Raw genomic sequence first — 72089 nt, 5'->3', positions numbered from 1 at the left:
GTATGTACTAGTTCAAGTACTGCTTTTGCTCGTGCATCAGGTTCTGTTTCTACTCTGAGCAGATTTCTCTTGTCTGCAGACTTCACAGTTCAGTTTATCAATCGTACCCTTGATTTTCATGCTCTCTACTGCATAATGTAAAACTTCATAATTACAGTGAACAAGGATTTCATGCTGTTTGAATGATGTGAAACACTGCAACCATCACCACTGTGATCATTGAACACATTCGGGTAATTAAGCCTATTGTACTCTTTAATGGGGAACTTGGTGGCACTTTTGTGGATATGTTGATTTTCATGAGCTTTGTCTTCTTGTTGTGATCCTTGTGCTCTCTGCTCCCTGTGTTGCTGTACAGTACTGTCTCCCTGACCGTTGTCTGTGTTTTTACTCCGACATGACCGTGGAGGAACAAGACTCAGGAGATCATCAAGCTATTACGGCAGATCACGCTGTTGTTGTAGAGGCAGTCCAAACTCCACAGACGGAAGACGAGGCTAGAGGCTGCCAGTGACTCCTGGAATGCTGCCTGTGACGCCGTGGTCTTATTTTCAGCACTACCGGTGCAGGGTCGTCATCTTCACTCCTGTACCTGAGAGGGCCTGGAAGCGTCAAGCTTGGCTGGCAAAAGCTGAGGGCTCCTCCATCACCACAGCCATTTTTCGCCTATGCTAACTGGTTCAAGGACCTCGGCTCTTCACCTGCTCCGGCACAGAGGGCGACTCCTCAGGGCGGTGTTCTCACTGTTGGAGATTCTTCTGTAAAACACTTAAAAGAATTGACCCTAAACAGTAATGCCCATGTCTTGTATGTCGCCAGGTGACTTTGGCACCATCATTCTCCACTATTCTCCTCCTGATGCAGCGTGGCGTCCGGTCCTCTAACCCAGAGATGAGCATCACCTGAGCCGCCAGGGGTCCTTCCGGGAACATCAAGAAGGTACCAGGCCAGGACTGACAGGCCCTTCCCAGTCACACTGTCTGGTTAGTGAACTGCATAGTTTGCAGGTAAGTGATTTACAGGATTAACTTGATTCCACCCATTTATTCTGTCACTTTTCTGCTTGTATTAAAAAGCAATACATCAGTGTAACTCCTAGTATTTCAGACAAATCCTGCAGTATTGAGGCTGTTATGGTTTGTAATTGTAACGTCGGGAAATCTGCTTTAAAAATCTTATTAGAATTTATATCAATTTTACTATCTTTCCGAGTACAAGCAGTTTCACATTGAGTTTGGGCTGTTAAATATAAATATACAGAAAACAAGTATTTAGTCAGCCACTGATTGCAAGTTCTCCTCCTTTGAAAGATTAATTTTCATCATAGGTACACTTCAACTAATGAGAGACAAAATGAGAAATCCAGGAAATCACATTGTAGAGAATTTTTTTTGTGGGTTAGATACCTGGGCTCGGCAAACTGCCATTGAGCAAGGCCTTCACCGTCTTTTATTGGGTCCCATAGCAATGGCTGACCACTGCTCCAGGCGTGCGTGTGTGTTCTCTGCACAGCTGGGTTACAGGAGCAAGACAAATTCCATATGTGTAACAAAAAATATCAAATGGTGAATCTGGTTTTCTTGTCTTGTACGTCGACGCTGCAATATTGTGGGAGAATCTTTTCAGGCGTTTTAATATTCTATGTATACGTTGTTTTCAGAAATAGACAGATGGTGGCTTTTGTTACTTTAAAACAAGGGAGTCTGTCAACTTCACACTAGCCTCATCACAGGTTGTTTATGGCAGGATTAAAGTGTTTCTCTACATTCCTAAGACTGACTGATCGAGTTGATTCTTTAAGCGTGGAGAAGCAAATCCCACTACCAAAGTTTGAGGTTCCACAGAGATCCCAATATTCCTCTGGGTCCAGAGTTTTCAGAGACAGGATCATAAATTGAGTGAGGCGGCCGCCGACATCCCAATGAGTGATTCTGAGTCAATTCAGGCGCTCTACTGACTCCGAGACTCTGTACCCGAGGTGACTGTAAGCTAATTAATTAGGCCGCTTGCCTTACTGATTACGAGACACCATATTCTTAGACCTTCAGGTTACTTTAACCCGGATCCCTTTGATATTTTAATTTTCACATTTGTTTTAGAGCATTGACTTTTTGCTGTGATCCCGACTCAAAGGACAAAGATGTTCAAAGCATTGCCTTAAGATGATTTCAGTCTCACAGTTTGTCTGAACTGTGAACTTTTCGGGGTCCAGATTTGTTTTAAATTGGAATATTCTAAGGGATTGTTTTGGTATATTTTGGTTCTCAGGATTGTTTAAACCCGAGACTTTTTCAGTGATCTCTTTCTAAGTTTCTATGACAAGATTTTAGGATATTTACTGTTCAAAGAACAATTACATCAATATTTAGTAGATCCCCCTTTTGCAGAAATAACAGCCTCTAAATGCTTGCTTCCAATGAGAGTCTGAATTCTGGTTGAAGGTATTTTGGACCATTCTTCTTTACAAAACATCTCCAGTTCAGTCAGGTTTGATCATTTCTGAGCATGGACAGTCCGCTTTAAATCACACCACAGATTTTCAGTAATATTCAGGTCTGGGTACTACGATGGCCATTCCAGAACGTTGTACTTGTTCCTCTGCATGAATGCCTTAGTAGAGTTTGAGCAGTGTTTAGGGTCATCGTCTTGTTGCAGTATCCAGCCCTGGCGCAACTTCAACTTTCTCACTGATTCTTGAACATTGTTCTCAAGAATCTGCTGATATTGACTGGAATCCATGTGACCCTCAACTTTAACAAGATTCCCAGTACCTGCACTGGCCACACAGCCCCATAGCATGATGGAACCTCCATCAGATTTTACTGTGGGTAGCAAGTGTTGGTCTTGGAATGCTGTTCTCTTTCCACCATGCATACAGCCCCCTTATGTCCAAATAACTCAATTTTAGTTTCATCGGCCCACAGCACCTTATTCCAAAATGAAGCTGGCTTGTCCAAATGTGCTTTAGCAGACCTACAGCGGCTCTGTTTGTTGCTTGTGCGCAGAAAAGGCTTCTTCTGCATTACTCTCCCATACAGCCTCTCCTTGTGCAAAGTGTGCTGAATAGTTGAACGATGCACAGTGACTCCATCTGCTACAAGATGATGTAGGTCTTTGGAGCTGGTCTGTGGGTTGACTGACTGTTCTCACCATCCTTCAATTTTGCCTATCTGAGATTTTTCTTGGCCTGCCACTTCGGGCCGTAACTAGAACTGTGCCTGTGGTCTTCCATTTCCTCACTATGTTCCTCACAGTGGAAACAGAGCTTTTTGTATCCTTCCCCTAAACCATGATGTTGAACAATCTTTTTTCAGGTCATTTGTGACCTCCTTCTCATAATTGGATTCCCCTGTATGTGTAGGTCAAGGGTCAATGAGCTTACAAAACAAATTGTGTTCCAATAATTAGTGCCATGTGCCTAATTTTGTTTAAATAATTGTTGCACACTTTCTGTAAATAATATAAACTTCATGTAAATCGCTTCATAAGCTCCAGCTTAAGGGTACTAACTAGAGCTAGGGGATTTAATCATTAGTCCATTTCTTTCATCCTTACTCTGGTTACCTGTTAAAATTAATACGGATTATAAAATACTACTTCTAACATAATAATCTCTCAATAGTTTGACCCCACATTATCTGGAGGAACTTCTTACACCTTACAACTCTCCCCATACACTCCGCTCGCAAGACGCTGGCCTATTATCAGTCCCACGTATTAGAAAAAACAATGCAGGAGGAAGAGCCTTCTTTTATAAAGCCCCCAACTTTGGAACAACCTCCCTGTTAATATCCGGGAATCAGACACACTCTCAGTCTTTAAATCTGAATTAAAAACCTTTCTCTTTACACCAGCTTTCAGATAACTCACCAGTTCTGTGTTCTGTCCTGTTTTAATTACGTAACACCACAGTTCTGTCCTGCTCTGATTACAGGCTTTTTATTACTACTATTGTCGTCGTATCTCTAACTATTTCTGCTACAGGTCTCTCACTAAACGTAAACCTTGTTCTAATCATCATCTTTTTGTCTCTCTCCCCTCATGTCCTGAGCTGCCTGCCTGGAGTTGCCCTTTTTTGGTTTAATTCCTGCGTCTTGGTATCAGGCCTGTCCCGCTACTCAGCACAACACAACCATCCTAACCCCTCTTTCTCTCGCTCCCTCTCTCTCATTTTTACATGTACTGAGATGACCTGCCGTTCAGTCTGGAGGTGTTCATTCATCCATGTTCTGGAATCAGGCCTGTCGCTCTACTCAGCATGGACTTCAACATTAACACTGAAGAAACACTGCTGCACGCTTCTGGACATAGTCTTCAGCCCCCTGCCCACCTACCGATGAGTGAGCGAACAGTTTACCCAGCTTTTTGAGCTCCACTGCTGGCTGTGGGACAGATTTGTTGCATAGTTGGCAGGTAAGTCATTTACATGATTTCCTGGATTTAATAATTTAATCACATTCTGTCATTTCTCTTCTTGTTTTAAAAAGTAATTTCAGTGTCCCTTGTAGTATCTCAGACAAACCCTGCAGTATGGAGACTGTCTCCATCCTCCGCATGGTTTGTAATTGGAGTTTCAGAAAATCAGCTTTAAAAATCTTAGTAGAATTGAATCAAATTCTTTTGCTACAACACCACCATTCAGTACTGCTACTCCTAATGATATTCTGGAATTGGATTACCCAGATTATCAGTATTATCCTCCTGATTTCATTGTGTAAAGCTATTTTCATCTAGATAACGTTTCTGGTCCATCTACAGTTTTTAATCTTAGGCCCACCTTCCCCTCACTGCATGTTCAGCTTCTGGGAGAGGGGTCAGAGTAAATGTGTCATTTTCAATGAGAGAAGTCCTCTCCTCTTTCATAGCCTCAACCCAGAGTGTTGATTTTGTTGGATCTCTTTAAAGCTCTGTGGTTCATTACAGACCCTGTAGCCAGTGGTCAGTGTCTGATCTCCAGTATCTGAATCAGCTGAGTACTGAGGTGCTATCTCTTTGGATAGCGTGTACTATTTCTCAGTAGCTTTTTATGGTTTCATCCTTAGTTTTTAGGAAGTACACAGACTACACCTGAGTAATCCTCAGTAAACGCCAGAGTGTGTCTACAACCCTCTTCTGGACACTGGATCTATAGGACCAGCTAGGTCAGTATGTACTAGTACTGCTTTTGCTCGTGCATCAGGTTCTGTTTCTACTCTGAGCAGATTTCTCTTGTCTGCAGACTTCACAGTTCAGTTTATCAATCTTCTCCTTGATTTTCATGCTCTCTACTGCATAATGTGAAACTTCATAATTACAGTGAACAAGGATTTCATGCTGTTTGAATGTTGTGAAACACTGCAACCATCACCACTGTGATCATTGACCACATTCAGGTAATTAAGCCTATTGTCCTCTTTAATGGTGAACTTGGTGCCACTTTTGTTGATATGTTGATTTTTATGAGCTTTGTCTTCTTGTTGTGATCCTTGTGCTCTCTGCTCCCTGTGTTGCTGTACAGTACTGTCTCACTGACCATTGTCTGTGTTTTTATTCCGAGATGACCGTGGAGGAACAAGCTCTCAGGAGATCATCAAGCTATTACGGCAGATCACGCTGTTGTTGTAGAGGCAGTCCAAACTCCACAGACGGAAGACGAGGCTAGAGGCTGCCAGTGACTCCTGGAATGCTGCCTGTGACGCCGTGGTCTTATTTTCAGCACTACCGGTGCAGGGTCGTCATCTTCACTCCTGTACCTGAGAGGGCCTGGAAGCGTCAAGCTTGGCTGGCAAAAGCTGAGGGCTCCTCCATCACCACAGCCATTTTTCGCCTATGCTAACTGGTTCAAGGACCTCGGCTCTTCACCTGCTCCGGCACAGAGGGCGACTCCTCAGGGCGGTGTTCTCACTGTTGGAGATTCTTCTCTAAAACACTTAAAAGAATTGACCCTAAACAGTAATGCCCATGTCTTGTACGTCGCCAGGTGACTTTGGCACCATCGTTCTCCACTATTCTCCTCCTGATGCAGCGTGGCGTCCGGTCCTCTAACCCAGAGATGAGCATCACCTGAGCCGCCAGGGGTCCTTCCGGGAACATCAAGAATGTACCAGGCCAGGACTGACCGGCCCTTCACAGTCACACTATCTGGTTAGTGAACTGCATAGTTTGCAGGTAAGTGGTTTACAGGATTAACTTGATTCCACCCATTTATTCTGTCACTTTTCTGCTTGTGTTAAAAAGTAATACATCAGTGTCACTCATAGTATTTCAGTCAAATCCTGCAGTATTGAGGCTGTTATGGTTTGTAATTGTAACGTCGGGAAATCTACTTTAAAAATCGTATTAGAATTTATATAAATTTTACTATCTTTCCGAGTACAAGCAGTTTCACATTGAGTTTGGGCTGTTAAATATAAATATACAGCAAACAAGTATTTAGTCAGCCACTGATTGCAAGTTCTCCTACTTAGAAAGATTAGAGAGGTCTGTAATTTTCATCATATCCCGGACATCACATTGTAGAGCATTTTTTTTGTGGGTTAGATACCTGGGCTCGGCAAACTGCCATTGAGCAAGGCCTTCATCGTCTTTTGTTGGGGCCCACAGCAATGGCTGCCCACTGCTCCAGGCGTGCGTGTGTGTTCTCTGCACAGCTGGGTTACAGGGGGAAGACAAATTCCATATGTGTAACAAAAAATATCAAATGGTGAATCTGGTTTTCTTGTCTTGTACGTCGACGCTGCAATATTGTGGGAGAATCTTTTCAGGCGTTTCAATATTCTATGTATACGTTGTTTTCAGAAACAGACAGATGGTGGCTTTTGTTACTTTTGTTACTCATCACAGGTTGTTTACTGCAGGATTAAAGTGTTTCTCTACATTCCTACGACTGACTGCTCGAGTTGATTCTTTAAGCGTGGAGAAGCAAATCCCACTTCCACAGTTTAGGAGGTTCCACAGAGATCCCAATTTTCCTCTGGGTCCAGAGTTTTCAGAGACAGGATCAGAAATGGACAGAGGCGGCCGCCGACATCCCAATGAGTGATTCTGAGTCAATTCAGGCGCTCTACTGACTCTGAGACTCTGTACCCGAGGTGACTGTAAGCTAATTAATTCGGCCGCTTGCCTTACTGATTACGAGACACCATATTCTTAGACCTTCAGGTAACTTTAACCCGGATCCCTTTGATATTTTAATTTTCAAATTTGTTTTAGACCATTGACTTTTTGCAGCGATCCGGACTCAAAGGACAAAGATGTTCAAAGCATTGCCTTAAGATGATTTCAGTCTCACAGTTTGTCTGAACTGGGAACTTTTCGGGGTCCAGTTTTTTTTTTTTTAATTGGAATATTCTAAGGGATTGTTTTGGAATATTTTGGTTCTCAGGGTTGTTTAAACCCGACAATTTTTCAGTGATCCAAATTGATTAAAATTCGACGTTTCTAAGACAAGATTTTAGGATATTTACTGTTCAAAGAACAATTACATCAATATTTAGTAGATCCCCCTTTTGCAGAAATAACAGCCTCTAAACGCTTGCTATAGCTTCCAATGAGAGTCTGAATTCTGGTTGAAGGTATTTTGGACCATTCTTCTTTACAAAACATCTCCAGTTCAGTCAGGTTTGATGATTTCTGAGCATGGACAGTCCGCTTTAAATCACACCACAGATTTTCAGTAATATTCAGGTCTGGGGACTGAGATGGCCATTCCAGAACGTTGTACTTGTTCCTCTGCATGAATGCCTTAGTAGAGTTTGAGCAGTGTTTAGGGTCATTGTCTTGTTGCAGTATCCAGCCCCGGCGCAACTTCAATTTTCTCACTGAGTCTTGAACATTGTTCTCTCTAACTATTTCTGCTACAGGTCTCTCACTAAACGTAAACCTTGTTCTAATCTTCATCTTTTTGTCTCTCTCCCCTCATGTCCTGAGCTGCCTGCCTGGAGTTGCCCTTTTTTGGTTCAGTTCCTGCGTCTTGGTATCAGGCCTGTCCCGCTACTCAGCACAACTCAACCATCCTAACCCCTCTCTCTCTCGCTCCCCCTCTCTCTTTTTTTACATGTACTGAGATGCCCTTCCGTCCAGTCTGGAGGTGTTCATTCATCCATGTTCTGGAATCAGGCCTGGTGCTCTACTCAGCATGGACTTCAACATTAACACTGAGCATATGTCCAGCACCTACTCACACACATACTTCATAACCTGTTCCTACATTAGCTATAGCTCTTCATTATCTCTCTGTGTAGTTCTTAGTGTAATGTTTGAGTCTTGGTTTCTCTCCAGGTTTCTTCCTCTTAGTATGAGAGAGTTTTTCCTTGCCACTGTCGCTACCACCTCCGTTGTGGTGCTTGCTCATAAGAGACGTGGACAAGGATCTCTGTAAAGCGCTTTGTGACATTTGTTGTGAAAGGCTCTATATAAATAAACTTTGAATTGAATTGGCAGTGTGATTCCTTCTGTACCTTTAACCTCTACTATTGTCCACCCAATGCAGCAAGGTCCTGAAGAAACACTGCTGCACGCTTCTGGACATAGTCTAAAGCCCCCTGCCCACCTACCGATGAGTGAGCGAACAGTTTACCCAGCTCTTTGAGCTCCTCTGTTGGCTGTGGGACAGATTTGTCACATAGTTTACAGGTAAGTGATTTACATTATTTACTTGATTCCACCCATTTATTCTGTCACTTTTGCTGCTTGTATTAAAAAGTAATATCAGTCTCACTCATAGTATTTCAGACAGATCCTGCAGTATTGAGACTGTCCTGGTTTTTAATTGTAACGTTGGAAAATCTGCTTTAAAAATCTAATTAGAATTTATATCAATTCTTCCTTCTTTTCGAGTACAAGCAGGAGTTGGGCAAAAAAGTATTTAGTCAGCCACTAATTGTGCAAGTTCTCCTACTAGGTCTGTAATTTTCATTATAGGTACATGTCAACTAATGAGCGACAAAATGAGAAAAAAATCCAGGAAATCACATTGTAGGATTTTAAGAATTTATTTGTAATTTATGGTGGAAAATAAGTATTTGGTCACCCACAAACAAGCAGGATTTCTGGCTCTCAAAGACCTGTAGCTTTAAGAAGCTCTTCTGTCCTCCACTCGTTACCTGTATTAATGGCACCTGTTGGACATCATTATCTGTATAATAGACACCTCCACAGCCTCAAACAGTCAGAAGCCAAACCTCCAACCTGCTTAAGCCAGTACATGTCCAGGCCCGTCTGAAGTGAACCACCTTAGTTCACTCTCTGTGAAACTAAATCAAGGGCGTGGGTCTGTTTTACATTGGTGGGGGTCATAAAATCGGTTCACACAGAGACCCCTGGAGTCTTTTTGCATTTATGCTAAATTTAAAACTCTAACTCTAAAAATACAGGTAACTTTATAAAAGTTATAAAAGCACATACAAGTGTCCAAATAAACACAAAGGTTAAGAGAGTAAATGTAAATAACTGCAGAATTTTAAATAGAGAAGTAGATGTCACACTGTGTGCTTAATTAATCATCAGAGTCCATATTGTCTATTTAAGACAAGACAGGTTGCGTCTCAAGTAGAGTTAAATTTACCACAGCACCCAGTTTTAGGTAGGAGGGTTTCTGTTTCTCTTTAAGTAATCTAAACAGTCTTAGCCAGCACCTTTTGAACAAGATTTCCCCAGATAAAGCCCTTGAGGTGTCACCCTGAATATTGCTGTTGTGGAGTGAATGTTGTTGTTCATAATCGGGCTGTATATAGATAATTTATTTAGTGAAAAGGCTCTTCAGACTGCAGTCAGATTATCAGGGACTGTTCCACAGGCTGGTTTAGTGAACAGCTAGACAAAGATTCTGGTATGGGTAGTTTTGAACAGAGCCACACGTGTAACATGAAGGAACAGCCCTGATGTTCGAAGCCCAATAATAATAGACACAATCTGGTAACGATAAGCAGCTGTAGGGGGGCAGTGGTGGCTCAGCGGTTAGAGCTCCAGGCTATTGATGACAGTGTTGTGGGTTTGATACCCGGGCTTTGCAAACTCCCACTCTTGAGCAAAAACCCTTCACCTTCTTTTGTGGGCACCGCAGCAATGGCTGGCCACTGCTCCAACCATGTGTGCTCACTGTCCACTGTGTGTGTTTCACTGTGTGTGTTCTCTGCACAGCTGGGTTACGGAGGAAACAAAATCCCATCAGTGTAACAAAAAATGTCAACTGGTGAATCTGTTTTTTTTTGTCTTGTATGTCGGCGCTGCAATATTGTGGGAGAATCTTTTCTGGCGTTTTAATATTCTATGTATACGTTGTTTTCAGAAACAGACAGATGGTGGATTTTGTTACTTTGACACAATGGAGTCTATCAACTTCACACCAGCCTCATCACAGGGGGCTCAGATTATCAGCGTTATCAGCATAGGACATCAAAGGGGATGAAAACCAGCGCACCTTCCACCGGCGTTACGTTTACTGCAGGGTTAAAGTGTTTCTCTACATTCCTAAGACTGACTGATGGAGTTGATTCTTTAAGTGCGGAGAAGTAAATTAGACTACCACAGTTTTGGAGGTTCCGAGATCCCAATATTCCTCTGGGTCCAGAGTTTTCAGAGACAGGATCAGAAACCGACAGAGGCGGCCGCCGACATCCCAATGAGTGATTCTGAGTCAATTCAGGCGCTCTACTGACTCCGAGACTCTGTACCCGAGGTGACTGTAAGTACATTAATTAGACCGCTTGCCTTACGAATTTAGAATAAACTGGAGGAGACGGGACGTCATATTCTTAGACCTTCAGGTTACTTTAACCTGGATCACTTTTGATATTTTAATTTTCAAATTAGTTTTAGGTCATTGAGTTTTTGCAGCGACTCAAAGGACGAAGATGTCCAAAGCAATGCCTTAAGATCGTTTCAGTCTCACAGTTGTCTTGGAAACTTTGAATTGCGATACGTTTCGATCCCTGAAAAATTCTAATTCTAGGATAATTTTGTAAAGGGATCCAAATTTATTTTTTAGAAAATTCAAAGATTCTGAAGCAAGGTTTTGGAAATGATGATGATGATGATGATGATAATTTTGATAATATTTCCATGGTTCTAAAACAGAGCAGAGTTTAATACCCAAAAAGTTCGGACTATATGTGAAATTAATACAGGAGACATTGTTACAAGCTCAGTTAATGTACTGCCGGACTGAGGCAGGAGACTCTGGAGCAGGCGAGACTGAAGGTAGGAGAGAATGTGCTTGTTTTAATTGTGGGAAATCAGTATAACCAGTATAAATATATTGAGGATACAAATAATTGATGATTCTTCTGTTACACGGTCAAGATCTGAGCTGCCAAGTGAGAATGACGAGACTGAGACTAATGACTTTTGTTGACGAATTTCCAAAACATTTCTGGTCTCAGAATGAATGATATTGCGTCAATAAAGGGAGCATCTCTGGTTAAAGTGGTGCAAGCAAAACAGCTGATAGGCCTTACTATGCTTAATGTCCCATGTCCACCTGTTGCAATGTTGAATGGCTAAAAGCATTGACATATAAAAGCAGTAATCCTATCCTACACTTTTTCTATATTTTTATTTCGATGCGACTCTGCTTTTAAAACTGATTCGACACGAACCGTTGAGTCCCTACTTTATAGTCTTTAATATAAGCTTTGTCGTCTTCATCGGAGTCGGTTGATGTGATCCTTGTGCTGTCTGCTCCCTGTGTTACTGTACAGCACTGTCTCACTGACCGTCGTTTGCGTTTCTGTCTGTGTTTATACTCGAGAAACTTGGCGACTGCTGAGGAGCGACATCTCCTGGTGCTCTGCAAGGAGGTAATCAAGCTTGACTGCTGCTGTTGTTGGAGGCTGTACAAACTCCACCGACGGAAGTCGAGGCTGCCCGTGACTCCTCCAACGCTGGCCATCTTAAATCCAGCACTACCGGCACGGCGGACACAGAGGGTTGTTGTCTCCACTCCCGCACTGGAAAGGACCTAGGGCCGTTGGCATGGCCTGGAAAAGCCGAGGGCTCCTCAATCACCACAGTTTTTACCTCAACCAACTGGCGCAAGGTTCAGTTCTTCGAGTTCACCTGCTCCCTCACCGAGGACAACTCCTCAGGGCTGTATTTTCATTGTTGGAGGTTCTACTGTAAAACCCTTAAGAGTATCGGGACCAAAGAGTAACGACTCAGTCTTTTTTTTTCAGGAGTGCTGGACATCACCAGGTGGCTTCAGTACCATCATTCTCTACTTTTCTCTGCCTGATGCAGTGAGGCCTGGAAGGAGCTCTGCCACACACTTTCTGGACACCACTCTGAAAAAGACAGGACCCCAGGGTAGGCAGCTGGATTGTTGGCAGGTAATAATTTACATGATCTACTGGATTTTATAATCATTTATTCTGTCATTTCTCTGCTTGATTTAAAAAGTAATATCAGTGTCCCTTATAGTATCTCAGACAGACCCTGCAGTATCTGGACCGTGTCTCTTCCCCGCATGGTTTGTAATTGTATCGTCCGAAAACTACTTTAGGGGGAGTCACATGACCCCATTCATTGGCTCGGTTGCAGCTGGCTAGAGCTCTTGTTTAGGCAAACAAACTCTTATATAGCATGAGCACTCTCCACTCTTTCATAATCATCATTTACTGATGGGGAATGCTGTTTCATTGCCCCCAATGGGAGAGCAAAGGAGCTCGACCTCCAGGTGATATCTGCAATGAAAATGGGTTAAGATCTTTCCAGGCTCTCAAAGAGCAATGTAATGTGTCCAATACCTCTTTCTTTAGGTATCTGCAACTTAAATCCGTCCTCTGTTCTCTGAGACTCACTGAACTCCAATTATAGCCCCACCTAATGCCTAAAGTGCTTTACTCCAGTCTTGCTTGGCTTCCAGTATTTGATTTTTTTTACTTTGAGCCTCTTGTAGACGGGTTGGACTGTGTGTGGTCCAAGGATGTTAAGTAATTTTTATGTTTTGAGAACCATGCATGAGAAATGATCATTTTATCTTTGAGGAATCCTGATCACCCAATAATCCACTGGAAATTTCTACATAGATTCTATCTGACACCATTAAGATGGTTCCTTATGCAGCTTTGCCAATCTTCAGCTTTTGTGCTTCTGCGTACATTATGGATTAGTGTTTTTTTTTTTTTTTTTTTTTTTTTTTTTCCCCCGGAACGGACATGGCTGCTTAAACTTTTACTCTGTTTTTACATCTGTCTTTATTCACACTCCACCTGGTTTAGTCTCTTTAATGAAGTCCCACTTTTGACATACCTATGGCTCACCTCGAACAGCTCAGAAAGTAGAATCTCAATCCTTTACATTACTTCATCCAAAATGGACTCATGTTATGACTCATTGAAACTAACTTGGGAGAGGGATCTAGGATTGACGTTTGATGATGAGGTCTGGGGTCTCGGATATTTGTAATTACATCTTTCCTTACACCTGTCCGCCTGCACAGTATATTCCCTTATACTTCAAACATGCGTTTTAAATGCTTTACTGAAGTGGGCACAGTTTTGCATGTTTTCTGGTTGTGTGTGAAGTTACAGGATTACCCATAAAGCCATCATTGTCAATTAAGTTATGACTGCTAACTGCGAAACTGAATCAGTGGTATTTTTTTTTGGGGGGGGGGACGACGACATTAAAATCGGTTCACATTGGGGGCCCCTTTTATATTTATGATAAACGTCTGACCACAATGTCAGGTTATATAGAGCCTTTATTTATAGATCCTGTAGCCAACACACTCATAAGTAGGTGAATAAATATTCAACAGCATCACAGCTAGCCTTTCTGAACTTTATTTAATATTGTGCATGTATTCTGTTTATTTCAGAGTCTTTATTCATCAGCCTGTCCTCAATTCTTCCTCACTTATTCATCATTCACCCAGAACGCTGTCATATTTCTAATGCCCAGTGCTCCAAGCTTCAGCCTCATTGCCAACCCAGTCTCCTTCAATACAATATCTAGAACATCACCAGTCACCAATCAGTGTTTCTTTGGCGTCTTTACCCACACACAGGAGTGTTCACTGCTCAACCTTTTGTCGTATCTGCGCCCTCCCCCAGCCCTATTGGATCAGCTAGGTCAGTATGTACTAGTTCAAGTACTGCTTTTGCTCGTGCATCAGGTTCTGTTTCTACTCTGAGCAGATTTCTCTTGTCTGCAGACTTCACAGTTCAGTTTATCAATCGTACCCTTGATTTTCATGCTCTCTACTGCATAATGTGAAACATCATAATTACAGTGAACAAGGATTTCATGCTGTTTGAATGTTGTGAAACACTGCAACCATCACCACTGTGATCATTGACCACATTCAGGTAATTAAGCCTATTGTCCTCTTTAATGGTGAACTTGGTGCCACTTTTGTGGATATGCTGATTTTTATGAGCTTTGTCATCTTGTTGTGATCCTTGTCCTCTCTGCTCCCTGTGTTGCTGTACAGTACTGTCTCACTGACCGTTGTCTGTTTTTACTCCGAGATGACCGTGGAGGAACAAGCTCTCAGGAGGTCATCAAGCTATTACGGCAGATCACGCTGTTGTTGTAGAGGCAGTCCAAACGCCACAGACGGAAGACGGGTCTAGAGGCTGCCCGTGACTCCTGGAATGCTGCCTGTGACGCCGTGGTCTTATTTTCAGCACTACTGGTGCAGGGTCGTCATCTTCACTCCTGTACCTGAGAGGGCCTGGAAGCGTCAAGCTTGGCTGGCAAAAGCTGAGGGCTCCTCCATCACCACAGCCATTTTTCGCCTATGCTAACTGGTTCAAGGACCTCGGCTCTTCGCCTGCTCCGGCACAGAGGGCTACTCCTCAGGGCGGTGTTCTCACTGTTGGAGATTCTTCTGTAAAACACTTAAAAGAATTGACCCTAAACAGTAATGCCCGTGTCTTGTACGTCGCCTGGTGACTTTGGCACCATCGTTCTCCACTATTCTCCTCCTGATGCAGCGTGGCGTCCGGTCCTCTAACTCAGAGATCAGCTTCACCTGAGCCGCCTGGGGTCCTTCCGGGAACATCAAGAAGATACCAGGCCAGGACTGACAGGCCCTTCCCAGTCACACTGTCTGGTTAGTGAACTGCATAGTTTGCAGGTAAGTGGTTTACAGGATTTACTTATTTCCACCCATTTATTCTGTCACTTTTCTGCTTGTATTAAAAAGTAATACATCATTGTCACTCATAGTATTTCAGTCAAATCCTGCAGTATGGAGACTGTTATGGTTTGTAATTGTAACGTCGGGAAATCTGCTTTAAAAATCTTATTAGAATTGATATAAATTTTACTATCTTTCCGAGTACAAGCAGTTTCACATTGAGTTTGGGCTGTTAAATATAAATATACAGCAAACAAGTATTTAGTCAGCCACTGATTGCAAGTTCTCCTACTTAGAAAGATTAGAAAGATTTTCATAGGTACACTTCAACTAATGAGAGACAAAATGAGAAATCCAGGAAATCACATTGTAGAGAATTTTTTTTTGTGGGTTAGATACCTGGGCTCGGCAAACTGCCACTGAGCAAGACCTTCACTGTCTTTTGTTGGGGTCCACAGCAATGGCTGCCCACTGCTCCAGGCGTGCGTGTGTGTTCTCTGCACAGCTGGGTTACAGGGGCAAGACAAATTCCATATGTGTAACAAAAAAAATATCAAATGGTGAATCTGGTTTTCTATGTATTCTATGTATACGTTGTTTTCAGAAACAGACTCCATTGTGTCAAAATAACAAAAGCCACCATCTGTCTATCAACTTTACACCAGCCTCATCACAGGGGGCTCAGAAATCATCAGCGTGATCAGCATAGGACATCAAAGGGGATGAAAACCAGCGCACCTTCCACCGGCGTTACGTTTACTGCAGGGTTGAAGTGTTTCTCTACATTCCTAAGACTGACTGATAGAGTTGATTCTTTAAGTGCGGAGAAGCAAATCCCACTACCACAGTTTTGGAGGTTCCACAGAGATCCCAATATTCCTCTGGGTCCAGAGTTTTCAGAGACAGGATCAGAAACAGACAGAGGCGGCCGCCCACATCCCAATGAGTGATTCTGAGTCAATTCAGGCGTTCTACTGACTCCGAGACTCTGTACCCGAGGTGACTGTAAGCTAATTAATTAAACCGCTTGCCTTACTGATTACGAGACACCATATTCTTAGACCTTCAGGTTACTTTAACCCGGATCCCTTTGTTATTTTCATTTTCAAATTAGTTTTAGATCATTGAGTTTTTGCAGCGACCCGGACTCAAAGGACGAAGATGTTCAAAGCATTGCCTTAAGATCATTTCAGTCTCACAGTTGTCTTGGAAACTTTGAATTGCGATACATTTCGATCCCTGAAAAATTCTCTGGTTTAAACAACCCTGAGAATCTAAATATTCAGATAATGTTTTAGGATAATTTTGTAAAGGGATCCAAATTTATTTTTTAGAAAATTCAAAGATTCTGAAGCAAGGTTTTGGAAATGATGATGATGATGATGATAATAATAATAATTTTGATAATATTTCCATGGTTCTAAAACAACAGAGCAGAGTTTAATACCCAAAGTGTTCAGACTACAGGAGACATTGTTACAAGCTTAGTTAATGTACTGCCGGACTGAGGCAGGAGACTCTGGAGCAGGCGAGACTGAAGGTAGGAGAGAATGTGCTTGTTTTAATTGTGGGAAATCAGTATAACCAGTATAAATATATTGAGGATACAAATAATTGATGATACTTCTGTTACACAGTCAAGATCTGAGCTGCCAGGTGAGAATGATGAGACTGAGACTAATGACTTTTATTGACGAATTTCCAAAACATTTCTGGTCTCAGAATGAATGATATTGGGTCAATAAAGGGAGCATCTCTGGTTAAAGTGGTGCAAGCAAAACAGGCCTTACCATGCTCAGTGTCCCATGTCTAACTGTGGCCATGTTGAATGGCTAAAAGCATTGACATATAAACGGAGTAATCCTATCCTACACTTTTTCAATATTTTTTTTTTTATTTCGATGCGATTCTGCTTTTAAAACTGATTCGACACGAACCGTTGAGTCCCTACTTTATAGTCTTTAATATAAGCTTTGTCGTCTTCATCGGAGTCGGTTGATGTGATCCTTGTGCTGTCTGCTCCTGTGTTACTGTACAGTACTGTCTCACTGACCGTCAAAGGATGCCTGGCTTCACTAAGAGATGCATGCGTTTCTGTCTGTGTTTATACTCGAGAAACTTGGCGACTGCTGAGGAGCGACGACATCTGGTGCTCTGCATGGAGGTCATCAAGCTTGACTGCTGCTGTTGTTGGGGGCTGTACAAACTCCACCGACGGAAGTCGAGGCTGCCCGTAACTCCTCCAACACTGGCCATCTTAAATCCAGCACTACCAGCACGGCGGACACAGAGGGTTGTTGTCTCCACTCCCGCACTGGAAAGGACCTAGGGCCATTGGCATGACCTTGAAAAAGCCATATGCTCCTCAATCACCACGGTTTTTACCTCAACCAACTGGCGCAAGGTAAAGTTCTTCGAGTTCACCTGCTCCCTCACAGAGGACAACTCCTCAGGGCTGTATTTTCATTGTTGGAAGTTCTACTGTAAAACCCTTAAGAGTATCGGGACCAAAGACTAACGACTCAGTCTTTTTTTTTTTTTTTTTCAGGAGTGCTGGACATCACCAGGTGGCTTCAGTACCATCATTCTCTACTTTTCTCTGCCCGATTCAGTGAGGCCTGGAAGGAGCTCTGCCACACACTTTCTGGACACCACTCTGAAAAAGACAGGACCCCAGGGTAGGCAGCTGGATTGTTGGCAGGTAATAATTTACATGATCTACTGGATTTTATAATCATTTATTCTGTCATTTCTCTGTTTGATTTAAAAAGTAATATATCAGTGTCCATCATAGTATCTCAGACAAACCCTGCAGTATTGAGACTGTCTCTGTTCTCCGCATGGTTCGTAATTGTATCGTCAGAAAACTACTTTAGGGGCAGTCACATGACCCCATTCATTGGCTCGGTTGCAGCTGGCTAGAGCTCTTGTTTAGGCAAACACTCTTATATAGCATGAGCACTCTCCACTCTTTCATAATCATCCATTACTGATGGAAAATGCTGTTTCATTGCCCCCAATGGGAGAGCAAAGGAGCTCGACCTCCAGGTGATATCTGCAATGAAAATGGGTTAAGATCTTTCCAGGCTCTCAAAGAGCAATGTAATGTGCTCAGCACCTCTTTCTTTAGGTATCTGCACCTTAAATCCGTCCTCTGTTCTCTGAGACTCACTGAACTCCAATTACAGCCCCACCTAATGCTTAAAGGGCTTTACTCCAGTCTTGCTTGGCTTCCAGTATTTACAATTTTTTTACTTTGAGCCTCTTGTAGATGGGTTGGACTGTGTGTGGTCAAGGATGTTAAGTTTTGTTTTTTTTAATGTTTTGAGGACCATGCATGAGAGATCATCATTTTATCTTTGAGGAATCCTGATCACCCAATTATCCACTGGAAATGTCTACATAGATTCTATCTGTCTATCTAAGATGATTCCATATGCAGCTTTTCCAATCTCCAGCTTTTGATTTGTGCTTCTGCATACATTATGGATTAACATTTCTCTCCCTAGAGTCTCAGATCAGCAGACTTTTTTGAATCCAGTGACGTCTGTTCCTGAAATCAGAAACTTCATCACTGATTATAGTGTGCTATCTGGCTATAAAATCAGTTTTGGCAGGTCTACAAATATTCAGCTGAATGTCCCGGATTATATTAAACTAAATCTACCATTCCAGTTGACAAATACTGGCTTTAGATACCTTGGGATAACAATTACCCCTGACCTGTACCACACTTTTTGGGGGGCAGAATTAGTGTAATCAAGATGAACATTTTACCTAGATTGCTTTTTTTATTTCAAAACCTGCCTTGTCATTTGACCCCCATCTTTTTTTATAAAGGTGCATCAATTAATAAGCAGATTTTTTGGGGATAATAAAAAGCTCAGATTAAAATTCTTCACCCTTCTAAACCCTAAAAATCTAGGGGGTGTATCCTTACCAAATCTAAATTATATTTCTGGGCAACACAGGCAGAACAGATGTGTAGTTGGTTTTTAAATAGATTAGACTCAGATTGTGGGTCAGTATAGAAATGCTCATGTTGTGGTGATGGCGTGGCTTTAAGAGGATGTGAAGGACAGATCACCAGAAGGATACTGCCAAACACTTCCAGGTAAGTTCCAGTGATATTTAATGTTGAATTCAAAGATCAAAAGAAAGTACACACAACAAAAACACAACACAAAAGAGCTAGATTACACACACTTTGTACAACAAGGCCTCAGCGGCCTTCATCTGAGGGCTGCAAAGCCTCACAGATGTCTACTATTGCTTCAGCCTATTCTGCTCCTCCCTTCTCAGCCTGGAGTGGACCAAGTGGCTACTAAGGGGTTGGTCATCAGAAACAAACAATGACAATACAACAGATAACATGGACATTATTTACACATTATATACAATTATTATTTGTGTTTATGGTCATATTGATGTGTACTGGTAAATTATGCTAGCTGGAATTATATGTATATCCTGGGGTTATTGGTTGTGTGTTTTCCCACTTCTAGGTTAACAGTAGTTCCTGCCGGCTCCTTGAAGACCCACTCATAAGCGCCTGCACCACCGTTGCCTGAGTCACTTGTGTGTCCATAAGCTTTGTCCACACTGAAACCGGAGCACTATACAGTGGTGTCTGCCTGTGTTTCTTCATTTAATTGAACTTTGCATGTCAGTGACGCAACCACGTGATCACCTGTGTTTTGTGAGAGACTCCGAACCACTGTTTCGATGCGGTCCTCTTTTGAAAGCTCATCCCTACTTTATAGTCTTTAATATTAGCTTTGTCTTCATTATCTGAGCCAGTTGTTGTGATCCTTGTGCTGTCTGCTCCCTGTGTTACTGTACAGTACTCTCTCACTGACCGTCGTTTGCGTTTCTCTCTCTGTGTTTACTCAGGCGACAGCGGAGGAGCAAGATCTCCAGATGCTCTGCAGGGAGGTCGACAAGCTTGACCGGCAGCTTTATCTGTTGTAGAGGCAGTCCAAACTCCACCGACGGAAGACGAGGCTGGAGGCTGCCTGTGACTCCTCCAAACGTGAGCACTATGGGCGAGGCGGACACAGAGGGTCATGGTCTCCTCTCCCACACCTGAGAGGGCCTGGAAGTGTCAGAGTGGCCTGGGAAAAGCAAAGGGGTTCCTCCACCACCACAGCCATTTTCACCTCGAGGACCTCTGCTCTTCACCTGCTCCGGTACAGAGGACGACTCCTCAGGGCGGTGTTCTCACTGTTGGAGATTTTTCTGTAAAACCCTGAAAAGTATCGACCCTAAAGAGTAATGCCACAGTCTCCTGTTTTCCAGGTGCCCGTGTCCTGGACATCGCCAGGTGGCTTTGGCACCATCATTCTCCACTATTCTCTGCCTGATGCAGCGTGGCCCTGAAGAAGCACTGCCGTACGCTTCTGGACACTGTTTGGGTGAAAAAAGCAGACACCTGCATTATTGTCTTCGGCCTCCTGCCCACTTACTGACGAGTGAGGGAGCCGTTTCTCCAGCTCTCATCGCTCCACTGCTGGCTGCGGGACAAGTCCGTCTGCGCGGACTATGTAGAAAACTGGGAGAGCTTTCGGCTGCGTCTGGTCCCCTACCACAGAGATGAGCTTCACCTGACTCCATATTGTCAAGACAGGTTGCCAAGTAGTATTAATTTTACCACTGCACCCAATCTTAGGTAGGAGGGTTTTTTTCTGTCCCTTTAAGTAATCTGAGCAGTCTTAGCCAGCACCTTTTGAACAGGATTTCCCCAGATAAAGCTCTTGAGGAGTCACCCTGAATATTGCTGTTGTAGGGAAAGGCTGGATTGGCTGTTAGAAGACTCCTGAAAAGAAGTTAAAAACATAATTCCAAAAACCAGTCATTTTTGGTCAAAACCAAAACGTGTTCCTGTGTTGGTTCTGTTTGACATCTATCACACATTAGATTCATGTTTTAAACGAATTCTGCCAGCCTTGCCTGAGTCCAGTGTAAGGAATGCACTGTGTTTTAAACTGAATTATAATGTGTTTAAACATGTAGATGAGGAGTGTTATCTACAATATTTTACTACCATTCAGTAAATATATTGATGGACAGTTGGATCCTCCACCTACTGCTGCTTTAAAGTTTTTTTTTTGTGAGACTCAGTTCTGAAGCCTTCCACCGGCGTTACGTTTACTGCAGGATTAAAGTGTTTCTCTACATTCCTAAGACTGACTGATCGAAATGATTCTTTAAGTGCGGAGAAGCAAATCCCACTACCACAGTTTTGGAGGTTCCACAGAGATCCCAATATTCCTCTGGTCCAGAGTTTTCAGAGACAAGATCAGAAACAGACAGAGGTGGCCGCCGACATCCCAATGAGTGATTCTGAGACAATTCAGGCGCTCTACTGACTCCGAGACTCTGTACCCGAGGTGACTGTAAATGAATTAAACCACTTGCCTTATGAATTTAGAATAAACAGGAGGAGACCGGACGTCATACTCCTAGACCTTCGGGTTGCTTTTGGAAATAATGTATTTTTCAGGGCTGTTGAAATTAGATTTCGAAGGTTCTAAGACAAGGGAGAGTTCGGACTATACACGTAATATTAATACAGCAGTTTCAGTGCTTATGGAGGGGTCAGTACCCATATCCCAATACCCATATCGTGGTATAAAAGATACCAGCTGAAACAATATCAGTATTTTATGTGTTCTATGACTATCAGCAGTCTTGGATGAAGGACGGAGAGAGTTGTTTAGCAGCAGTGTATCCTGCTGGTCCGATTGTACCTAATCCGGCAACTATTGGGGTGCAATATCTGCTGGGAATCATTCTCAGATCAGGTGGCTAGAAACAGCTTTTTCAGGAAATGCAGTAGTGCTTCAGATGGTTTCCACAAGAGCACAACAGAAGTGTAAGAAAAATGAGGAGGTGTACCATGTGGATATTTCAGACTTGACACCTGACATATCTTAATCATCAAATGATGGAATTGTTTTGCAGCAGTTCGATGATCAGATATTAATATTGTCTGATACTCACAAGAACTCACTAAAGGAAAAAGCTTTTTGTCTAAAATAATAAAAAAAAAAAAAAGAATCAGTTCAGGAGAGTGTCTTATGTACAGGAGAGAAGAGAGAATATAAGCCCATATGGATCTGCATCTGTCTGTCATAACAAAAGGGATGTTTTTATTGATTAATATTGCAGTTCCACTGGATTTAGAATGAAAGTTCAGTGATCTACCTGTGATCATGTTGAATGACTAAAAGCATTGACATTTAAACGCAGTAATTCTATCCTCCACATTTCCTATATTTATATTTTCTTTTTGTTTCAATGCAGTTCTGCTTTAGAAGCTCGAGATATGATTCGACACAGAGCGTCGAGCGACCGTCCCTACTTTGGGAGTCACATGGCGACTGTGGAGGGACGAACTCTCCAGACGCTCTGCAGGGAGGTCGTCAAGCTTGACCGGCAGATCCAGCTGATGTTGTAGAGGCAGTCCAAACTCCACTGACGGATGATGAACACAGGGTAGTTGCCTCCACTCCTGCATTGAAAAGGGACCCTGGAGTGTCATTGTGGCCAGAAAATAGGCAAGGGTATGTCCACCACCGTTGGTTTCACCTCTGCTTAGCGATTCGAGGTCCTCAGCTCTTCCCGTTCACCTTCACCTGCTCTGTCAGGACAACTCCTCAGGGTGGTGTTCTCATTGTTGGAGGTTCTTCTTTAAAACACCTAAAAGTACTCAACGAGTAACACCACAATCTCCTTTTTTTCAGGTGCTTGTGTCCTGTAGGTTGTCCGGCGGCTTCGGCACTATCATTCTCCACTATTCTGCTTCTGGAACCTCATTCGGCACCAGGATCTTCGTCCATCATTCTCTCCGGGAACATCAAGAAGGTGACGGGCCAGGTGACTGGCCAGTAAGTGATTTATGTGATTTACTTGATTTTATAACCATTTATTTGGTCATTTCTCTGCCTGTATTAAAAAGTAAAATATCAGTTTCACTCAAAGTATCTCAAACCCTGCAGTATTGAGACTGTGTCTGTTTCCTGCATGGTTTGTAATTGTAACATCAGAAAATTTGTTTTAAAAATCTTATTAGTAGTGAGAAAGACATCCGGATTTGAGTAAAAGTGTGAATTTGGGCTGTTAAATATGCAATCACTGACCAAGATTGAACAGTTGCTTGCTGATTTGTAAAACTAAGCGCCAGCGTCAACCTCCAGCTGTAGCCACTTCTGTAGGTCAGCCATGCAACATGCTGAGGATGAAAATTCCCCAATGTTGGCTAGATTGTGTCCGGACTCAGATGAGTTCCACTCAGATGGATCAGATTCCTGCACTTTCACAACCACTATACGATCTGCTTTAAGGTATCCCTGGGCAACATGCCCCTCTTTTGCACACAGAAGACACAACCACTGCTTTTGCAAATTTGAAATCAGCCCAGCTCTTGATCGTGATCCAAGCAAGCCTGGCTTACAGTCACATTGCTAACAGTTTCTTAATGGTCCAGTGTAAAGCTTTAAAAAACACGTAGCTGGTTCTCAAATCGCTTTCTGTCAACATATATAGTCCACAAGATTTCTTGTCATTGAGGTGTGTAAGCTTCGTGTCATTTATGCATCTAAAAGGCCAGTCAGAGCGTAATCATTTGAGCTTTTCATATCTATTTATGGATCACATGCATTTTAAGATAACCTTTAATATATTAAGTCTAGGATGGCTATGAGTTTTACTCGTGCTTCTGAACCCCTCCTCAGCGCAGGGTCATCAACTCCTTGTTTTTTTTGTTTTTTTTTCATTTTGTTAGGAAAAAGTTAACTTTTGCTGAACCTGCACTACTTGAGAATATTCATTTAAGAATGTACTAGTTTTACAGACTGTTCCTCAACTCACACTGATGATCAACGTAGATCTGGATGGGCGGTGACTGACAGCTTTCAAACTTCGGCCAGTGGTAGTCTTCCTTCCTCCCACTCAGCTCAGCAGGTTTAGTTGGTGGCTCTAACAGAGCTTAGAAGCTTTTACCTGATGTAAGTTTACATGCTTCAGTTACCCAAGTTTATCAAGATATTTTGCACGTCTCTCCCCATCTAAATAATTATCTACTATTGACTGGATCTGGGTTCAGTCTGGGTTTGGTGTTCTGTAACACACTGTAGCAGAAAACTTCAAAGATCATAAATGTCTTGGGTGACTGAGTGAGTTAAGCCAGGCACCCTAATTATTGAAATTAGAAAAACATTAGATAAACCTTATTGAGAAAAACAGACAACCCACAATTCCTTTTCTATACTGTGACTTAACTTACCAACAGTAGAAAACTGCTCAGTTATCCCTGCTGAAATTGGTAGCAACGACTTCATGAAATTCTTTGATGATAAAATAGAGAATATCAGACTAAAAATCCAATGTCGGTCCCAAACCACAGCGGTAGACAATGAAGAATGCTGCACCAGCTCCACGACATACTTACAGTACTTTAGCCCAGTTACAGAAGAAGACTTGCTCAATATAATGAACTCCTCTAAATCTGCATCATGTATATTAGATCCGGTACCAACAGTGTTGTTTAAACAGACATTGCCAAAGGTTGCTAAACCATTATTTGACAGTTAATGCCTCTCTTGGCATGGGCTTCATATCTAAATTTCTTAAATTGGCGATTATAAAGCCCATTATTAAAAAGGCAATTTCTAATCTACCCTTTGTTGCCAAAATTTAGAAAAAGTGTTGTGTTTAAGCAGCTGTGCACCTATCTGCATAACAGCATTCAGTTTTTCAGTCTGGATTTAGATAAAACCATAGCACTGAAACCGCTTTACTTAGAGTAACTGATTATTTACTTTCTGCACTTGATAGGGGCAGCGCTTAATGCTGCCTTTGACACCATAGATCATGAAATTCTTCTCAATAGGTTAGAAAATCTCAAAGGATCTGCCTTCACCTGGTTAAGATCATATCTGAATGATAGCCATCAGTATGTTTATGTAAATAACAAATGCTCCTATCACACTAGAGTAAAATATGGTGTTCCACAAGGATCAATACTGGGCCCTTTACTCTTTATATTTTACCTCTGGGTAAAATAATCTGTAAACACCTGCATTAACTTTCACTGTTATGCCGATGATTACCAAATTTACATATCAGGTAAACCTCACGAGGACGTGTCTCAGCAAAATAACAGACTGTATTAAAGAAATTAAAAAAACTGGCTGACACTCAAATTTCTTTTACTTGATGGATTTCTTTTACTTGATGGTCATTCTACTTGGTCCTTATATAGATAAAAATGGTAAATGATAATACAGGGGTAAAACTAGATGGTCATTTAGTTATACCTAATCTCTCAATGGTCTGACCGCACATTATCTGGAGGAACTTCTTACACCTTACAGCCCTCCACGCACACTCCGCTCGCAAGATGCTGGCCTATTATCAGTCCCACGTATTAGAAAAAACATTGCAGGAAGAGGTGTGTTCTTTTCTAAACCCCAACTTTGGAACAACCTCCCTGTTAATATATGGGAATCGGACACACTCTCGGTCGTTAAATCTGGATTAAGTGGGCAGGTAAATGATTTGCATGATTTACTGGATTTTATAATCATTTATTCTGTCATTTCTCTGTTTTAAGAATTAATATCAGTGTCCCTCGTTGTATCTCAGAAATACCCTGCAGTATCGAAACTGTCACAAAACTGCATGGTTTGTAATTGGAGCGTCAGAAAATCTGCTTTAAAAATCTTCTCAGAATTTATACAAATTCTTTTGTTACAACACCATCCTTCAATACTACTACTATTAACGATATTCTGGGATTGTGTTGCTGCTGCTGCCATCCTAAGGGTAGAAAAACTGGTTAATGATCATCAACCCAGATTATCAGGATTATCCTCCTGATTTCATTGTGTAAAGCTATTTTCATCTAGATAACGTTTCTGGTCCATCTACAGTTTTTAATTTTAGGCCCACCTTCCCCTCACTGCATGTTCAGCTTCTGGGAGAGGGGTCAGAGTAAATGTGTCATTTTCAATGAGAGAAGTCCTCTCCTCTTTCATAGCCTCAACCCAGAATGTTGATTTTGTTGAATCTCTTTAAATCTCTGTGACTACTGCTACAGGGTCTGTAATGAACCAGTGTTGGTCAGTATCTGATCTCCAGTATCTGAATCAGCTGAGTACTGAGGTGCTTTCCTCTCTCTCTTTGGATAGCGTGTACTATCTCTCAGTAGCTTTTTATGGTTTCATCCTTAGTTTTTAGGAAGTACACAGACTACACCCGAGTAATCCTCAGTAAACGCCAGAGTGTATCTACAACCCTCTTTTGCACACTGGATCTATAGGACCAGCTAGGTCAGTATGTAAAGTTAAGAGGTTCCCCATGTGAACCTTTGTTTGGTCACGTGATCATTTTATTGCAGCCCTTAACGTGATCTGCTGCATCTGTGGCAACAGTAAAGGAGAATTAGATTACTAAGGCTTTAATTCTAGAAAGTTGTTAAAGATGATTTAATAATAATTGATTAATTTTACAGGAGTTGGAGTTCTTGTTGAGCTTCCAGCAACGCCCGCCTCTCCTGCCAGCTATGGGGGGGGAGAAGTACCAAAGATCGAGTGGCATACACCCAGAGCTCGTTCCGTGCCCTGTATTTGCTGCTTGAATTGAATTCTTCACACCCAGATGCAGGTTATGTCTGATGCAATTTAACCATTTCCATCCAAGTTCCATCTCTCACGGACTTTACAACAGACAACGCCGCAAATATAATGTAAATTTGTCCTCGTTCAGATTCCAGTCCTGGAGTACAGAGTAAAGAGCCTCAGTTATACTGGCTGCAGTGTGGCTCTCTGAAAAAAACACGGCTTTCAAACATTTGCTTTCGAGTTTCCACTGCAGCAAAATAAAGTGTACCGTCGGTGACCTGTACAGAGTCATATTAGCACTTGACCACATGTCAGTGAGTAAAACTCTGCTCTCTTGATCAAACACTCAGCTTTAGCTTGAACATTATTCTACATCTCCGGCACAGTAGCTCGTATTGCCAGTTCAAAGTTTGTAGTATTTCTCTGAATGATCACTTTTTTTTTAGACTGTGTTGAATGGAGGCAGTCCCTTCACGATATACTATTTATTTATTTATTTAGTGTGTATTGTGCTGTACGTTTGTATATTTCGCAAAAGCATTTGTGATTGTTGATTAATTTGACAAACTGCCTTTTCTATGGGTGGGACCCAGTTTAACATACTTAGCTGGATGTATCCTGAGATGTGCTTGTAAATTAGTAGTATTTCCACCCTTTGTGGTGATGCGTTTTCTACATAGACGGCATGTAACACTGTTAACATCTAAACCAAAATATTGCCAAACTGGTGCAGAGACGCCCTTCTGTACAAGCTCATCCATTTTCACTGTCTACCCAGGACAAGGCCACATGAGGCGTAGTTGTTCATTTGCATGTACCCAGCAGTCTTTGACGACATCTCTACATTCTAATCTTTTTAAGTCCTTTTTTAAAAAGTTAATTTGTAGCTGTAGTTGGTGACTTTATATTTGATGCATCATCTATACTTGGATGCTTATTTATTACTTGGGCCTAAATGTTTAGTTTACCATAGTATAGAATGCTTGCACAAGTCAACGGTTAAATAAAGCCAAAAAAGAAAAGGCACATGGGACGATATTGCACTTAACATCAACTGTTTAAATGATTGCGATATTTGATATTGTTTATCGTCCCAAGGCTAGTAGGAACACGCAAAATTAGAATTTCTTCGACTTGAATGGTGTCATGCAGAATACAAAAAACTTTATTAAAGCTGAATCATCATATTTCTCCTTTCTAATATATAATAACTAAAACTGCCCTGGATTCATTTTCAGTGCTGTAAACAAACTCTTCTGCAGTCATAAACTGTTATTCTTGCTGATGTTAGTAATTATAATCTACTCCCCTTAACCAACTGTAACCCTTAGCAACCACCTTCCCCTCCACAGCTTCACAGCTCTACTGCGCCACCTGTTTTACAAATACTACACCACTATTGCTTTGTTCAAACTGAAACAGGAGCACCATACAGTGATGTCTGCCTGTGTTTCTTCTGTTCATTAATGTTTATCTACATTTAATTGCATGTATTTCAGTATGTAACTGCCTTGTTTTCCACTGAAGTGGTGGAACGAACTTTCCCTTGGTGTCCGAACGATGTGGACTGTAGCCATGGACCTTTTGCCTGTTGTTCTTTGCCATAGGGGCCCAGTCCAGTGCAGTATTCCAATCACCGCTGTTACTTGTGTTTACTTTCACGATGATCTCAGTAAGTGTTTGGTTGTGCTGTTCGAAAAGTCCAGTGCTCCATGGGCTGTATGCAGCTGTTGTCTTTAATTCTATGTTGAGCTTTTCTGCCATTTCTGTCACTTCATCATTGTTGAATTCTCCTTAATGCACATTAATCCGATCATGAACAGTGTTTCACTATTTTAGAGGACTGCTTTGTGGCCAGAATGCTGTCTGCACTAAACTGTGAGAACTGGTCAATGATGTGAAGATACCACACGCCTAGTTCCAGTTCATGCAGATCTATTGCCCCAGTTTCATTGTACTGAGATGCCAGAGGTCGTCCCAGAGATGAGCTTCACCTGAGCCGCCTGGGGTCCATCGTTCATGTCCATGAGCTGGATAGTTGGCAGGTGAGTGATTTTACATGATTTACTCGATTTCATAACCATTTATTATTCATTTCTCTGCTTGTATTAAAAAGTAATAAATCAGTCCCTCATAGTCTCGATACTGCAGGGTTTGAGATACTGTGTCCCCCACGTAGTTTGTAATTGTGACGTCAGAAAATTGTTTATCATTTCAAGCCTAGTGGCTATTTAAGTCCTTGTTGCAAATGACTGCAGTGGTCATTACAGCAGATGTCCAGAATTCTTTAGGTAATTTGATCTCTACTAGCATTAACCTTTCCCTATTAAATAGAGTTCTCCAATTTTTTTTAGATGTTGTGATCGAGGCGCCGAGGTCTCACTGATCAATGAGTGAAAATCCTTTGCTGTGAACGCTGTCATATTTCTATTTTTTTTTTTTTTTACTGGATCTGTAGGTCCATATGTTCTAGTTCAAGTACTGCTTTTGCTCATGCATCAGGTTCTGTTTTTACTCTGAGCAGATTTCTCTTGTCTGCAGACTGCACAGTTCAGTTGATCAATCTTACCCTTGATTTTCATGCTCTCTACTGCATAATGTGAAACATCATAATTACAGTGATCAAGGATTTCATGCTGTGTTTGAATATTGTAACACACTGCAACCATCACCACTGTGATCGTTGACCACATTCAGGTAATAAAGCCTGTTGTCCTCTTTAATGGTGAACTTGGTACCATTTTATCTGAGCCAGCTGTTGTGATCCTTGTGCTCTCTGCTCCCTGTGATACTGTACAGTACTCTCTCACTGACCGTTGCTTGCGTTTCTGTCTGTGTTTACTCAGAGATGACCACAGAGGAACAAGTTCTTCAGGAGGACCTGTAGTACAGGACCTGAGAGGACCTGTAGTGCCAGCATGGTTGGGGAAAAGCAGAGGGCTCCTCCACAGCCATTTTTCACCTCTGCTAACTGGACACTGTTTGGAAAAAGCCAGACACGAGGATCATCGTCTTTGGCCCCCTGCCTACTTACAGACGAGTGAGCGAGCAGTTTCCCCAGCTCTTCTCTCCACTGCTGGCTGCAGGACAGGTCCATCTGTGCTAAATTCATAGACAACTGGGAGAGCTTTTGGCTGCGTCTGGTCTTCCACCACAGAGAGGAGCTTCAACAGAGCCGCCTGGGGTCCATCGTTCTCTCCGGGAACATCAAGAAGGTGCCAGGACTGACAGACCCTTCCTATTCACACTGTCAGGTTAGTGAGCTGCATAGTTGGCAGGTAAGTGATTTACATGATTTACTTGATTCCACCCATTTATTCTGTCACTTTTCTGCTTGTATTAAAAAGTAATACATCAGTGTGACTCATAGTCTCCATACTGCAGGATTTGTCTGAAATACTGTCTGTACCCCGCATGGTTCGAAAAATCTGCTTTAAAAATCTTATTAGAATTGGTATAAATTCTTCCATCTTTCCGAGTACAAGCAGCTTCGCATGGAGTGGGGCAAAAAGTATTTAGTCAGCCACTGATTGTGCGAGTTCTCCTACTAGGTCTGTAATTTTCATCATAGGTACACGTCAACTGTGAGAGACAAAATGAGAAATACAGGAAATCACATTTTTAAAGAATTTATTTGTAAATTATGGTGGAAAATAAGTATTTGGTCACCCACAAACAAGCAGGATTTCTGGCTCTCACAGACCTGTAGCTTTTAAGAAGCTCTTCTGTCCGCCACTCGTTACCTGTATTAATGGCACCTGTTGGACATCATTATCTGTATAAAAGACACCTGTCCACAGCCTCAAACAGTCAGACTCCAAACCTCCAACCTGCTTAAGCCAGTACATGTCCAGGCCCATCTGAAGTGAACCACCTTAGTTCACTCTCACTAGTTCACTAGTTCACTCTTAGTTCAGGCAAATAATCCTAATTAATGAGTCCATATTGTCTATTTAATTCAAGACAGGTTGCCAAGTAGTGTTAAATTTACCACTGCACCCAGTTTTAGGTAGGAGGGTTTCTGTTTCCCTTTAAGTGATCTAAGCAGTCTTAGCAAGCACCTTTTGAACAAGACACGAACAGTTGAGTCCCTACTTTAGTCTTTAATATAAGCTTTGTCTTCTTTATCTGAGCCAGTTGTTGTGATCCTTGTGCTCTCTGCTCCCTGTGTTACTGTGCAGTACTCGCTCACTGACCATTTGTGTTTATACCCGAGAAACTTGAAGACCGCAGAGGAGCGAGATCTACAGGTGCTCTGCAAGGAGGTAATCAAGCTTGACTGCTGCTGTTGTAGAGGCAGTCCAAACTCCATGGATGGAAGTCTAGGCTGCCCGTGACTCCTCCAACGCTGGCCATTTTAAATCCAGCACGGTTCAGACAAACAAACTCTAATATGGCATGAGCTCTTCACTCTTTCATAATCATAATTTACTCATGGGGAATGCTCCGTTTCATTGCCCCCAATGGGAGAGCAAAGAAGCTCGACCTCCAGGTGATGTCTGCAATGAAAATGGGTTAAGATCTTTCCAGGCTGCAAAGAGCAATGTAATGTGCTCAGCACCTCTTTCTTTAGGTATCTGCACCTTAAATCCGTCCTCTGTTCTCTGAGACTCACTAAACTCCAATTACAGCCCCACCTAATGCTTAAAGTGCTTTACTCCAGTCTTGCTTGGCTTCCAGTATTTACAATTTTTTTACTTTGAGCCTCTTGTAGACGGGTTGGACTGTGTGTGGTCCAAGGATCTTAAGTATTTTTTTTTTATGTTTTGAGAACCATGCATGAGAAATGATCATTTTATCTTTGAGGAATCCTGATCACCCAATTATCTACTGGAAATGTCTACATAGATTCTATCTGTCTATCTAAGATGATTCCATATGCAGCTTTTCCAATCTCCAGCTTTTGATTTGTGCTTCTGTGTACATTATGGATTAACATTTCTCTCCCTAGAGTCTCAGATCAGCAGACTTTTTTGAATCCAGTGACCTCTGTTCCTGAAATCAGAAACTTCATCACTGATTATAGTGTGCTATCTGGCTATAAAATCAGTTTTGGCAGGTCTACAAATATTCAGCTGAATGTCCCGGATTATATTAAACTAAATCTACCATTCCAGTTGACAAATATTGGCTTTAGATACCTTGGGATAACAATTACCCCTGACCTGTACCACACTTTTTGGGGGGCAGAATTGGTGTAATCAAGATGAACATTTTACCTAGATTGCTTTTTTTTTATTTCAAAACCTGCCTTGTCATTTGACCCCAATCTTTTTTTATAAAGGTGCATCAATTAATAAGCAGATTGTTTGGGGATAATAAAAAGCTCAGATTAAAATTCTTCACCCTTCTAAACCCTAAAAATATCGGGGGGGTGTATACTTACCAAATCTAAATTATATTTTGGGCAACACAGGCAGAACAGATGTGTAGTTGGTTTTTAAATAGATTAGACTCATTGTGGGTCAGTATAGAAATGTTCATGTTGTGGTGATGGCGTGGCTTTAAGCGGACGTGAAGGACAGATCACCAGAAGGATACTGCCAAACACTTCCAGGTAAGTTCCAGTGATATTTAATGTTGAATTCAAAGATCAAAATAAAATAACACAACAAAAACACAACACAAAAGAGCTAGATTACACACACTTTGTACAACAAGGCCTCAGCGGCCTTCATCTGAGGGCTGCAAAGCCTCACAGACGTCTACTTCTGCTTCAGCCTATTCTGTACAAGCTGAACCCTCTTATTGCCTCCCACACAGCCCTTTTAAGCCAAATGCAAAATACTGTCTATCTCTGATAACTTTGTGGTGTACAATACGTTGCTTTCTTGGAGAGACGCTAGAAAATATATGAAAGTCCCTAATTGTATCTCTTTATGGTCACCACTCACCTTGAATCCAGATCTACCTCCGCTGTAAAGCAGCAGCGTGGTCTTGCAGCAGTGCGCAGGGCAAACGAGCCGGTGTGACCGAGCTCTGTAGCTCTTCTGGAAGACTGAACATTAGAAACTGCTCAAGCTGTGTGGCTGTGGGTGCCTTTAATTTTGAGTCTGTGACACAAAGTAAGCATTCAGTATTCAGGTAATAATGCGTATTGTCCTCTTTAATGGGGAACTTGGTGCCATTTTTGTGGATATGTCTTCTTTTTTATTAGCTTTGTCTTGTTATCCTTGTGCTCTCTGCTCCCTGTGTTGCTGTACAGTACTCTCTCACTGACCGTTGTCTGTGTTTACTCAGAGATGACCGTGGAGGAACAAGCTCTCCAGGAGGTCGTCAAGCTATTACGGCAGATCCAGTTGTTGTAGAGGCAGTCTAAACTACAGTCCAAAATATATATATATATATATGTGTGTGTGTATATATATATATATATATGTGTGTGTGTGTGTGTGTGTGTGTATATATATATATATATATATATATGTGTGTATATATATATGTGTGTGTATGTGTGTATATATATATATGTATATATATGTATGTGTATATATGTATATGTGTGTATGTATGTGTATGTGTGTGTATATATACAGTCATGCCCGAAAGTATTCATACCCCTGGCAAAGTTTGACTTAAATTTACTTTTATTTAACCAGAAGTTATATTTTTGCCTTGAAACGACACAGGCATCTCCCAGGAGATAACACGATGATGTACAAGAGGCATCATTGTGGGAAAAAGTATTTCTCAGCTTTTATACACATTTGAACAAAAAGTGGCATGTCCAAAATTATTCATACCCTTTGAAAACTGTCACAGTATATGGGAAAATCCAAAGTTCTATACCATTCCAAATAGTCCAAGCTGTTTTAAAGCATCCTAATTACCCTGATTCATTGGGAACAGCTGTTTTAATCAACTCAACAGGAGAAAAACAGCAGCTCTCTGCAGTTGGTTTGTGGACAGTCATGGCTAAGACAAAGGAGCTCACTAAGGACCTGCGGCTGTGCATTGTGGCCGCTCACAAGTCAGGAAAGGGATATAAAGCCATATCAAAATGTTTTCAAGTTCCAGTGGCTACAGTGCAAAGTATTATTAAAAAATACAAGAAGTTCCGCACTGTGGAAAATCTCAGAAGATGTGGTCGGAAGCCAAAAGTGACACCTGTGCTGGCCAGGAGAATAGTGAGAGAGGTGAAGAAAATTCCAAGGATCATCACCAAGGCCATCCTGGTGAATCTGGACTCTGCTGGTGGCGACATCTCAAGGCAGACAGTTCAACGGACACTGCACACTGCTGGGTTCCACGGACGCAGGCCAAGGAGGACACCACTTCTCCAGAAAAGGCACACAAAAGCCCGCTTGACCTTTGCAAATGCTCATCTGGACAAAGAAGAAGACTTCTGGTGTTCTGTTTTATGGTCAGATGAAACAAAAATTTAATTGTTTGGCCACAATGATGTGTGCACCATTTGGCGTAAAAAAGGAGAAGCCTTCAACCCTAAGAACACCATCCCCACTGTCAAACATGGTGGTGGGAACCTAATGTTTGGGGGTGTTTTTCAGCCAATGGACCAGGGAACTTGATCGCAGTAAATGGCACCATGAAAAAAAAGAGCAATACATCAAGATTCTCAACAACAACATCAAGCAGTCTGCAGAGAAACTTGGCCTTGGGAACCGGTGGACATTTCAGCACGACAACGACCCAAAACACACAGCCAAAGTGGTGAAGAAATGGTTAGCAGACAAAAACATTAATGTTTTGCAGTGGCCCAGCCAGAGTCCTGACTTGAATCCAATTGAGAATCTGTGGAGGGAGCTAAAGATCAGGGTGATGGCAAGGAGACCCTCGAACCTCAAAGAGTTGGAGCTCATCACTAAAGATGAATGGGCAAAAATACCAGTGGAGACATGCAAAAAGCTGGTCAGCAATTACAGGAAGCGTTTGATTGCTGTAATAGCCAATAAAGGCTTTTCTATTAATTATTGAGAAGGGTATGAATAATTTTGGACATGCCACTTTTTGTTCAAATGTGTATAAAAGCTGAGAAATATTTTTTCCCACAATGATGCCTCTTGTACATCATCGTGTTATCTCCTGGGAGATGCCTGTGTCATTTCCAGGCAAAAATATAATTTCTGGTTAAATAAAAGTAAATTTAAGTCAAACTTTGCCAGGGGTATGAATACTTTCGGGCATGACTGTATATATATATATATATATATATATATATATATATATATATATATATATATATATATATATATATATATATATATATACACACACACACATACAGACAGATGGTGGCTTTTGTTACTTTGAAACAATGGAGTCTATCAACTTCACACCAGCCTCATCACAGGTTGTTTACTGAAGGATTAAAGTGTTTCTCTACATTCCTAAGACTGACTGATCGAGTTGATTCTTTAGGATCCACAGAGATCCCAATATTCCTCTGGGTCCAGAGTTTTCAGAGACAGGATCAGAAACCAACAGAGGCGGCCGCCCACATCCCAATGAGTGATTCTGAGTCAATTCAGGCGCTCTACTGACTCCGAGACTCTCTACCCGAGGTGACTGTAAGCTAATTAATTAGGCCGCTTGCCTTACGAATTTAGAATAAACGGGAGGAGACGTGACGCTGTATTTAGACTTTCAGGTTACTTTAACCTGGATCCTTTTGATATTTCAGTTTAAGTTAGTTTTAGGTCATTGAGTTTTTGCAGTGATCCGGACTCAAAGGATGAAGATGTCCAAAGCATTGCCTTAAGATCATTTCAGTCTCACAGTTGTCTTGGAAACTTTGAATTGCGATACGTTTCGATCCCAAAAAAAAATTCTCTGGTTTAAACAACCCTGAGAATCTAGATATTCAGATTTTAGGATATTTAATTCTCAGTACTGTTCAACCTGGAGAGATTTGTAAAGGGATCCAAATGTATTTTTTTCTTTTTTTTCGAAAATATAAAGATTTTAAAGCAACGTTTTGGAAATGAGGATGATGATATTTCCATGGTTCTAAAACAACAGAGCAGAGTTTAATACCCAAAGAGTTCAGACTATAAGCGTGAAATTAATACAGGAGACATTGTTACAAGCTCAGTTAATGTACTGCAGGACTGAGGCAGGAGACTCTGGAGCAGGTGAGACTGAAGGTAGGAGAGAATGTGCTTGTTTTAATTGTGGGAAATCAGTATAACCAGAATAAATATATTGAGGATACAAATAATTGATTATTCTTCTGTTACACGGTCAAGATCTGAGCTGCCAAGTGAGAATGACGAGACTGAGACTAATGACTTTTGTTGACGAATTTCCAAAACATTTCTGGTCTCAGAATGAATGATATTGGGTCAATAAAGGGAGCATCTCTGGTTAAAGTGGTGCAAGCAAAACAGCTGATGGGCCTTACCATGCTCAGTGTCCTATGTCTATACTGTGGCCATGTTGAATGGCTAAAAGCATTGACCTATAAACGCAGTAATCCTATCCTACACTTTTTCTATATATTTTTTTTATTTCGATGCTTTTAAAACTCAACATGATTGAACACGAACAGTTGAGTCCCTACTTTATAGTCTTTAATATTAGCTTTGTCGTCTTTATCTAAGTCAGTTGTTGTGATCCTTGTGTTCTCTGCTCCCTGTGTTACTGTGCAGTACTCTCTCACTGACCATCGTTTGCGTTTCTGTCTGTCTTTATACTTGAGAAAGTTGAAGACTGAGGAGGAGCGAGATCTACAGGTACTCTGCAACGAGGTCATCAAGCTTGACTGCTGCTGTTGTAGAGGCAGTCCAAACTCAATCAATGGAAGATGATGCCGTTGCCTGTGACTCCTCCAATCCTGGCCATCTTAAATCCAGCACTACCGGCACGGCAGACACAGAGGGTTGTTGTCTCCACTCCCGCGCTGGAAAGGACCTGGGGTTGTTGGCGTGGCCTGGACAAGCAGAGGGCTCTTCCATCACCACAGCCAGTTTTCACCTCAACTTACTGGCGTGAGGTTCAGCTCTTTGACTTCACCTGTTCCCTCACAGAGGACAACTCCTCAGGACTGTATTTTCATTGTTGGAGGTTCTACTGTAAAACCCTTAAAAGTATCGGGACCAAAGAGTAAAGACTCAGTCTTTTTTCCAGGAGTGCTGGACATCACCAGGTGGCTTCGGTACCATCATTCTCCACTTTTCTCTGCCCGATGCAGTGAGGCCCTGAAGGAGCACTGCTACACACTTCTGGACACCACTCGGAAAAAGACAGGATAGTGGGCAGGTTATAAAATGTATCATGTAAATTAATTATCCTTTAATCTGTAATTACTCTGCTTGATTTAAAAAGTAATATATCAGTGTCCCTCATAGTATCCCAGACATACCCTGCAGTATCTGGACCGTGTCTGTTCCCCGCATGGTTTGTAATTGAAGCATCAGAAAACTGTCACATGTGTCACATGAACCCATTCATGGGCTCGGTTCCAGCTGGCTAGAGCTCTTGTTTAGGCAAACAAACTCTAATATGGCATGACCACTCTACTTTTTCCTAATCATAATTTACTGATGGGGAATGCTGTTTCATTGCCCCCTCCAATGGGAGAGCAAAGAAGCTCTGCTTCCAGATGATATCTGCACTGAAAATGGGTTAATATCTTTCCAGGCTATTCAGATTCAGAATCAGATTTTCTACCAGATTTCTCAGATTAACTTTGTGCTCTAACCGCTGCAGAAAAGCTGCTGGTCTGTGAATATATATTTAGAATAAAGTATTTATTTATTTAACTGTCTACCACACAAAAACTAAACATTTCTTCACAAGAAAAGAACCTGGTTTAATAATCTTATTGTGACATGTGACCGGATCGGACATGGCTGCTTAAACTTTTACTCCGTTTTTACATCTGTTATTCACACTCCACCTGGTTTACTCTCTTTAATGAAGTCCCACTTTTGACATACCTATGGCTGATACTTCTGGGGATAAAGATTTTCCCATTTCTTTATCTATGTGGTCCCAGAGACTCAAAGACCAGAAAAAGCCAAGTTCTGGACGTTCTGGAGGGGGACGAAGCTAGCATTCCTGCTAATACTTTACTAAACATGGCCGCTCTTCATGCTGAACTCAGATCTATCGGCTGACTTTAGGATAATATAGAGGCCCGTCTTCAAGATATCGCAGGCTCTGTCTCCTCAGTGGAGGCTTCGTTATCCACTTTAGAGACCACCACAGAAGGCAGATTGGAAGAGGTTGAAAATTTGTCGGCTGAAGACAAGAATTTTTGTTTTGCCGGAAAATAGAGAAGGCAATGTCTCCCCTAGCAGAGTTCCTTCTCTCATAATGGGTCAACCTTGCACTTCTACACTGACCTGTTGGCTGAAGTTTTACACGTGAAAGCCTTGGCTCAGCGTGGCAAGTACTCTCAGCCCCATGGCTCCTATTCAAGACTGGATTACTTTCTTATTGCTACTAACTCTAGACATATGTTAAAGGTCTGTCAAAATGGTTTTATCTGACCACAGTTCAGTGAATTTGGATGTCTAAAAATTTAACAGCATTAAAAACACCTCAGTGGAGATGTAACCCACATTTACTAAATAAAGAAGTGTTTTGTTTCTATGTTAAAGAGAATAACAGATAATTGACAACTGCAACTCTCCAGTTACCAGTGCAATAAAATGGGACGCCCTCAAAGACTAAAACTAATTTTATAAGCTGAGATGCTACAACTAGAACACAAGTACAGTCTGATACAAACTGGTCTCTGCTAGTAAATGCTAAATTAAAACTTAAGCTTGAATAAACTCCTCATATTTCTAAGTTGTTACTTTTTTCTAAACAGAAAGTTTGGAAATAAACCCAGTCATTTATTAGCTCGCCCACTTACCCACTCACCAGCGCCCTCATTCCCCCAGGATCACCAGGTAGGTAACATGTCAGAGTCACAAGTCTCTACTGTGAATGGGCTGGTTATTAGTCAGCTACCACTGACTTAATCACACATCATCCTTTCCACCTTCTAGGTTAACCGTGAGTCCTGCCAGGGTCCTAGAAGACCCACTCACCAGCGCCCTCATTCCCCCAGGATCACCAGGTAGGTAACATATCAGTCATAAGTCTCTACTGTGTATGAGATGTACTTCCCTACCATTTATTTATAAATGACAAAATACCGCCTCTCTCTGATAACTTTGTGGTGTACAATACGTTGCTTTCTTGGAGAGACGCTAGAAAATATATGAAAGTCTCTAATTGTATCTCTTTATGGTCACCACTCACCTTGAGTCCAGATCTACCCCCTCAGCTTGGGGACATTGGGCTTAGTAATTGGACTTTAAGGGGCAAAGAGGATTTTTCTAGTTTATTCACAGCAGGAGTTTTAAACTTATTTCAACAACTCAAAGCACTTTTTGGACTCCCTAATACTGAGTTATTATTATTATTTTTTTTTTAAATCAGACCCTTTACTCAGTCCTGTCAGAAAAGTGGCAAGTTTACACATAGGTACATAAAGTTTACACACAGGTACACATAAAAATGAGAAAAATCCAGAAAATCATATTGTAGGGTTTTTAAAGAATTTATTTGTAAATTATGATGGAAAATTAGTATTTGGTCACCCACAAACAAGCAAGATTTCTGGCTCTCACAGACCTGTAACTTCTTTAAAAAGCTTTTCTGTCCTCCACTCGTTACCTGTATTAATGGTACCTGTTGGACATCGTTATCAGTATAAAAGACACCTGTCCACAGCCTCAAACAGTGAGATGCCAAACCTCCAACCTGCTTAAGCCAGTACATGTCCAGGCCTGTCTGAAGTGAACCACCTTAGTTAACTCTCTGTAAACCTAAATCAAGGGCGTAGGTCTGTGTATTACATTGGTGGGGGTCATAAAATCGGTTCACACACAGACCCCTGGAGTCTTTTTGACTTTATGATGAACACAAAACTCTAACTCCTAAAAATACAGGTAATTTTTAAATATGAAGTTAGAAAAGCACATACAAGTGTCCAAAGAAACACAAAGGGTAAGAGAGTAAATGTAAATAACTGTAGAATTTTAAATAGTGAAATGGATTTCACACTGGGTACCAATTAATCCTCAAAGTCCATATTGTCTATTTAAGTAAAGACAGGTTGCCAAGTAGTATTAAATTTACCATGCCACCCAGTTTTAGGTAGGAGGGTTTTTCTCTGTTTCCCTTTAAGTAATCTAAGCAGTCTTAGCCAGCACCTTTTGAAAAGATTTCCCCAGATAAAGCCCTTGAGGTGTCACCCCTAATATTGCTGTTGTGGAGTGAAAGTGTTTTTTTTTATCAGCGGGCTGTGTATAGATCATTTATTTGGTGAAAAGACTCTTCCAAACTGCAGCATGATTTTCAGGGACTGTTTCACAGTCTGGTTTAGTGAAGAGCTAGACAAAGATTCTGGTATGGGTAGTTTTGAACAGAGCAACGCATGTAACCTGCAGGAACAGCCCTGATGTTGAATATGGTTTTCTTGCCTGAAAAAATTCCCCCACAATATTGCAGCGTCGACGTGTGTTTCAATATTCTATGTACAGTGTGTGCAGAATTATTAGGCAAGTTGTATTTGAGAGGATTCTTTTTATTATTGAACAACAACTATGTTCTCAATCAACCCAAAAGACTCAAATATCAAAGCTTAATATTTTTGGAAGTTGAAGTGGGTTTTTTTTTTTTTTTTAGATTTGGCTATCTTAGGAGGATATCTGTTTGTGCAGGTAACTATTACTGTGCAGAATTATTAGGCAACTTAATAAAAAACAAATATATACCCATCTCACTTGTTTGTTTTCACCAGGTAAACCAATATAACAACACAAAATTTAGAAATAAACATTTCTGACATTCAAAAACAAAACCAAAAACAAATCGGTGACCAATATAGCCACCTTTCTTTACGATGACACTCAAAATCCTTCCATCCATAGATTGTCAGTTGCTTGTTTACGATCAACATTGCGTGCAGCAGAAACCACAGCCTCCCAGACACTGTTCAGAGAGGTGTACTGTTTTCCCTCCCTGTAGATCTCACATTTTATGAGGGACCACAGGTTCTCTGTGGGGTTCAGATCAGGTGAACAAGGGGGCCATGTCATCATTTTTTCTTCTTTTAGACCCTTACTGGCCAGCCACGCTGTGGAGTATTTGGATGCATGTGATGGAGCATTGTCCTGCATGAAAATCATGTTTTTCTTGAACGATACCAACTTCTTTCTGTACCACTGTTTGAAGAAGGTGTCTTCCAGAAACTGGCAGTAGGTCTGGGAGTTGAGCTTCACTCCATCCTTAACCCGAAAAGGTCCCACAAGTTCATCTTTGATGATACCAGCCCATACCAGTACCCCACCTCCACTTTGCTGGCGTCGGAGTGGAGCTCTCTGCCCTTTACTGATCCAGCCTCGGGCTCATCCATCTGGCCCATCAAGAGTCACTCGCATTTCATCAGTCCATAAAACCTTAGAAAAATCAGTCTTAAGATATTTCTTGGCGCAGTCTTGACGATTCATCTTATGTTTCTTGTTCAAAGGTGGTCGTTTTTCAGCCTTCCTTACCTTGGCCATGTCCCGGAGTATCGCACACCTTGTGCTTTTTGATGCTCCTGTAACGTTGCAGCTCTGAAATATGGCAAAACTGGTGGCAAATGGCATCTTGGCAGCCTCACGCTCACGATTTTCCTCAATTCATGGGCAGTCATTTCGCGCCTTTTTTCACGTTTCTTGCGACCCTGTTGGCTATTTGCCATGAAACGCTTGATTGTTCGGTGATCACGCTTCAGAAATTTGGCAATTTCAAGACTGCTGCATCCTTCTGCAAGACATCTCACAGTTTTTGACTTTTCAGAGTCTGTCAAATCTCTCTTCTGACCCATTTTGCCAAAGGAAAGGAAGTTGCCTAATTAAGCACACCTTATATAGGGTGTTTGTCATTAGACCACACCCCTTCTCATTACAGAGATGCACATCACCTGATTTACTTGATTGGTAGTTGGCTTTCAAGTCTATAGAGCTTGGAGTAGGACATGTATAAAAAGGGATGATGTGATAAAATACTCATTTGCCTTATAATTCTGCACACAGTGTTTACATTGTTTTCAGAAACAGACAGATGGTGGCTTTTGTTAATTTGAAACTATGTGGGTCTATCAACTTTACACCAGCCTCATCACAGGTTGTTTACTGCAGGATTAAAGTGTTTCTCTACATTCCTAAGACTGACTGATCTAGTTGATTCTTTAAGTGCAGAGAAGTAAATTAGACTACCACAGTTTTGGAGGTTCCACCGAGATCCCAATATTCCTCTGGTCCAGAGTTTTCAGAGACAGGATCAGAAACCAACAGAGGTGGCCGCCCACATCCCAATGAGTGATTCTGAGTCAATTCAGGCGCTCTACTGACTCCGAGACTCTGTACCCGAGGTGTCTAAGTAAATTAATTAGACCGCTTGCCTTACGAATTTAGAATAAACTGGAGGAGACGGGACACTGTATTTAGACCTTCAGGTTACTTTAACCTGGATCCTTTTGATATTTCAGTTTAAGTTAGTTTTAGGTCATTGAGTTTTTGCAGTGATCCGGACTCAAAGGATGAAGATGTCCAAAGCATTGCCTTAAGATCATTTCAGTCTCACAGTTGTCTTGGAAACTTTGAATTGCGATACATTTAGATCCCTGAAAAATTCTCTGGTTTAGACAACCCTGAGAATCTAAATATTCAGACAGTGTTTTAGGATAATTTTGTAAAGGCATCCAAATTTATTTTTTAGAATATTCAAAGATTCTGAAGCAAGGTTTTGAAAATGATTATGATGATGATGATATTTCCATGGTTCTAAAACAAGTGAGTTGTGTTTATAATATTCAGACTATAAACATGAAATTAATACAGGAGACATTGTTACAAGCTCAGTTAATTTACTGCCGGACTGAGGCAGGGGACTCTGGAGCAGGCGAGACTGAAGGTAGGAGAGAATGTGCTTGTTTTAATTGTGGGAAATCAGTATAACCAGTATAAATATATTGAGGATACAAATAATTGATGATACTTCTGTTACACGGTCAAGATCTGAGCTGCCAAGTGAGAATAACAAGACTGAGACTAATGGCTTTTGTTGACGAATTTCCAAAAAATTTCTGGTCTCAGAATGAATGATATTGGGTCAATAAAGGGAGCATCTCTGGTTAAAGTGGTGCAAGCAAAACAGCTGATAGGCCTTACCATGCTCAATGTCCCATGTCTACCTGTGGCCATGTTGAATGGCTAAAAGCATTGACATATAAACGCAGTAATCCTATCCTACACTTTTTCTATATTTATATATTTCTATATATTTTTTTTATTTTGATGCGATTCTGCTTTTAAAACACGAACAGTTGAGTTCCTACTTTATAGTCTTTAATATCAGCTTTGTCTTCTTTATCTGAGCCAGTTTTTGTGATCCTTGTGCTGTCTCCTCCCTGTGTTACTGTTTAGTACTCTGTCTCACTGACCGTCGTTTGCGTTTGCGTTTGCGTCTGTCTGTGTTTATACTCGAGAAACTTGGCGACTGCTGAGGAGCGACATCTCCTTGTGCTCTGCAAGGTCATCAAGCTTGACTGCTGCTGTTGTAGAGATTCCTCCAACGCTGGCCATCTTAAATCCAGCACTACCGGCACGGCGGACACAGAGGGTTGTTGTCTCCACTCCCGCACTGGAAAGGACCTAGGGCCATTGGCATGGCCTGGAAAAGCAGAGGGCTCCTCAATCACCAACTGGCGCAAGGTTCAGTTCTTCGAGTTCACTTGCTCCCTCACCGAGGACAACTCCTCAGGGCTGTATTTTCGTTGTTGGAGGTTCTACTGTAAAACCTTTAAGAGTATCGGGACCAAAGAGTAACGACTCAGTCTTTTTATTTTCAGGAGTGCTGGACATCACCAGGTGGTTTCAGTACCATCATTCTCTACTTTTCTCTGCCCGATGCAGTGAGGCCTGGAAGGAGCTCTGCCACACACTTTCTGGACACCACTCTGAAAAAGACAGGACCCCAGGGTAGGCAGCTGGATTGTTGGCAGGTAATAATTTACATGATCTACTGGATTTTATAATCATTTATTCTGTCATTTCTCTGCTTGATTAAAAAAGTAATATATCAGTGTCCCTCATAGTATCTCAGACAAGCCCTGCAGTATGGAGACTATCTCTGTTCTCCGCATGGTTCGTAATTGTATCGTCAGAAAACTACTTTAGGGGGAGTTACATGACCCCATTCATTGGTTCGGTTGCAGCTGGCTAGAGCTCTTGTTTAGGCAAACAAACTCTTATATAGCATGAGCACTCTCCACTCTTTCATAATAATCATTTACTGATGGGGAATGCTGTTTCATTGCCCCCAATGGGAGAGCAAAGGAGCTCGACCTCCAGGTGATACCAGCAATGAAAATGGGTTAAGATCTTTCCAGGCTCTCAAAGAGCAATGTAATGTGTCCAGCACCTCTTTCTTTAGGTATCTGCAGCTTAAATCCGTCCTCTGTTCTCTGAGACTCACTAAGCATTAGGTGGGGCTGTAATTTGGAGTTCAAAGTGCTTTACTCCAGTCTTGCTTGGCTTCCAGTATTTACAATTTTTTTACTTTGAGCCTCTTGTAGATGGGTTGGACTGTGTGTGGTCCAAGGATCTTAAGTAATTTTTTTTATGTTTTGAGAACCATGCATGAGAAATGATCATTTTATCTTTGTAGAAATTTCCAGCGGATTATTGGCTGATCAGGATTCCTCATAGATTCTATCTGACACCATTAAGATGGTTCCTTATGCAGCTTTGCCAATCTTCAGCTTTTGTGCTTCTGCGTACATTATGCATTAGTGTTTTTTTTTTTTTTCTTTTTCTTTTCAGATCGGACATGGCTGCTTAAACTTTTACTGTTTTTACATCTGTCTTTATTCACACTCCAACTGGTTTAGTCTCTTTAATGAATTCCCACTTTTGACATACCTATGGCTGATACCTGATGGTGATACTGCTGATACTCTCTACATAGCGTTATTTTATTTTTTCAAATCAGACCCTTTACTCAGTCCTGTCAGAAAAGTGGCAAGTTTAGATTTCAGCTCAACCATTTGGAGGAACAGCTCAGCTCAAACAGCTCAAAGTAGAATCTCAACCCTTTACATTACTTCATCCAAAATGGACTCACGTTATGACTCATTGAAACTAACTTGGGAGAGGGATCTAGGATTGACGTTTGATGATGAGGTCTGGGGTCTCGGATATTTGTAATTACATCTTTCCTTACACCTGTCCGCCTGCACAGTATTCGTCAGCCTGTCCTCAATTCTTCCTCACTTATTCATCATTCACCCAGAACGCTGTCATATTTCTAATGCCCAGTGCTCCATGCTTCAACCTCATTGTCAACCCAGTCTCCTTCAATACAATATCTAGAACATTACCAGTCACCAATCAGTGTTTCTTTGGCGTCTTTACCCACCCACAGGAGTGTTCACTGCTAAACCTTTTGTCGTATCTGCGCCCTCCCCCAGCCCTATTGGATCAGCTAGGTCAGTATTTACTAGTTCAAGTACTGCTTTTGCTCGTGCATCAGGTTCTGTTTCTACTCTGAGCAGATTTCTCTTGTCTGCAGACTTCACAGTTCAGTTGATCAATCTTGCCCTTGATTTTCATGCTCTCTACTGCATAATGTAAAACTTCATAATTACAGTGAACAAGGATTTCATGCTGTTTGAAATATTGTAACACACTGCAACCATCACCACTGTGATCATTGACCACATTCAGGTAATAACGCGTATTGTACTCTTTAATGGGGAACTGGGTTCCTTTTTATTAGCTTTGTCTTCTTTATCTGAGCCAGTTGTTGTAATGCTAGTGCTCTCTGCTCCCTGTGTTACTGCGTTTCTGTCTCGCCTGTGTCTTTTTTCCAGCACTACCGACGTGGCAGACTTAGAAGGTCGTCGTCTCCTCCTGCACCGGAGAGGGCACGGAAGTGTCAGCGTGGCTGGGAAAAGCAGAGGAGGAGTCCACCACCATGGTCGTTTTTTTATCTCTGCTAAGCGGTTTAAGGTCCTCCGCTCCTCACCTGCTCCGGCACAGAGGACAGCTCCTCGGGGCAGTGTTCTCACTGTTGGAGATTCTTCTGTAAAACTCTCGACCCTAAGTATCGACCCTAAAGAGTAACACCACAGTCTCCTGGTTTTCCAGGTGGCTTTGGCACCATCATTCTCCACTATTCTCTGCGTGATGCAACGTAGCCTTGAAGAAGCACTGCCGTACGCTTCTGGATGCTGTTCAGAAAAGGTTCATCAGGATCATCGTCTTCGGCCCCCTGCCTGCTTACCGAAGAGTGAGCGAGTCGTTTCCCCACCTCTTCTCGCTCCACTGCTGGCTGCGGGACAGGTCTGTCTGTGCTGACTTTGTAGACAACTGGGAGAGCTTGCGGCTGTGTCTGGTCCGGTGTGAGGTAAGTGATTCCCATGATTCTGTCACTTTTCTGCTTTAATGTACATCAGTGTCACTCGTAGTATTTCAGACAAATCCTGCAGTATTGAGACTGGTTTGTAATCTGCTCTAAAATTCTTATTAGAATTTATATCAATTCTTCCATCTTTCCAAGCAGTTCTGCTGTTGAATTTGGAGACTCTGTACCCGAGGTGACTGTAAGTAAGTAATTAGACCGCTTGCCTTACGAATTTAGAATAAACAGGAGGAGACGGGACGCCATTTTCTTAGACCTTCAGGTAACTTTAACCCGTATCCCTTTTGATATTTTAATTTTCAAGTTTGAGTCCAGATTGCTGCAAAAACTCAATGATCTAAAACAAAGGATAAGGATGTCCAAAGCATTGCCTTAAGATCATTTGGGTCTCACAGTTGTCTGAACTGGGAATTTCTTGGTGTCCAGATTTGTTTTAAATTGGAAGATTCTAAGATATTGTCTTGGAATATTTAGATTCTCACGGTTGTTTAAACCAGAGAATCTTTCAAATTTATTTAGCCAGTTTAATTTTAGGATATTTAATTCTCAGTACTGTTCAACCTATTAAAAGGGATTTAAAAGGGATCCAAATGTATTTTTTAGAAAATTCAAAGAGGTAGAAGCAAGATTCTGGAAATCAATGAATGGGAAATGAATTCTGTTTTGATTGATGGTTTTCACCTCAACTTACTGGTGTGAGGTTCAGTTCTTCGACCTCACAGTGGGCGGTATTTTCATTGTTGGTAAAACCCTTAAGTATCGCGACCAAAGAGTTTTGTGGATTTTTTTTTTTTTTTTTTTTTTTTTTTTTTTTTGGCCAGGAGTCATGGACGTATCTAGGTGGATTCAGTACCATTATTCTCCACTTTTCTCTGCCCGATGCAGTGAGGCACTGAAGGAGCACTGCCATACGCTTCTGCACATATATATTTTTTTCTTTATTTAGTCTAAAATGGAATTTGTTATAAATTGATGTTTGTTGGGGCTGGTATTAGCTTTTCTCAAACCAAAGGTATCCAGTAGATTAAACCGCAGTGTTCCTGCTTCCCTGGCTCTATGTAATAACTCCACACAGTCTTGATAATAGTGCAGCTTTGTGACAATGGATGGGGAGCACAAGCGGCCCCATTGAAAATACAAATTTATCCAGGTCAGAGCAGAGCAATGGTAAACTTTTTGATGACTCCTTGAGTGTTCAGCTTCTGGGAGATGGGTCTAGGCTTCTCAGCGTCACAGCTCTAATGCGCCACCTGTTGTGCGAATAAAATACTACACTGTCATTGCCTGAGTCACTTAACCATAAGCTTTGTCTAAACTGAAACTGAAGCCTGAGGGCGTCTTCCACCACCACAGCCAGTTTCTCAACCAAGGTCCTCAGCTCTTCTACTTTGCCCTAAGGGGTTGTCCTTGAGGGATAAAGCAGGTGAAGGCAGTGTTCTCAATGATGGAGATTCCACTGAAAACCACTTAAAAGTATCGAGCCCAAAGAGTAACACCACTGTCTCCTTCGCCAGGCGGCTTACCTTGGCACTGCGGCAGCATGACGCCTTTGGCACGATCATTCTCTACTATTCTCCTCCTGACATTAGTGAACTGAATAGTTAGCAGGTAAATAGATTTACATCATTTCTTTTCTAATTTCTTAATCATTTATTCTATCATTAATTTCATTGAATTCATCAGTGTCCCTTATAGTATCTTAGACAAACCCTGCAGTATCAAGACTTTGTCTTTAACAACCTTATTAGAATTGACACAAATTCTTCCACCTCAACAACACTATTCTGCCATCCTAAGTGTAGGAAAACTGTCATTTCGGTAAATTATTATTAACCCAGAATATCAGTATTATCCTCCTGATTTCAGTGTGTTTGTTGTAGACTCAGTGGTCAGCTGGGTTTCTATGTAAAGCCAATTACATCTAGATAATCATGCAACATGTTCAGGTTCCTCCAGACTGTTTGAGAGCACACAATGATTTATTCAGTTTACACCCAGTTTTACCCTTAGTTTTCAGGAACTTCACAGACTACGTGAAATTCTGAGACATTTACTGAGTAATCCTCTGAAAAAGTCTGAGTGGATCTCCAACCCTGGATCAATCAAAAGCTTCTTAATTTGGTGACCTCATTTAATATTCATGAAGCTTCAGTATTTACCTATGTATTACTTAATATTCTTGGTTTCTGTTATTTCTTCATGTTTCACGCTACTGAGCTGTTTAAGGTTAGAATGGATGGTGTAATTCTGTTGATTAATGTGGATAATTCAAGCTGGTGTCTTGATATAAGCTTTGAGTGGTAATTATTAGCTTTGTTTCTCCTGCCTGTTGAGCGTATACACATCTCTCTTTGAATGAACTCATTTAGTAGCACAATGATATAGACCTGGAGCCTTTCTGAACTTTTATATAATATTGTGCATGTATTCTGTTTATAATGCCCAGAATAATGTGATCCATGCATCATCTCCACTCCTGTACCTGAGAGGGCCTGGAAGCGTCAAGCGTGGCTGGCAAAAGTTGAGGGCTCCTCCATCACCACAGCCATTTTTCGCCTATGCTAACTGGTTCAAGGACCTCGGCTCTTCACCTGCTCCGGCACAGAGGGCGACTCCTCAGGGCGGTGTTCTCACTGTTGGAGATTCTTCTGTAAAACACTTAAAATAATTGACCCTAAACAGTAATGCCACAATCTCCTGTTTTCCAGGTGCCCCCGTCCTGGACGTCGCCAGGTGACTTTGGCACCATCATTCTCCACTATTCTCCTCCTGATGCAGCGTGGCGTCCGGTCCTCTAACGCAGAGATGAGCTTCACCTGAGCCGCCTGGGATCCATCGTTCTTTCCGGGAACATCAAGAAGGTGCCAGGACTGACTTACCCTTCCCAGTCACACTGTCTGGTTAGTGAACTGCATAGTTTGCAGGTAAGTGGTTTACAGGATTAACTTGATTCCACCCATTTATTTTGTCACTTTTCTGCTTGTGTTAAAAAGTAATACATCAGTGTCACTCATAGTATTTCAGTCAAATCCTGCAGTATTGAGACTGTTATGATTTTAAATTGTAAAGTATTAGAATTTATATAAATTTTTACCATCTTTATGAGTACAAGCAGTTTCACATTGAGTTTGGGCTGTTAAATATAAATATACAGCAAACAAGTATTTAGTCAGCCACTGATTGCAAGTTCTCCTACTAAGAAAGATTAGAGAGGTCTGTAATTTTCATCATGGGGACACTTCAACTAATGAGAGACAAAATGAGAAATCCAGGAAATCACATTGTAGAGAAGTTTTTTTGTGGGTTAGATACCTGGGCTCGGCAAACTGCCATTGAGCAAGGCCTTCACCGTCTTTTGTTGGGGCCCACAGCAATGGCTGCCCACTGCTCCAGGCATGCGTGTGTGTTCTCTGCACAGCTGGGTTACAGGGGCAAGACAAATTCCATATGTGTAACAAAAAATATCAAATGGTGAATCTGGTTTTCTTGTCTTGTACGTCGACGCTGCAATATTGTGGGAGAATCTTTTCAGGCGTTTTAATATTCTATGTATACGTGGTTTTCAGAAACAGACAGATGGTGGCTTTTGTTACTTTGAAACAATGGAGTCTATCAACTTCACACCAGCCTCATCACAGGTTGTTTACGGCAGGATTAAAGTGTTTCTCTACATTCCTACGACTGACTGCTCGAGTTGATTCTTTAAGCGTGGAGAAGCAAATCCCACTACCACAGTTTTGGAGGTTCCACTGAGATCCCAATATTCCTCTGGGTCCAGAGTTTTCAGGATCAGAAACAGACAGAGGCGGCCGCCCACATCCCAATGAGTGATTCTGAGTCAATTCAGGCGCTCTACTGACTCCGAGACTCTGTACCCGAGGTGACTGTAAGTAAATTAATTAGGCCACTTGCCTTACTGATTACGAGACACCATATTCTTAGACCTTCAGGTTACTTTAACCCGGATCCCTTTGATATTTTAAGTTTCAAATTTGTTTTAGAGCATTGACTTTTTGCAGCGGTCAACGGACAAAGATGTTCAAAGCATTGCCTTAAGATGATTTCAGTCTCAGTTTGTCTGAACTGGAAACTTTACAGGGTCCAGATTTGTTTTAAATTGCAAATATTCTAATTTTGGTTCTCAGGGTTGTTTAAACCCGACATTTTTAGATTAGATTTTGATTAAAATTCAAAGTTACTAAGACAAGATTTTAGGATATTTACTGTTCAAAGAACAATTACATCAATATTTAGTAGATCCCCCTTTTGCAGAAATAACAGCCTCTAAACGCTTGCTTCTAATGAGAGTCTGAATTCTGGTTGAAGGTATTTCTTTACAAAACATCTCCAGTTCAGTCAGGTTTGATGATTTCTGAGCATGGACAGTCCGCTTTAAATCACACCACAGATTTTCAGTAATATTCAGGTCTGGGTACTAAGATGGCCATTCCAGAATGTTGTACTTGTTCCTCTGCATGAATGCCTTAGTAGATTTTGAGCCGTGTTTAGGGTCATTGTCTTGTTGCAGTATCCAGCCCCGGCGCAACTTCAACTTTCTCACTGATTCTTGAACATTGTTCTCAAGAATCTGCTGATATTGACTGGAATCCATGTGACCCTCAACTTTAACAAGATTCCCAGTACCTGAACTGGCCACACAGCCCCACAGCATGATGGAACCTCCACCAGATTTTACTGTGGGTAGCAAGTGTTTGTCTTGGAATGCTGTTCTCTTTCCACCATGCATACAGCCCCCTTATGTCCAAATAACTCAATTTTAGTTTCATCGGGCCACAGCACCTTATTCCAAAATAAAGCTGGGTTGTCCAAATGTACTTTAGCAGACCTACAGCAGCTCTGTTTGTGGCTTGTGCGCAGAAAAGATTTCTTCTGCATTATTCTCCCATACATCCTCCCCTTGTGCAAAGTGTGCTGAATAGTTGAACGATGCACAGTGACTCCATCTGCTGCAAGATGATGTAGGTCTTTGGAGCTGGTCTGTGGGTTGACTGACTGTTCTCACCATCCTTCAATTCTGTATATCTGAGATTTTTCTTGGCCTGCCACTTCGGGCCGTAACTAGAACTGTGCCTGTGGTCTTCCATTTCCTCCCTATGTTCCTCACAGTGGAAAATGACAGCTGAAATCTGAGAGCTTTTTGTATTCTTCCCTTAAACCATGATGTTGAACAATCTTTTTCAGGTCATTTGTGAGTTGTGTTGAGGCTCCCACGTTTCCACTCTTCATTAGAAAAAACAATGCAGGAGGAAGAGCGTTCTTTTATAAAGCCCCCAACTTTGGAACAACCTCCCTGTTAATATACGGGAATCAGACACATTCTCAGTCTTTAAATCTGAATTAAAAACTTTTCTCTTTACACCAGCTTTCAGATAACTCTCCAGTTCTGTGTTCTGTCCTGTTTTAATTACATAACACCACAGTTCTGTCCTGCTCTGATTACAGGCTTTTTATTACTACTATTGTGGTGGTCTCTCTAACTATTTCTGCTACAGGTCTCTCACTAAACGTAAACCTTGTTCTAATCTTCATCTTTTTGTCTCTCTCCCCTCATGTCCTGAGCTGCCTGCCTGGAGTTGCCCTTTTTTGGTTCAGTTCCTGCGTCTTGGTATCAGGCCTGTCCCGCTACTCCGCACAACACAACCATCCTAACCCCTCTCTCTCTCGCTCCCCCTCTCTCTTTTTTACATGTACTGAGATGCCCTGCCGTCCAGTCTGGAGGTGTTCATTCATCTATGTTCTGGCATCAGGCCTGTCGCTCTACTCAGCATGGACTTCAACATTAACACTGAACATATGTCCAGCACCTACTCACACACACACTTCATAACCTGTTCCTACACTAGCTATAGCTCTTCATTATCTCTCTGTCTAGTTCTTAGTGTAATGTTTGTTTGTGCTGTGCGGGTCGACCGAAGGCAGATGGGTTCCTCAGACTGAGTCTTGGTTTCTCTCAAGGTTTCTTCCTCTTAGTATGAGGGAGTTTTCCTTGCCACTGTCGCTATCACCTCCGTTGTCGTGCTTGCTCATAAGAGACGTGGACAAGGATCTCTGTAAAGCGATTTGTGACATTTGTTGTGAAAGGCTCTATATAAATAAACTTTGAATTGAATTGGCAGTGTGACTCCTTCTGTACCTTTAACCTCTTCTATTGTCCACCCAATGCAGCAAGGTCCTGAAGAAACACTGCTGCGTGCTTCTGGACATGGTCTTCAGCCCCCTGCCCACCTACCGATGAGTGAGCGAACAGTTTACCCAGCTCTTTGAGCTCCACTGCTGGCTGTGGGACAGATTTGTCACATAGTTTACAGGTGAGTGATTTACATTATTTACTTGATTCCACCCATTTATTCTGTCACTTTTGCTGCTTGTATTAAAAAGTAATATCAGTCTCACTCATAGTATTTCAGACAGATCCTGTAGTATTGAGACTGTCCTGGTTTGTAATTGTAACGTCAGAAAATCTGCTTTAAAAATCTTATTAGAATTTATATCAATTCTTCCTTCTTTCCGAGTACAAGCAGGAGTTGGGCAAAAAAGTATTTAGTCAGCCACTAATTGTGCAAGTTCTCCTACTAGGTCTGTAATTTTCATCATAGGTACACTTCAACTATGAGCGACAAAATGAGGAAAAAATCCAGGAAATCACATTGTAGGATTTTTAAAGAATGTATTTGTAATTTATGGTGGAAAATAAGTATTTGGTCACCCCCAAACAAGCAGGATTTCTGGCTCTCACAGACCTGTAGCTTTTAAGAAGCTCTTCTGTCCTCCACTCGTTGCCTGTATTAATGGCACCTGTTGGACATCGTTATCTGTATAAAAGACACCTGTCCACAGCCTCAAACAGTGAGACTCCAAACCTCCAACCTGCTTAAGCCAGTACATGTCCAGGCCCGTCTGAAGTGAACCACCTTAGTTCACACTCTGTGAAACTTAATTTAGGGCATAGGTCTTTGTATTACGTTGGTGGGGGTCATAAAATCGGTTCACACAGAGACCCCTGGAGTCTTTTTGCATTTATGCTAAATTTAAAACTCTAACTCTAAAAATACAGGTAATTTTATAAAAGTTATAAAAGCACATACAAGTGTCCAAATAAACGCAAAGGTTAAGAGAGTAAATATAAATTACTGCAGAATTTTAAATAGAGAAATAGCTTTCAAACGGGTGCTAACCAACCAGTTAATCATCAAAGTCCATATTGTCTATTTAAGACAAGACAGGTTGCCAAGTAGTATTAAATTTACCATTGCACCCAGTTTTAGGTAGGAGGGTTTCTGTTTGCCTTTAAGTAATCTAAGCAGTCTTAGCCAGCACCTTTTGAACAAGATTTCCCCAGATAAAGCCCTTGAGGAGTCACCCCGAATATTGCTGTTGTGGCGTGAATGTTGTTTTTCATAATCGGGCTGTATATAGATCATTTATTTAGTAAAAAGGCTCTTCAAACTGCAGTCAGGTTATCAGGGACTGTTTCACAGTCTGGTTTAGTGAACAGCTAGACAAAGATTCTGGTATGGGTAGTTTTGAACAGAGCAGCACGTAACCTGCAGGAACAGCCCTGATGTTCAAAGCCCAATAATAATAGAGACAATCTGGTAACGATAAGCAGCTGTAGGGGGCAGTGGTGGCTGTAGGGGGGCAGTGGTGGCTCAGCGGTTAGAGCTCCAGGCTATTGTTGACAGTGTTGTGGGTTCAATACCCGGGCTCTGGAAACTTCCACTCTTGAGCGAGACCCTTCACCTTCTTTTGTGGGCACCGCAGCAATGGCTGCCCACTGCTCTAACCACGTGTGCTCACTGTCCACTGTGTGTGTTTCACTGTGTGTGTTCTCTGCACAGCTGGGTTACGGAGGAAACAAAATCCCATCAGTGTAACAAAAAAATATCAAATGGTGAATCTGATTTTCTTGTCTTGTATGTCGACTCTGCAATATTGTGGGGGAATTTTTTCAGGCGTTTCAATATTCTATGTATACGTTGTTTTCAGAAACAGACAGATGGTGGCTTTTGTTACTTTGACACAATGGAGTCTATGAACTTTACACCAGCCTCATCACAGGGGGCTCAGAAATCATCAGCGTGATCAGCATAGGACATCAAAGAGGATGAAAACCAGCGCACCTTCCACTGGCGTTACGTTTACTGCAGGGTTAAAGTGTTTCTCTACATTCCTAAGACTGACTGATCAAAATGATTCTTTAAGCGTGGAGAAGCAAATCCCACTACCACAGTTTTGGAGGTTCCGAGATCCCAATATTCCTCTGGGTCCAGAGTTTTCAGAGACAGGATCAGAAACAGACAGAGGCGGCCGCCCACATCCCAGTGAGTGATTCTGAGTCAATTCAGGCGCTCTACTGACTCCGAGACTCTGTCCCCGAGGTGACTGTAAATTATTTTAACCACTTGCCTTGCGAATGTAGGATAAACAGGAGGAGACTGGACGCCATATTGTTAGACCTTCGGGTTGCTTTTGTAAATAATGTATTTTTCAGGGCTGTTGAAATTAGAGATTTCGAAGGTTCTAAGACAAGGGAGAGTTTGGACTATACACGTGAAATTAATACATAATTAATAAGGTGCTAATAATTATAATTGTAATTAAGTATAAAGGTGTATAAAATGAAACAAGGGCAATCAGGATGTCTGACACAATCATGTAGAGGCAGTGGAAGTTTGCAGAATGAGCTGGCCGTGGACACGGACACAGAGGGACGTAAAACTAAATGGTTTAAATCGGTCTCTAGCTGCATTGTCAACAACAGACATTCAAGCAAAACAAACTTGCATCAGCCAGGAAGACGAGGATTACTCATGCCAAACATGCAGAGGAGAATTTGGTGGATAGTGAGAAGTGGCTTCAGGGATGTTGATACAAGCTCAGTTAATGTACTGCAGGACTGAGGCAGGGGACTCTGGAACAGGCGAGATTGAAGGTAGGAGAGAATGTGCTTGTTTTAATTGTGGGAGATCAGACTGGTTTGTAGAGCGTGCAGATCAGAAAGTGGCAACACAGCAGAAGCCATACGGGGGATCAGCAAAATAGATCTAGAAGGTCAGAGCAGCAATAACCTGAGTTCAGTTACAGAACCAGACTATGCTGAATAGGATAAGGTGGGAGAAAATGTAGACAGTCTGTAAAGAGGATTTAGAAACCCAGCGAGGAACCCAGTCTAAATGTAAGAATTTGCTGGGAAATTAATTCTGTTTTGATTGACTCGGGTGCAGCAGTTTAGTACTTATGAACCACTGTATTAAAGTAACAGTCTCAGACCCTCACTCACCTCAACACTAAACTAAACCACCGTATTTAACTAACACAGTCTCAGTCCCTCACTCACCTCAACACTAAAATAAACCACTGTATTTAACTAACACAGTCTCAGACCCTCACTCACCTAAACACTAAAATAAACCACTGCATTTAACTAACACAGTTTTAGACCCTCACTCACCTCAACACTAAACTAAACCACTGCATTTAACTAACACAGTCTCAGACCCTCACTCACCTCAACACTAAACTAAACCACAGCATTTAACTAACACAGTTTTAGACCCTCACTCACCTCAACACTAAACCACTGTATTTACCTAACACAGTCTCAGTCCCTCACTCACCTCAACACTTAACTAAACCACTGTATTAAAGTAACACAGTCTCAGTCCCTCACTCACCTCAACACTTAACTAAACCACTGTATTAAAGTAACACAGTCTCAGTCCCTCACTCACCTTAAAACTAAACCACTGTATTGAACTAACAGTCTCAGGCCCTCACTCACCTCAATACTAAAATAAACCACTTTATTTAACTAACACAGTCTCAGACCCTCGATCACCTAAACACTAAACTAAACCACTGTATTTAACTAACACAGTCTTGGACCCTCACTCACCTCAACACTAAACTAAAACACTGTATTTAACCAACACAGTCTCAGTCCCTCACTCACCTCAACACTAAACTAAACCACTGTATTTAACTAACACAGTCTCAGTCCCTCACTCACCTCAACACTAAAATAAACCACTGTATTTAACTAACACAGTCTCAGACCCTCGATCACCTAAACACTAAACTAAACCACTGTATTTAACTAACACAGTCTTGGACCCTCACTCACCTCAACACTAAACTAAAACACTGTATTTAACCAACACAGTCTCAGTCCCTCACTCACCTCAACACTAAACTAAACCACTGTATTTAACTAACACAGTCTCGGACCCTCACTCACCTCAACACTAAACCAAACCACTGTATTTAACTAACACAGTCTCGGTCCCTCACTCACCTCAACACTAAAATAAACCACTGTATTTAACTAACACAGTCTCGGACCCTCACTCACCTCAACACTAAAATAAACCACTGCATTTAACTAACACAGTCTCAGTCCCTCACTGACCTCAACACTAAAAGTAACCACCGCATTTAACTAACACAGTCTCCGTCCCTCACTGACCTCAACACTAAAATAAACCACTGCATTTAACTGACACAGTTTTAGACCCTCACTGACCTCAACACTAAAGTAACCACCGCATTTAACTAACACAGTCTCAGACCCTCACTCACCTCAACACTAAACCACTGTATTTAACCAACACAGTCTTAGTCCCTCACTCACCTCAACACTAAACTAAACCACTGTATTTAACTAACACAGTCTCAGACCCTCACTCACATCAACACTAAAATAAACCACTGTATTGAAGTAACACAGTCTCAGACCCTCACTCACATCAACACTAAAATAAACCACTGTATTAAAGTAACACAGTCTCAGTCCCTCACTCACCTCAACACTAAACTAAACCACTGCATTTAACTAACACAGTTTTAGACCCTCACTCACCTGAACACTAAAATAAACCACTGTATTTAACTAACAGTCTCAGACCCTCACTCACCTCAACACTAAAATAAACCACCGCATTTAACTAACACAGTCTCAGACCCTCACTCACATCAACACTAAAATAAACCACTGTATTAAAGTAACACAGTCTCAGTCACTCACTCACCTCAACACTAAACAAAACCACTGTATTTAACTAACACAGTCTTGGACCCTCACTCACCTCAACACTAAAAGAAACCACTGTATTTAACTAACACAGTCTCAGACCCTCACTCACCTCAACACTAAACTAAACCACTGCATTTAACTAACAGTTTTAGACCCTCACTCACCTCAACACTAAACTGAACCACTGCATTTAACTAACACAGTTTTAGACCCTCACTCACCTGAACACTAAAATAAACCACTGTATTTAACTAACACAGTCTCAGACCCTCACTCACCTCAACACTAAAATAAACCACAGCATTTAACTAACACAGTCTCAGACCCTCACTCACCTCAACGCTAAACTAAACCACTGTATTTAACTAACACAGTCTCTGACCCTCACTCACCTCAAAACTAAAAGAAACCACTGTATTAAAGTAACACTCTCAGTCCCTCACTCACCTCAACACAAAACTAAACCACTTCATTTACCTAACACAGTCTCAGACCCTCACTCACCTCAACACTAAACTAAACCACTGTATTTAACTGACACAGTCCTAGTCCCTCACTTACCTCAACACTAAACCACTGTATTTAACTAACACAGTCTCAGACCCTCACTCACCTTAGCACTAAACTAAACCACTGTATTTAACTAACACAGTCTCAGACCCTCACTCACCTCAACACTAAAATAAACCATTGCATTTAACTAACACAGTCTCAGACCCTCACTCACCTCAACACTAAAATAAACCACCGCATTTAACTATCACAGTCTCAGTCCCTTACTCAGCTCAACACTAAACTAAACCACCGCATTTAACTAACACAGTCTCAGTCCCTCACTCACCTCAACACTAAACTAAACCACTGTATTTAACTAACACAGTCTCAGTCCCTCACTCACCTCAAAACTAAACCACTGTATTTAACTAATACAGTCTCGGACCCTCACTCACCTTAGCACTAAACTAAACCACTGTATTTAACTAACACAGTCTCAGACCCTCACTCACCTCAACACTAAACTAAACCACTGCATTTAACTAACACAGTCTCAGACCCTCACTCACCTCAAAACTAAAAGAAACCACTGTATTAAAGTAACACTCTCAGTCCCTCACTCACCTCAACACAAAACTAAACCACTTCATTTACCTAACACAGTCTCAGACCCTCACTCACCTCAACACTAAACTAAACCACTGTATTTAACTAACACAGTCCTAGTCCCTCACTTACCTCAACACTAAACCACTGTATTTAACTAACACAGTCTCAGACCCTCACTCACCTTAGCACTAAACTAAACCACTGTATTTAACTAACACAGTCTCAGACCCTCACTCACCTCAACACTAAACCACTGTATTTAACTAACACAGTCTCAGACCCTCACTCACCTCAACACTAAACCACTGTATTTAACTAATACAGTCTCGGACCCTCACTCACCTCAACACTAAACTAAACCACTGTATTTAACTAACACAGTCTCAGACCCTCACTCACCTCAACACTAAACCACTGTATTTAACTAATACAGTCTCGGACCCTCACTCACCTCAACACTAAACTAAACCACTGTATTGAACCAATACAGTCTCAGTCCCTCACTCACCTCAACACTAAACCACTGTATTTAACTAACACAGTCTCAGACCCTCACTCACCTCAACACTAAACCACTGTATTTAACTAACACAGTCTCAGACCCTCACTCACCTCAACACTAAACCACTGTATTTAACTAATACAGTCTCGGACCCTCACTCACCTCAACACTAAACTAAACCACTGTATTGAACCAATACAGTCTCAGTCCCTCACTCACCTCAACACTAAACTAAACCACTGTATTAAAGTAACACAGTCTCAGACCCTCACTCACCTCAACACTAAAATAAACCACTGTATTAAAGTAACACAGTCTCAGTCCCTCACTCACCTCAACACTAAACTAAACCACTGTATTTAACCAATACAGTCTCAGTCCCTCACTCACCTCAACACTAAAATAAACCACTGCATATAACTAACACAGTCTCAGACCCTCACTCACCTCAACACTAAAATAAACCACTGTATTTAACTAACACAGTCTCAGACCCTCACTCACCTCAACACTAAACTAAACCACTGTATTTAACTAACACAGTCCCAGTCCCTCACTCACCTCAACAATAAACTAAACCACTGTATTAAAGTAACACAGACTCAGTCCCTTACTCACCTCAACACTAAACTAAACCACTGTATTGAACTAACACAATCTCAGTCCCTCACTCACCTTAACACTAAACCACTGTATTGAACTAACACAGTCTCAGTCCCTCATTCACCTCAACACTAAAATAAACCACTGTATTTAACTAACACAGTCCCAGTCCCTCACTCACCTCAACACTAAACTAAACCACTGTATTAAAGTAACACAATCTCAGACCCTCACTCACCTCAACACTAAAAGAAACCACTGTATTTAACTAACAGTGTCACACCCTCACTCACCTCAACACTAAACTAAACCACTGTATTAAAGTAACACAGTCTCAGTCCCTCACTCACCTCAACACTAAACTAAACCACTGTATTAAAGTAACACAATCTCAGTCCCTCACTCACCTCAACACTAAACCACTGTATTAAAGTAACACAGTCTCAGTCCCTCACTCACCTCAACACTAAACCACTGTATTTAACTAACACAGTCTCAGACCCTCACTCACCTCAACACTAAAATAAAGCACTGTATTAAAGTAAGACAGTCTCAGACCCTCACTCACCTCAACACTAAAAGAAACCACTGTATTTAACTAACACAGCCTCAATCCCTCACTCACCTCAACACTAAACTAAACCACTGTATTTAACTAACACAGTCTCAGTCCCTCACTCACCTCAACACTAAACCACTGTATTTAACTAACACAGTCTCAGTCCCTCACTCACCTCAACACTAAACTAAACCACTGTATTAAAGTAACAGTCTCAGACCCTCACTCAGCTCAACACTAAACCACTGTTTTTAACTAACAGTCTCAGTCCCTCACTCACCTCAACACTAAACTAAACCACTGTATTTAACTAACACAGCCTCAGTCCCTCACTCAGCTCAACACTAAACCACTGTATTTAACTAACACAGTCTCAGTCCCTCACTCACCTCAACACTAAACTAAACCACTGTATTTAACTAACAGTCTCAGTCCCTCACTCACCTCAACACTAAAATAAACCACTGTATTAAAGTAACAGTCTCAGTCCCTCACCTCAACACTAAACCACTGTATTTAACTAATACAGTCTCGGACCCTCACTCACCTCAACACTAAACTAAACCACTGTATTTAACTAACACAGTCTCAGACCCTCACTCACCTCAACACTAAACTAAACCACTGTATTTAACTAACACAGTCTCAGACCCTCACTCACCTCAACACTAAACTAAACCACTGTATTTAACTAACACAGTCTTAGTCCCTCACTCACCTCAACACTAAACTAAACCACTGTATTTAACTAACAGTCTCAGACCCTCACTCACATCAACACTAAAATAAACCACTGTATTAAAGTAACACAGTCTCAGACCCTCACTCACCTTAACACTAAAATAAACCACTGTATTTAACTAACACAGTCTCAGTCACTCACTCACCTCAACACTAAACCACTGTATTAAAGTAAGAGTCTCAGACCCTCACTCACCTCAACACTAAAATAAACCACTGTATTTAACTAACACAGCCTCAGTCCCTCACTCAGCTCAACACTAAACCACTGTATTTACCTAACACAGTCTCAGTCCCTCACTCACCTCAACACTAAAATAAACCACTGTATTAAAGTAACACAGTCTCAGTCACTCACTCACCTCAACACTAAACAAAACCACTGTATTTAACTAACACAGTCTTGGACCCTCACTCACCTCAACACTAAAAGAAACCACTGTATTTAACTAACAGTCTCGGACCCTCACTCACCTCAAGACTAAACTAAAGCACTTCATTTACCTAACACAGTCTCAGACCCTCACTCACCTCAACACTAAACTAAACCACTGCATTTAACTAACACAGTCTCAGACCCTCACTCACCTCAACACTAAACTAAACCACTGTATTTAACTAACAGTCTCGGACCCTCACTCACCTCAACACTAAACTAAAGCACTGTATTTAACTAACACAGTCTCGGACCCTCACTCACCTCAAAACTAAAAGAAACCACTGTATTTAACTAACAGTCTCGGACCCTCACTCACCTCAAGACTAAACTAAAGCACTTCATTTACCTAACACAGTCTCAGACCCTCACTCACCTCAACACTAAACTAAACCACTGCATTTAACTAACACAGTCTCAGACCCTCACTCACCTCAACACTAAACTAAACCACTGTATTTAACTAACAGTCTCGGACCCTCACTCACCTCAACACTAAACTAAAGCACTGTATTTAACTAACACAGTCTCAGACCCTCACTCACCTCAACACTAAAATAAACCACCGCATTTAACTAACACAGTCTCGGACCCTCACTCACCTCAACACTAAAAGAAACCACTGTATTTAACTAACACAGTCTCAGACCCTCACTCACCTCAAAACTAAAATAAACCACTGTATTAAAGTAACACTCTCAGTCCCTCACTTACCTCAACACAAAACTAAACCACTTCATTTACGTAAAACAGTCTCAGACCCTCACTCACCTCAACACTAAACTAAACCACTGTATTTAACTAACACAGTCCCAGTCCCTCACTTACCTCAACACTAAACCACTGTATTTAACTAACACAGTCTCAGTCCCTCACTCACCTCAAAACTAAACTAAACTACTGTATTAAAGTAACACAGTCTCAGACCCTCACTCACCTCAACACTAAACTAAACCACTGTATTTAACTAACACAGTCTCAGTCCATCACTCACCTCAACACTAAAATAAACCACTGTGTTAAAGTAACAGTCTCAGTCCCTCACTCACCTCAACACTAAACCACTGTATTTAACTAACAGTCTCACACCCTCACTCATCTCAACACTAAAATAAACCACTGCATTTAACTAATACAGTGTCACACCCTCACTCACCTCAACACTAAAATAAACCACTGCATTTAACTGACAGTCTCAGTCCCTCACTCACCTCAACACTAAACTAAACCACTGTATTTAACTAACACAGTGTCACACCCTCACTCACCTCAACACTAAAATAAACCACTGCATTTAACTAACACAGTCTCAGACCCTCACTCACCTCAACACTAAACTAAACCACTGTATTAAAGTAACACAGTCTCAGACCCTCACTCACCTCAACACTAAACTAAACCACTGTATTTAACTAACACAGTGTCACACCCTCACTCACCTCAACACTAAAATAAACCACTGCATTTAACTAACACAGTCTCAGACCCTCACTCACCTCAACACTAAACTAAACCACTGTATTAAAGTAACACAGTCTCAGACCCTCACTCACCTCAACACTAAACTAAACCACTGTATTTACCTAACACAGTCTCAGACCCTCACTCACCTCAACACTAAACTAAACCACTGTATTTAACTAACACAGTCTCAGACCCTTACTCACCTCAACACTAAACCACTGTATTTAACCAACACAGTCTTAGTCCCTCACTCACCTCAACACTAAACTAAACCACTGTATTTAACTAACAGTCTCAGACCCTCACTCACATCAACACTAAAATAAACCACTGTATTAAAGTAACACAGTCTCAGACCCTCACTCACCTTAACACTAAAATAAACCACTGTATTTAACTAACACAGTCTCAGTCACTCACTCACCTCAACACTAAACCACTGTATTAAAGTAACAGTCTCAGACCCTCACTCACCTCAACACTAAAATAAACCACTGTATTAAAGTAACATAGTCTCAGTTCCTCACTCACCTCAACACTAAACTAAACCACTGTATTTAACTAACACAGTCTCAGTCCCTCACTCACCTCAACACTAAACTAAACCACTGCATTTAACTAACAGTTTTAGACCCTCACTCACCTCAACAATAAAATAAACCACTGTATTAAAGTAAGAGTCTCAGACCCTCACTCACCTCAACACTAAAATAAACCACTGTATTTAACTAACACAGCCTCAGTCCCTCACTCAGCTCAACACTAAACCACTGTATTTACCTAACACAGTCTCAGTCCCTCACTCACCTCAACACTAAAATAAACCACTGTATTAAAGTAACACAGTCTCAGTCACTCACTCACCTCAACACTTAAAAAAACCACTGTATTTAACTAACACAGTCTCGGACCCTCACTCACCTCAACACTAAACTAAACCACTGCATTTAACTAACACAGTCTCAGACCCTCACTCACCTCAACACTAAACTAAACCACTGTATTTAACTAACAGTCTCGGACCCTCACTCACCTCAACACTAAACTAAACCACTGTATTTAACTAACACAGTCTCAGACCCTCACTCACCTCAACACTAAAATAAACCACCGCATTTAACTAACACAGTCTCAGTCCCTCAGTCACTCAAAACTAAACCACTGTATTTAACTAATACAGTCTCGGACCCTCACTCACCTCAACACTAAAAGAAACCACTGTATTTAACTAACACAGTCTCAGACCCTCACTCACCTCAAAACTAAAATAAACCACTGTATTAAAGTAACACTCTCAGTCCCTCACTTACCTCAACACAAAACTAAACCACTTCATTTACGTAAAACAGTCTCAGACCCTCACTCACCTCAACACTAAACTAAACCACTGTATTTAACTAACACAGTCCCAGTCCCTCACTTACCTCAACACTAAACCACTGTATTTAACTAACACAGTCTCAGTCCCTCACTCACCTCAAAACTAAACTAAACTACTGTATTAAAGTAACACAGTCTCAGACCCTCACTCACCTCAACACTAAACTAAACCACTGTATTTAACTAACACAGTCTCAGTCCCTCACTCACCTCAAAACTAAACTAAACCACTTCATTTACGTAACACAGTCTCAGACCCTCACTCACCTCAACACTAAACCACTGTATTTAACTAATACAGTCTCGGACCCTCACTCACCTCAACACTAAACTAAACCACTGTATTTAACTAACACAGTCTCAGACCCTCACTCACCTCAACACTAAACTAAACCACTGTATTTAACTAACACAGTCTCAGTCCATCACTCACCTCAACACTAAAATAAACCACTGTATTAAAGTAACAGTCTCAGTCCCTCACTCACCTCAACACTAAATTAAACCACTGTATTAAAGTAACAGTCTCAGTCCCTCACTCACCTCAACACTAAACCACTGTATTTAACTAACAGTCTCAGTCCCTCACTCACCTCAACACTAAACTAAACCACTGTATTAAAGTAACACAGTCTCAGTCCCTCACTCACCTCAACACTAAACCACTGTATTTACCTAACACAGTCTCAGTTCTACTCACCTCAACACTAAAATAAACCACTGTATTAAAGTAACAGTCTCAGTCCCTCACTCACCTCAACACTAAACCACTGTATTTAACTAACACAGTCTCAGTCCCTCACTCACCTCAACACTAAACTAAACCACTGTATTTGACTAACACAGTCTCAGACCGTCACTCACCTCAACACTAAACTAAACCACTGTATTTAACTAACACAGTCTGAGACCCTCACTCACCTCAACACTAAACTAAACCACTGTATTTAACTAACACAGTCTCAGTCCCTCACTCACCTCAACACTAAAATAAACCACTGTATTTAACTAACACAGTCTCAGTCCCTCACTCACCTCAACACTAAAAGAAACCACTGTATTTAACTAACACAGTCTCAGTCCCTCACTCACCTCAACACTAAACTAAACCACTGTATTTAACTGACACAGTCTCAGTCCCTCACTCATCTCAACAGTAAAATAAACCACTGTATTTAACTAACACAGTCTCAGTCCCTCACTCACCTCAACACTAAAATAAACCACTGTATTTAACTAACAGTGTCACACCCTCACTCACCTCAACACTAAAATAAACCACTGCATTTAACTAACACAGCCTCAGTCCCTCACTCACCTCAACACTAAACCACTGTATTTAACTGACAATCTCAGTCCCTCACTCAGCTCAACACTAAAATAAACCACTGTATTTACCTAACACAGTCTCAGTCCCTCACTCACCTCAACACTAAACTAAACCACTGTATTTAACTAACACAGTCTCGGACCCTCACTCACCTGAACACTAAACTAAACCACTGTATTTAACTAACACAGTCTCGGACCCTCACTCACCTCAACACTAAAATAAACCACTGTATTAAAGTAACAGTCTCAGTCCCTTACTAACCTCAACATTAAATTAAACCACTGCATTTAACTAACACAGCCTCAGTCCCTCACTCACCTCAACACTAAACTAAACCACTGTATTGAACTAACACAATCTCAGTCCCTCACTCACCTCAACACTAAAATAAACCACTGTATTTAACTAACAGAGTCTCAGTCCCTCACTCACCTTAACACTAAACTAAACCACTGTATTAAAGTAACACAGTCTCAGTCCCTCACTCACCTCAACACTAAACCACTGTATTTAACTAACACAGTCTCAGTCCCTCACTCACCTCAACACTAAACTAAACCACCGTATTAAAGTAACAGTCTCAGTCCCTCACTCACCTCAACACTAAACTAAATCACTGTATTAAAGTAACACAGTCTCAGTCCCTCACTCACCTCAACACTAAACTAAATCACTGTATTAAAGTAACACAGTCTCAGTCCCTCACTCACCTCAACACTAAACCACTGTATTTACCTAACAGTCTCAGTCCCTCACTCACCTCAACACTAAACTAAACCACTGTATTTAACTAACACAGTCTCAGACCCTCACTCACCTCAACACTAAACTAAACCACTGTATTAAAGTAACACAGTCTCAGACCTTCACTCACCTCAACACTAAACTAAACCACTGTATTAAAGTAACACAGTCTCAGTCCCTCACTCACCTCAACACTAAACCACTGTATTTACCTAACAGTCTCAGTCCCTCACTCACCTCAACACTAAACTAAACCACTGTATTTAACTAACACAGTCTCAGACCCTCACTCACCTCAACACTAAACTAAACCACTGTATTAAAGTAACACAGTCTCAGTCCCTCACTCACCTCAACACTAAACTAAACCACTGTATTTAACTAACACAGTCTCAGTCCCTCACTCACCTCAACACTAAACTAAACCACTGTATTAAAGTAACAGTCTCAGTCCCTCACTCACCTCAAGACTAAACCACTGTATTTAACTAACAGTCTCAGACCCTCACTCACCTCAACACTAAACCACTGTATTTAACTAACACAGTCTCAGTCCCTCACTCACCTCAACACTAAACTAAACCACTGTATTTAACTAACACAGTCTCAGACCCTCACTCACCTCAACACTAAACCACTGTATTTACCTAACACAGTCTCAGTCCCTCACTCACCTCAACACTAAAATAAACCACTGCATTTAACTAACACAGTCTCACACCCTCACTCACCTCAACACTAAAATAAACCACTGTATTTACCTAACACAGTCTCAGTCCCTCACTCACCTCAACACTAAACTAAACCACTGTATTTAACTAACACAGTCTCAGACCCTCACTCACCTCAACACTAAAATAAAGCACTGTATTAAAGTAACAGTCTCAGTCCCTCACTCACCTCAACACTAAACCACTGTATTTAACTAACACAGTCTCAGTCCCTCACTCACCTCAACACTAAACTAAACCACTGTATTTGACTAACACAGTCTCAGACCGTCACTCACCTCAACAATAAACTAAACCACTGCATTTAACTAACACAGCCTCAGTCCCTCACTCAGCTCAACACTAAACCACTGTATTTAACTAACACAGTCTCAGTCCCTCACTCACCTCAACACTAAACTAAACCACTGTATTTAACTAACACAGTCTCGGACCCTCACTCACCTCAACACTAAACTAAACCACTGTATTTAACTAACACAGTTTCGGACCCTCACTCATCTCAACACTAAAATAAACCAATGTATTAAAGTAACACAGTCTCAGTCCCTCACTCAGCTCAACACTAAACCACTGTATTTAACTAACACAGTCTCAGTCCCTCACTCACCTCAACACTAAACTAAACCACTGCATTTAACTAACACAGCCTCAGTCCCTCACTCAGCTCAACACTAAACCACTGTATTTAACTAACACAGTCTCAGACCCTCACTCACCTCAACACTAAAATAAACCACTGTATTAAAGTAACATAGTCACAGTCCCTCACTCACCTCAACACTAAACTAAACCACTGTATTTAACTAACACAGTCTCATACCGTCACTTACCTCAACAATAAACTAAACCACTGCATTTAACTAACACAGCCTCAGTCCCTCACTCACCTCAACACTAAACCAGTGTATTTAACTAACACAGTCTCAGTCCCTCACTCACCTCAACACTAAACTAAACCACTGCATTTAACTAACACAGCCTCAGTCCCTCACTCAGCTCAACACTAAACCACTGTATTTAACTAACACAGTCTCAGTCCCTCACTCAGCTCAACACTAAACCACTGTATTTAACCAATACAGTCTCACTCCCTCACTCACCTCAACACTAAACTAAACCACTGTATTTAATTAACAGTCTCAGACCGTCACTCACCTCAACAATAAACTAAACCACTGCATTTAACTAACACAGTCTCACACCCTCACTCACCTCAACACTAAAATAAACCACTGTATTAAAGTAAGACAGTCTCAGACCCTCACTCACCTCAACACTAAACTAAACCACTGTATTTAACTAACACAGTCTCAGTCCCTCACTCACCTCAACACTAAACCACTGTATTTAACTAACACAGTCTCAGTCCCTCACTCACCTCAACACTAAAATAAACCACTGTATTAAAGTAACAGTCTCAGACCCTCACTCAGCTCAACACTAAACCACTGTATTTAACTAACACAGTCTCAGTCCCTCACTCACCTCAACACTAAACTAAACCACTGTATTTAACTAACACAGTCTCAGTCCCTCACTCACCTCAACACTAAACTAAACCACTGTATTTAACTAACACAGTCTCAGTCCCTCACTCACCTCAACACTAAAATAAACCACTGTATTAAAGTAACAGTCTCAGTCCCTCACTCACCTCAACACTAAACCATTGTATTTAACTAACACAGTCTCAGTCCCTCACTCACCTCAACACAAAACTAAACCACTGCATTTAACTAACACAGTCTCAGATTCTCACTCACCTTAACACTAAAATAAACCACTGTATTTAACTAACACAGTCTCAGACCCTCACTCACCTCAACACTAAACTAAACCACTGTATTTAACCAATACAGTCTCAGTCCCTCACTCACCTCAACACTAAAATAAACCACTGCATTTAACTAACACAGTCTCAGACCCTCACTCACCTCAACACTAAAATGAACCACTGTATTAAAGTAACATAGTCTCAGTCCCTCACTCACCTCAACACTAAACCAAACCACTGTATTTACTCACACAGTCTCGGACCCTCACTCACCTCAACACTAAACTAAACCACTGTATTTAACTAACACAGTCTCGGACCCTCACTCACCTCAACACTAAAATAAACCACTGTATTAAAGTAACACAGTCTCAGTCCCTCACTCACCTCAACACTAAACCACTGTATTTAACTAACACAGTCTCAGTCCCTCACTCACCTCAACACTAAACTAAACCACTGTATTTAACTAACAGTGTCACACCCTCACTCACCTCAACACTAAACTAAACCACTGTATTAAAGTAACACAGTCTCAGTCCCTCACTCACCTCAACACTAAACTAAACCACTGTATTAAAGTAACACAGTCTCAGTCCCTCACTCACCTCAACACTAAACTAAACCACTGTATTTAACTAACACAGTCTCAGACCGTCACTTACCTCAACAATAAACTAAACCACTGCATTTAACTAACACAGTCTCAGTCCCTCACTCACCTCAACACTAAAAGAAACCACTGTATTTAACTAACACAGTCTCAGTCCCTCACTCACCTCAACACTAAAAGAAACCACTGTATTTAACTAACACAGTCTCAGTCCCTCACTCACCTCAACACTAAAAGAAACCACTGTATTTAACTAACACAGTCTCAGACCCTCACTCACCTCAACACTAAACTAAACCACTGTATTGAACCAATACAGTCTCCGTCCCTCACTCACCTCAACACTAAACTAAACCACTGTCTTAAAGTAACACAGTCTCCGTCCCTCACTCACCTCAACACTAAAATAAACCACTGTATTAAAGTAACACAGTCTCAGTCCCTCACTCACCTCAACACTAAACTAAACCACTGTATTAAAGTAACAAAATCTCAGTCCCTCACTCACCTCAACACTAAACCACTGTATTTAACTAACAGTCTCAGTCCCTCACTCACCTCAACACTAAACCACTGTATTTAACTAACACAGTCTCAGTCCCTCACTCACCTCAACACTAAAATAAACCACTGTATTTAACTAACACAGTCTCAGTCCCTCACTCACCTCAACACTAAAATAAACCACTGTATTTAACTAACACAGTCTCACACCCTCACTCACCTCAACACTAAAATAAACCACTGCATTTAACTAACACAGCCTCAGTCCCTCACTCACCTCAACACTAAACTAAACCACTGCATTTAACTAACACAGTCTCAGTCCATCACTCACCTCAACACTAAACTAAACCACTGTATTAAAGTAACACAGTCTCAGACCCTCACTCACCTCAACACTAAACTAAACCACTGTATTTAACTAACACAGTCTCAGTCCATCACTCACCTCAACACTAAACTAAACCACTGTATTAAAGTAACACAGTCTCAGACCCTCACTCACCTCAACACTAAACTAAACCACTGTATTTAACTAACACAGTCTCAGTCCCTCACTCACCTCAACACTAAACCAAACCACTGTATTAAAGTAACACAGTCTCAGACCCTCACTCACCTCAACACTAAAATAAACCAATGTATTAAAGTAACACAGTCTCAGTCCCTCACTCAGCTCAACACTAAACCACTGTATTTAACTAACACAGTCTCAGTCCCTCACTCACCTCAACACTAAACTAAACCACTACATTTAACTAACACAGCCTCAGTCCCTCACTCTGCTCAACACTAAACCACTGTATTTAACTAACACAGTCTCAGTCCCTCACTCACCTCAACACTAAACTAAACCACTGCATTTAACTAACACAGCCTCAGTCCCTCACTCTGCTCAACACTAAACCACTGTATTTAACTAACACAGTCTCAGACCCTCACTCACCTCAACACTAAAATAAAGCACTGTATTAAAGTAACAGTCTCAGTCCCTCACTCACCTCAACACTAAACCACTGTATTTAACTAACAGTCTCAGTCCCTCACTCACCTCAACACTAAACTAAACCACTGTATTAAAGTAACACAGTCTCAGTCCCTCACTCACCTCAACACTAAACCACTGTATTTACCTAACACAGTCTCAGTTCTACTCACCTCAACACTAAAATAAACCACTGTATTAAAGTAACAGTCTCAGTCCCTCACTCACCTCAACACTAAACCACTGTATTTAACTAACACAGTCTCAGTCCCTCACTCACCTCAACACTAAACTAAACCACTGTATTTGACTAACACAGTCTCAGACCGTCACTCACCTCAACACTAAACTAAACCACTGTATTTAACTAACACAGTCTGAGACCCTCACTCACCTCAACACTAAACTAAACCACTGTATTTAACTAACACAGTCTCAGTCCCTCACTCACCTCAACACTAAAATAAACCACTGTATTTAACTAACACAGTCTCAGTCCCTCACTCACCTCAACACTAAAAGAAACCACTGTATTTAACTAACACAGTCTCAGTCCCTCACTCACCTCAACACTAAACTAAACCACTGTATTTAACTGACACAGTCTCAGTCCCTCACTCATCTCAACAGTAAAATAAACCACTGTATTTAACTAACACAGTCTCAGTCCCTCACTCACCTCAACACTAAAATAAACCACTGTATTTAACTAACAGTGTCACACCCTCACTCACCTCAACACTAAAATAAACCACTGCATTTAACTAACACAGCCTCAGTCCCTCACTCACCTCAACACTAAACCACTGTATTTAACTGACAATCTCGGTCCCTCACTCAGCTCAACACTAAAATAAACCACTGTATTTACCTAACACAGTCTCAGTCCCTCACTCACCTCAACACTAAACTAAACCACTGTATTTAACTAACACAGTCTCGGACCCTCACTCACCTGAACACTAAACTAAACCACTGTATTTAACTAACACAGTCTCGGACCCTCACTCACCTCAACACTAAAATAAACCACTGTATTAAAGTAACAGTCTCAGTCCCTTACTAACCTCAACATTAAATTAAACCACTGCATTTAACTAACACAGCCTCAGTCCCTCACTCACCTCAACACTAAACTAAACCACTGTATTGAACTAACACAATCTCAGTCCCTCACTCACCTCAACACTAAAATAAACCACTGTATTTAACTAACAGAGTCTCAGTCCCTCACTCACCTTAACACTAAACTAAACCACTGTATTAAAGTAACACAGTCTCAGTCCCTCACTCACCTCAACACTAAACCACTGTATTTAACTAACACAGTCTCAGTCCCTCACTCACCTCAACACTAAACTAAACCACCGTATTAAAGTAACAGTCTCAGTCCCTCACTCACCTCAACACTAAACTAAATCACTGTATTAAAGTAACACAG

The sequence above is a fragment of the Salminus brasiliensis genome, chromosome 5, assembly GCF_030463535.1.
Source record: "Salminus brasiliensis chromosome 5, fSalBra1.hap2, whole genome shotgun sequence".
Taxonomy (NCBI): Eukaryota; Metazoa; Chordata; class Actinopteri; order Characiformes; family Bryconidae; genus Salminus; species Salminus brasiliensis.
The sequence above is the reverse complement of the archived record's forward strand: the minus strand, read 5'-3'. Positions refer to the sequence as shown.